Source organism: Schistocerca americana, chromosome 8, assembly GCF_021461395.2.
Source record: "Schistocerca americana isolate TAMUIC-IGC-003095 chromosome 8, iqSchAmer2.1, whole genome shotgun sequence".
NCBI classification, from domain to species: domain Eukaryota; kingdom Metazoa; phylum Arthropoda; class Insecta; order Orthoptera; family Acrididae; genus Schistocerca; species Schistocerca americana.
The window spans coordinates 226,401,403-226,469,035 of record NC_060126.1 but is presented as its reverse complement, the minus strand read 5'-3'; the positions used below and the strand labels follow the sequence as shown (position 1 = coordinate 226,469,035).

The window sequence follows — 67,633 nt, the reverse complement described above, 5'->3', positions numbered from 1 at the left end:
GGTAGAGCGCCCCAACATTAAATCGATACAGTTGTCGTCGAAAGAAACAAATAACCGTAGTAAATTGTTCAAGAACTCTGGCAGCCGAACTGCCTTGTGATATGCCGAGTCACAACTATTTATCTGACTAGTGCCCCTGTACTGGCCCTGCAGCAATCACAACATGTGTGAAGACTAGCGAAACAGAGCATGTCTAAAGAGATTTTCGAGTTCTGTTTATCACCAAGCACTCTGTACTGCGTATCGCTGCTTATTTAGTATCGGTTAATGTCTGTTTCTAATTAAAATGTTACTGCTTGATAATTATTAAGGAACAATTGACAGTTGCTATGGAACAACTGACAGTTGCTACGAAACATAAAATTAGCATGGAGCTCCCGATCAAACATAGTAAAGAGTAATGTTGAGAGCGGGACGTGTTAACAGCAGGAAAGTTTGTGCACAAACACTCTGTATGCAGTCGACAGTGCATGCGGTATCGTGTTTGGCTATGGTTATTGAGAAACCGGTTAGTCCGATATTCCATGTGGTGTGGCATCTTGTCTACAAACAATCATCTGTGACCCATCGCTCGTGCGCCGACTATAAAACCACATTCAAACTCACTTAAATCTTGGTAAGGTGCCATTGTAGTATGCAGTAATAGATCTAACAGCTCTGCCAGACTCTTGCTGCCATACATAAGCGTTCCCCAAGCGCAGCGCCGTATTCTGTCTGTTTACATATCTCAGTATTTCAATACGTGTGACAGTTTCTCTGTCGCGTCAGTGTATGTATAAATATATAATCATCGTCCCTAAAATCATGGAAACTGTAAAACAATAATGATAGTCAGAATAAAAGAAAAGTAAATGTAAATGTAGTACAGGTAGATGTAAATGTAAGAAAAGCTGTAAAAAAATTCCATCTTATTGTAAAAATATTGTTGATATAACAGAATATCATTTGTTAATGAATTTTATATATGTAATCACCTGACGAAACTACAGTCCTTCGGTCATAACTGTGGTTATTCAGTTGTTCTGGGAGATGCCTTATGACAATCATAATATGTGAAACATTAGTTCACTTTATTATATGGATATAAAATGAGTTAGGTAACATTATACAGTCCATCGACACAGGAGAGTGTCGAATATGTACAACAGTCTTTGAATAAATACAGCATCATTTGATTCTGAAAATTATAAACCCTTCTCTTTAAGTACAATTTCGACATTTACGAAAGAAAAGTTCCACCTGAGACTTGCGTAGAAGTGGTGTCCTTTCTAGATTATGTTAACTGCTTCATTGCAGGTCACAAACTGGGTCAGAGTGAGTCCATCCCTTGATCTGTGTCGACCGCTGTTCGATGGCCCTGTGGTGGTGAGGGAGACGACGTGTATTCTGGAGCGCCCTCTACTCGTAGTTGTACAAGTTAATATCTGAGGTATCTACTTTGCCTGAAAATTAAGATTTGCACTGCTATCTTTCAACTTTGAACAAGCAGTCTGAATTAGCTAAATGTTCAGGAGGCTTACAACCTACAGTGACAATATGACCCACCAACGAGGATTTTTATCTATTTGCGGTGTAATGCGTAATCAATTAAATTTCGGTCATGCAGCCAGCAAACACTGCATCTTCGAGTAATATCTCGGCTGTGTATCGTCTGGGTATCCTCAGACCGAGTGGAGAGACTGACAACAAGGTGCCTATCGTGACATTACAAGCTCCACTGCGGCTCTACTGCGTCCGCTGGTTACAGATGCTGGTCGGTGGCTAAGAGGTACTCCTACACACGCGCCACCTGTGGTGAAAGCGTTCAGATATTCGATTTGCTTGTCGATGTATATTCGGCGGCGATAACACCTTGACAACTTACCTGGAACTTAAGTACACGAAGAGTGCGATTCGATCCATTATGTAAGTTAAAAGCATCATCCCTATGTATTGAGTTGTAGGTTAATCTAATGTCTGTGACACAGTGGAAAACAAGTTTCCAAAAGGAAGAGGTGGATGATAAAATCTTCATGTCACTGTACTTCATGAAATGACCCGTATCTATACAAGGTTGAGGCAGAACACTGTATACATACGGGTCAGCTGCTGAACTATAGTGACGTGAATATTATAACATCGACCTCTTCCTTTTGGGATTCTATTTTCCACGAAGGCAAAGAATTAGTTTAACAGTTAAATTAATAAATAAAGAAAATGATTTTAATTTGCATAAGGCAGGTAATCCTACATCTACACCTACATAATTACCTTGCAATTCACATTTAAGTCCTTGGCAGAGGGTTCATCGAACCACAATCATACTATCTCCCTACCATTCCACTCCCGAACAGCGTGCGGGAAAAACGAACACCTAAACCTTTCTGTTCGAGCTCTGATTTCTCGTATTTTATTTTGATGATCATTCCTACCTATGTAGGTTGGGCTCAACAAAATATTTTCGCATTCGGAAGAGAAAGTTGGTGACTGTAATTTCGTAAATATATCTCGCCGCGACGAAAAACGTCTTTGCTTTAATGACTTCCATCCCAACTCGCGTATCATATCTGCTACACTCTCTCCCCTACTACGCGATAATACAAACCGAGCTGCCCCTTTTTGCACCCTTTCGATGTCCTCGGTCAATCCCACCTGGTAAGGATCCCACACCGCGCAGCAATATTCTAACAGAATACGAACGAGTGTAGTGTAAGCCGTATCTTTAGTGGACTTGTTGCGTCTTCTAAGTGTCCTGCCAATGAAACGCAACCTTTGTCTCGCCTTCCCCACAATATTATCTATGTGGTCTTTCCAACTGAAGTTGTTCGTAATTTTTACACCCAGGTACTTAGCTGAATTGACAGCCTTGAGAATTGTACTATTTATCGAGTAATCGAATTCCAACGGATTTCTTTTGGAACTCATGTGGATCACCTCACATTTTTCGTTATTTAGCGTCAACTGCCACCTGCCACACCATACAGCAATCTTTTCTAAATCGCTTTTCAACTGATGCTGGTCTTCGGATGACCTTACTAGACGGTAAATTACAGCATCATCTGCGAACAATCTAAGAGAACTGCTCAGATTGTCACCCAGGTCATTTATATTGATCAGGAACAGCAGAGGTCCCAGGACGCTTCCCTGGGGAACACGTGATATCACTTCAGTTTTACTCGATGATTTGCCGTCTGTTACTACGAACTGCGACCTTCTTGACAGGAAATCACGAATCCAGTCGCATAACTGAGGCGATACCCCATAGGCCCGCAGCTTGATTATAAGTCGCTTGTGAGGAACGGTGTCAAAAGCTTTCCGGAATTCTAGAAATACGGAATCAACTTGACATCCCCTGTCGATAGCGGCCATTACTTCGTGCGAATAAAGAGCTAGCTGCGTTGCACAAGAACGATGTTTCCTGAAACCATGCTGATTACGTATCAATAGATCGTTCCCCTCGAGGTGATTCATTATGTTTGAATACAGTATATGCTCCAAAACCCTACTGCAAACCGACGTCAATTATATAGGTCTGTAGATCGATGGATTACTCCTACTACCCTTCTTAAACACTGGTGCGACCTGCGCAATTCAATCTGTAGGTACAGATCTATCGGTGAGCGAGATGTTGTATATGATTGCTAAGTAGGGAGCTATTGTATCAGAGTAATCTGAAAGAAACCTAATCGGTATACTATCTGGACCTGAAGACTTGCCCGTATCAAGCAATTTGAGTTGCTTCGCAACCCCTAAGGTATCTACTTCTAAGAAACTCATGCTAGCAGCTGTTCGTGTTTCAAATTCTGGAATATTCCATTCGTTTTCCCTGGTGAAGGAATTTCGGAAAACTGCGTTCAATAACTCCGCTTTAGCGGAACAATCGTCGGTAACAGTACCATCGGCACTGCGCAGCGAAGGTATTGACTGCGTCTTGCCGCTAGTGTACTTTACATACGACCAGAATTTCTTCGGATTTTCTATCAAATTTCGAGACAATTTTTCGTTGTGGAACCTATTAAAGGCATCTCGCATTGAAGCCCGTGCCAAATTTCGCTCGTCTGTAAATTTTAGCCAATCTTCGGGATTTCGCGTTCTTCTGAACTTCGCATGCTTTTTCTGTTGCCTCTGCAACAGCGTTCGGACCTGTTTTGTGTACCATGGGGGATCAGTTCCATCTCTTACCAATTTATGAGGTATGAATCTCTCAATTGTTGTTGCTACTATATCTTTGAATTTGAGTCACATCTCGTCTACATTTGCATAGTCAGTTCGGAAGGAATGGAGATTCTCTCTTAGGAAAGCTTCAGTGACACTTTATCCGCTTTTTTAAATAAAATTGTTTTGCGTTTGTTTCTGGTGGATTTGGAAGAAACGGTATTGAGCCTAGCTACAACGATCTTGTGATCACTAATCCCTGTATCAGTCATGATGCTCTCTATTAGCTCTGGATTGTTTGTGGCTCTTCAGAATGACATGGCACGAGTTGTGGTCATTGTTTGCAATTCATTGGTTTTCACAGTGCACTCACATTCGGGAGGACGACGGTGCAAACACTCATACCGCCATCCAGATTTAGGTTTTCCATGATTTCCCTAAATTCCTTCAGGCAAATACCAAGATGGTACTTTTGAAAGGGCATAGCCGATTTCCTTTTCCATTCTTTTCTAATCTTATCTTACGCTCTGTCTCTACTGCCCTCGTTGTGTACGGGACGTTAAACCACTAATATCCTCTTTCTCTCCTCCATTTTTGAAATTCCTGAGCAACCAGTTCACAGCTTGCAACGGGGCTGGCCGTGCACAAAAAGTTCGTGGCTGCGCATTGTCCATCGCAGCTGCGTGTGCTTCACAGTCTCCAGCCCTTCCTATCTCCGGTTAAGATATTTCATTACTCTCTGATACGTTTCTGGCAAACTACACACGCCAAGGACTTGAATTTCATGCAGATTGTAGGTAGTCAAAATAGAAATAGGCTGCGTGGGCTAGCAGTTCTGTCACACCTGTCTTTAGTTATCTGGGAAACAGAAGCACCAGTGTCCAACTGGCTATTTATTCCACTCGTAACTCAACAAAGAGTTTGTTCGCCGGCCTGCATATTCCAGCGGAAGACTTCAGCGTTACAGAAGTGCGATGTTCGGATTGCGTGTGAGTGAGTGGTGAGGCCATTTCCTTACACACCTGTTGGCAGAGTAGCTGTGACCACCGTGGGTCTCACGTGACAGCGGCTGATGCCCGGACCTTTCTTTCTGCATAGACACACCAACTGAATGTGGCAAGCGGGACCACATCGAAGGCAATTTGCATTAGGACAAGAACAATATTTCCAACCCTGTTCAAAAAGCACTGCGGACATGATTTTGTCACATAATTTTGTAGGACACGCCTTTTACCACGAGAGTGACACCGTAGTTTTCACTTGTACCGCTTTTACTGTTTGCCCGAGTTTTATTCTGAAAAACCTGACCTCTGTTTTTCTGTAGAGACTGAGTATGTGGTGCACTGTGAACGACTGAAATACACGGAGGCTCTGAAGAATCTCTGTTGACCGCACAACTGTTTGAGAGTCCACAACAGACAGAACTGATTTAATATCAGGGAGTAGCCGTTTGAACATTGCATCGAGAATGTGTGTGTTGATACTCCTCGTGTGATAGCATTCAGATATATGACACCACTGCTGTTAATTCCACAAGACTATTTAAGCTTGAAATGCGTGGTTAGATTCATGATTTCTCCTCTCCACTGTTTGACAGTCAGGGCAGGCTGCTGCTTCATATGAAAGAATCCTGGAGCAGTACACAGAGGCGATCCGCGACTGGACCAATGGTGGGCAACAGGTAAGCTTTGCCCTGCGTCGTTGTTATTTTGTAGGCAGCAAAGTGGGCCTGCGTTTGCCCCATTGAGTCCGACATCTTGCGTCCTGGCTGTGGTATGGGCGAAATCTGGGAGCAGCTACCAGCGGGGTGCTGCTTGTTTAGTAAAGATGTTATCTGGCTGTCAGTGAGCAGCAGGCAATCAACCTGATGATCCTGAAACTGTCCAGTCTCGCTTAGAGGTATTCCTGTGGCTGCTCAGACATAGTGAAATATTGTAAGACACACTATAACACGAATGAAGAAACTTAGCGCAACAGAAATGAGAAAAAATTAGGGCAGCAGCAATCAGGAACAATACGTTTGCATCTCGCACACAGGGAACGCGGCAGGCGAAAAAAAAAAAAAAAAAAAAAAACGATCAAGTTCGGGGGGGATTTCTCGTTGCCATTTTTTAAGACGTGACGAAACTACAATCGTCTGGTCATGACTGTGGGTCGTTTGATTGCTCTGGTAGACAGCTGAGCTGAACAACAACATATGAGATATTTGTTCACTTTAGTGCATGAATGATAATTATACAATCCATTGACACATGAGAGTGTCGAATGTGCACTATTGTCTTTGATCTGTAAAGTATCAATTTGTGCACACAATTAGAAAGTCTTCTCTTGAAGTACAAGTACAACATTTACAGCAGTACATCAACAACTGAGACTTGAATAGCACTGTCGTCCTAACTCAATAATGATGTGTGCTTCATCATAGCTCGTTTTAGATAGAAGCAGAGCTGAGTCCAAGCTTGTCTCTGTTCCGTACAATGGCGCGACGATGTTGAGAGGGCTTATCTTCAGGGCCACCTGCCATCTACCATTAGAAGTGCACCGAGACATCGCTTTTAACTGTCGTATCGGTGTGGCATCGCGATCTTTGGCTGATAACACAATGTAACCTTGTACACACATTAACAGCTTCAAGTGTATGACTTGCAAAGACCGAAATATCTACGTATTAGACCAGTACTCTGTAATCCATCCAGGGACAACTCTTTGTGGCGCGCGGGAGCTCAGCGTGTTTAGCGAGAGGGCAAGTTGCCCTCTGTAATTAAAAAAAAATCTGCGTGAAATATTCGACGAGCAACTTGAACAGGTGTGACGTAACGAACGCCCAGAGAAAAATAAAGGAGGGGGTAGCACCTTTGATTATCAATCAGAACCTCTTGGGTCCACTGTTGGAAAACGTCTGCTGCTTAAATTTTGTATAAAAATTATCAGCAATTTCAGCCGAAGACTTCTGGTATAAGGGTTCACCCCCGTTCTGACGACGGCCTTGTCAAAGAGGGAGGAGGAGCGGACAGTGGTTCAGGGCACCCTCTTTCTTTTACATTTAGAATCTGCCCCTAAAAGGCGAAAAAATCAGTAATGATCCACGGCATAGGGACACAGAAGTCCATGGAATATTTCTCATTAAAGACAAATAATGGGTATCCACAGGACGTGTGGCCTGATTTGAAAAAGCGTCTTTATGATTTTCCCTTTGGTAAAAAATTCCAGACTAGTCTCCCATTAAGATATCTAGCAGGGGCCTGCCAGGGGCGATGTGACCATGAGAAAGAGGTTGGAATACCAATGGACGGGTAAAGTTGTAGAAGTCGGTGTGTAGGAAGTCAGAAGTTTGAATGTGGTAGGGAAGCCAGAAAATCTGAAAAGGGAAGGTTAACGCTCAATGTAGATATAGAGGGAGGGAATGATGGGAAAAAACAATTATTTCTGGTTAAATTAGTCAAGGATATATCAACAACAGCAGAAAATTGTATAATGGGGTAGGGTTCGTTATGGACAGGAACGTAGGTCAGAGAGTGAGTTATAGTGAACAGTTCAGTGCTAGGGCTGTTCTCGTCATAATCATGAAACCAGTAACAACAGATCTGGTATAAATCCAGATGCTGAAAGCAAGAGATGAAGAGAGAAAGAATGTTTACGGGGATAATGAACGGGTAATTCAGTATACAAAGGGAGTGAAAATCTACCAGTCATGGGAGACTGGCATGCTGCTATAAGGGAATTTGGAGAAGAAAGGTCGACGAGAGAATATGGACACGATAATGTAAATGAGAGAGGAGAAAGACTAATATTCAGGTAAATTCACAATTACAGGAATACAAGCCACTCACTAATGAAATAAGTGGGCAGTGTAGTGAAGCTAAGGCGAAATAAGTGGAAAGAGTACATTGAAGGCCTCTGTGAGAGAGAGGAATAGTCTGATAACGTGACAGGAAAGGATGGTTGAATCCAGTATTAGAGTCAGAATTTAAATGAGCATTATAAGGAAAAGGGGATAGCCAACTTTCCGTCGGACTCACTAAAATCATTGAAAGAAGTGTCAGCAAGACGACCATTCTCGTTGGCATGTAGAATGTATAAGACTGGCGATGTACCACTTGACCTTCGTAAAGACATCATCCACAAAATTAATAAGATAGAGAATGCCAGTAAGTCCGAGAACAGTCGCATAATCAGTTTAATTGCTCATACACCCAAATTGCTAACATGAATACTAATGAAGGGAATGGAAAATAAAATTGAGGATGTGTATCATGACAGTAAGATTGATTTTAGGAAAGGTAACGGCACCAGAAGGGCAATATCAGGTTGCAGGTGGCACTGGAGGGATGGCTGAAGAAATATCTAGACATGTTCCTAGATAGAGCTTGTCAACGCGGAAGAAGGGTTCGACAATAACAAATGGTGTAAGATTTACGAAATTCTGAGAAAAATAGGGGTAAGATGTAGGGAAAGAAGGGTGATATAATGTACAAGAACCAAGAGGGAACGGTAAGACTGGAACACAAAGAGTGAAGTATTCGGATTGCCTTAGTGTTGAATGTATACATCGATGAACCAATGACGGACGTACAAGTAACATTCAAGAGTGGGATTAAAATTCAAGGTGAAAGGATATCAATGATAAGATATTCTGATGACACTACTATCCTCAGTGAGAAGGAAGAAGAATTATAGCAGTTGGGATGAAGAATATAATGTGTACAGAATTTGGATAGAGAATAAAACGAAAGAAATGAGAAATAGCAGAAATGACAACAGCGAGAAACTAGACATCAGAGTTGAGGGTTAAAAGAAGACGAAACTCAGGAAATCTGCTACCTAGGTAGCAAAACAGCCCATGATGGAGCAAGAAAGATGTAAAATGTAGACAAGCACTGGCGAGAAGGGCTTTCCTGTGTAAGACAAGTCTACCAGTATCGAACAGAAGCCATCATTGAAGGAAGAAATTTCTGAGACTGTGCATTTGGAGTACAGCATTGTGTAGTAGTGAAACATGGACTGTGGGAAAGGCACAACAGAGGAGATTCGAAGCTCTTGAGATGTGATGCTACGGAAGAATGTTGAAAGTTAGGATGGTCTGATATGGTGAGAAATAGACCTCCTCCACAGCACCGGAGAGAAAAGAAACACCGAGCGAGGTGGCGCAGTGGTTAGCACACTGGACTCGCATTCGGGAGGACGACGGTTCAATCCCGTCTCCGGCCATCCTGATTTAGGTTTTCCGTGATTTCCCTAAATCGTTTCAGGCAAATGCCGGGATGGTTCCTTTGAAAGGGCACGGCCGATTTCCTTCCCAATCCTTCCCTAACCCGAGCTTGCGCTCCGTCTGTAATGACCCCGTTGTCGACGGGACGTTAAACACTAACAACCACCACCACCACCACCACCAGAAAAGAAACATTTCGGCCATATTACTAGGGGAAGCTGTAGACGGTAAAAACAACAGCGGAAGACAGAAACTGAAAACCATCCATAGAATAATTGAGGGCATTAAGTTGCGAGAGCTACTGTGAGGTGAAGAGGTTGGCACAGCAGAGGCATTCGTAGCGGGACGCATAAAACCAATGTGAGAACTGATTAAATTAAGAAATAGTTCAGTGAATGTGTCTGCTGTAGTTAATTGTTCCACAGAGTACACACTTGTCAATTTTGTACACATCCCTAAGAATCTGCTTTGGCGGAGATGGTTTCGTGACGCTGAATATTACAAGGCGATAAAAATATTGTGTCCAAACTTATCATTAATTGGTTTTAAGGTCAGAGTATTATTGCGAAAATCGATAAGTAAACATAACGCCACGTAGAGGAAGGTGTAAGTAGAGGAATCACGAACACTAACTTCACATAACGTTGTTTAGCACTTGCACATGGAATAGAGCCGAGGGAACTGCCTCCGGTCAGAAGACATACAGTATATATACACCTACAGAACATTTCAGGACAGTGTATCTTGTCGTTTGTGGATATTTCTAGATTTACTCTAACTGAATACAGAAATTAAAACTTCACAGCTCAGGTGAGTTTGGAACTCTTGATCCTACATGCAGTAGTCTAATACCATAACCACTCCACCACAGCTTCTTCGGGGAGATTGCTCTCTACTGAAGAGAAGAGCGTCTCGATGTTACGGCCTCCTAGTCCGGGAACGAGTCATCGGTCCTGCATACTCCCGGTCCTGCATACTCCGACTCCATGTGACTGATATTCGCCCTGGCGGTGATCTTCTTAGAACTTCCTCTGCCGCTGCGCTATTCGTCGCGTTTCCGCTTGTTGCCTGTCGTTGGAGCTTCGAATTTACCCTGGGTTGCAGGATCATTATAAGGCTTTACTCGAAGGACGTGGAACGTATCTCAGATCTTTCGTCGTCTTGTGTCGGGGTCGGAATCTTCAATTTCATAAGTAATAACAGACAACTGTCCTATAACCTTATAAAGTCCAAAGTAGCGCCTGAGGAGCTTCTCTGTGCAGACCAACCTTTGGAACAGGTGTGAAGGTCCAGACGAGGTCACCAGGCTGATAGACAACAGGGCGGTCCCTTGCGTCATACCTTCGGCGATCGTTTTCTTGAGCCTGCAGCGTGCGGATTCGAGCTAACTGCCGAGATTCCTCAGCTCTAGTTAACACCTGGCCGATGTAGTCGTCGTCCACGTCATCAGGTTGTAACGGAAACACAGTGTCCATAGTCGTAGTCGCCTCACGCCCATGCACCTGGAAAACTGGCATAAATCCTGTGGTGTCTTGTTTGGCGGCATTGCAGGCAAGCGTTACGAAAGGTAGCTCTGCTCAATATTGGCGAACATTGATAGCATGTCGGCCAAGGTGTTATTAAGGCTTTTAGTAAGCCCGTTACTTTGCGGATGGTAGGCAGTCGTCATGTGATGAGTAATGATGCACCGATGGTTTAATTCTGTCCCGAGATTCGATTGAAAATCTCCCCCTCGATCCGTAATTAGCGACGCCGGGTCACCGTCCTTTAATACAGTGTCTTCAGCGATGAATTTGGTTACCTCAGATGCTACGACTGTTTTCACGGCATTTGTATTGGCATAGCGGGTTAGATAATCAGTGCAAACAATAATACATCTATCGCCACTTGCAGACGTTGGAAATCGTCAGAGGAGGTCATTCCCAACACGCTGGAAAGGCTTTTCGGCTGGTGACATTGGTATGAGTCGGCCAGGTGGTTTCTGAGGAACTGGCTTTCTCTTCTGGCACTCTCGACAGAGCGATACACAGTGGCGGACACTCCTAAATAAACCTCGCCAGAAAAATCTCTTGCGGATCCTGTCGTATGTTTAAATAAATCCTAAATGTCCGGCCTCAGGTGTTTCATGAAATTTCCGTAAAACATCGTAGCGCATGTGTTTAGAAATCAATGTTTTTCTTGCAAAGTAATCCATTAAATACTTTAAATTGTCATTTCACATCATCTGACCGATCTAAGGCAAGCATAATTTGAGATATCTTCTTGTGCTCAGCAAAGAGATCCTGGACTGCAGCGAGTCACTATCTTCATCAAAGTCTTGATGGTCAAGCACAGTGTTTCTTGAGAGACAGTCGGCATCTTGGTGTTTCCTTCCACTTTTTTGCACGATGGTAACGTCATACTCTTGAAGACGTAGTGCCCACCTGCCGAGTCGTCGTGTTGGATCCTTAAAACCTGTCGGCCAACAAAGTGAATGATGACCTGTAACAACTGTGAATGGCCTTCCATAGAGATACTGTCGAAAATTACACATGGCGTAGATCACAGAAAGACATTATTTGAGTAGTTTCTCTCGGCTTTTGTGAGTGTCCTATAAGCATATACTATAACCTATTTTCCATCGGTAATTCCCACCAGAACGGCATTGAAGCCATGCCCACTGGCATCTGTGTGTAGTCCTGTAAGTGCTCTCTCATCATACAGACCAAGTACGGGGTCAGTCGTCAGAGCTTTTCGCAGCACATCGAAAGAATCTTGTTGAGCACCTCCCCAGATAAATTTAGCATCGGCCTTTAACAACTCTTGGAGTGGCCTGGCTTTGATACAAAAGTCTGTTTAAAACGACAGTAATAAGAAAACAATCCTAGGAAGCTTCTCTTAACACAACCAGGAATACGAAATTCCGTTATAGCTCTGACATTTTCTGGGTCTGGCGACATACCTTCATTTGACGCAAGGTGCCGAAGGATTTTGATTTCTTTTGCTATAAAGAGACCCTTTATTGGATTAAGTTTCAGTCCAGCTTGTTGGAGACACTTAAGAAAGGCCCTCAGTCTTTTTATGTGTTTATCAAATGTCTCTGAGAACACTATAATGTCATCTAAATAACAAAGATACATGGTCCACTTCAGGTGCCTTAGAAGATTATCCGTCATTCGTTCAAAAGTTGCTCGTGCATGACACAAACCAAACGGCAATGCCTTAAACTTATACACGCCCTCAGGGGTGATGAATGCAGTTTTCTCACGATCGGCATCATCTACATCGATTTGCCGGTATCCCGAGTACATATCGATGGTTGAGAAAAACTTAGCCCCCTCCAGACAATCTAGTGTATAGTTAATTCATGAAAGATCTTAAACGTCCTTTTTAGTTACCTTATTAATCTTCCTGTAATCAGTACAAAAGCTCCAATTGCCATCCTTCTTCCCGATGAGGACCACTGGTGAGGACCATGGGCTCTGCGAAGGCTGAATGATGTCATTCTTCATCATTTTCTCTCCCTCGTCTCGAATTATTCGACGTTCCGCTGCTGAGACCCGGTATGCTCTCTGTTTTATTGGTTGATGCTCTCCAATACTAATCCGGCACTTCATTGTCGATTTGTCTAATCTGCTCTTCATCTGTGGATTGAAGAATTCAGAGAACTGTTGAAGTATGGCAAGTAGCGTCATCTGTTGTTCCTTAGTGAGATCCGGAGATAGTCGAGTTAGAAGGTGTTGTCTCGTAGTGGACGAAATAATTTCGCCCACAGTCTCGGCATGGGGGGGGGGGGGGGGGGGGGGAGGGGTTTCTATGACGCTCAGCTGTTCTGCAATTAAAATTTCAGCGTTTGCTAGGCACATACGTTTTTGAAGGATCTGCGATTCTCTTCGACAGTTAACTATCCACAGTTCACCGAATCCGTTCTTAACCGAGGCGACAGAGGTTGGGATAACCAAGTTACTCTTCAGTGGTATGGTTCTCTTACATTCCACTACAAGTCAATGGATTGATGCATGGCATGACACATGACGGTTACCTTTCTACCACCTCCTGTACACAGTATCTCATCTAGCTTAATTTTTGAGCGACCACAATCTATAATTCCCTGAGAAGCTTTCAAAAAGTCCCATCCGAGAATGATGTCATGACTACACTCTTGTAAGACGACTCATTCTAACGGCTGTGTATGACCACTTGTATCTGGTTCAAATGGTTCAAATGGCTCTGAGCACTATGGGACTCAACTGCTGAGGTCATTAGTCCCCTAGAACTTAGAACTAGTTAAACCTAACTAACCTAAGGACATCACAAACATCCATGCCCGAGGCAGGATTCGAACCTGCGACCGGAGCGGTCTTGCGGTTCCAGACTGCAGCGCCTTTAACCGCACGGCCACTTCGGCCGGCACTTGTATCTGCACGACTGACATATCTTCCTATAGGTTTTACATATTTCCCATTAAGCACCTTAAGCAGAGATGTTTTTCTGTCAACGAATACCGTTATCTGGAATTAGCGACGGTACTTTTCCGAAATGACTGAATATGATGCCCCAGAGTCCACAACACCTTGGGCTTGTCGGCCATCCATGAGTATATCGACGTAGTTTCCTGTCATTTTTGGAGCGATCGACGGCGGAGGACTTTCCTCTTCGGCGGCCTCACCTCCAAGATAGGTCGCATCCTTCAGTTTTTCAGGTTGCGGCTTCTAGGTGATCGGATGGAGCTTCTGAACGGCGATGGAGACCTTGATCGGGGTGTTGTGGAGCGTCCCCTCCAACAGCTAGCTTGGAACGGTGGTGACCTACGTCGCCTGCACCCACATCTTCTTGTTCATCTTCGTCGTCCCGGAGATGGCGTCGGCTAAGATCGGTCTACTGCCTTCTGGCGCGGACGTCATCAAACATTTGCCGCCTTTCTCGACAATAGCGCACGACATGTCCCGGTCGTCCGCAGCGGAATTATACTGGTTGGTTATCCTGGGTCCTCCAGACGTCAGTCTTCCTTGGTGCCCTAACAGATTTCTCATGCGGCATTGAGGAGCGTAACTTCGCCTCGGCCTCGACTGTTTCCGTTTTAAAGGGAAATGAAGGACGAGAGATTAGGTTCAATGTCTGTTCCACTTCCTTCCTTATGACCTCTTCAAGCGTCTCGGTTGTTTGCTCGCCGTACAATCCAAGTGGCTTCTGAACTTCCTCTTTCACTATCTGACGCAGAACACTTGTGAAATCAGTTTTATCCTCCATCACAGGCATCGGTGTGATGTTTGCAACCCGTTCAAACTTCTTGCGTATAATTCCTATTTGATGCATTGTCTCGATATACCGGCACCATTTTATGAAGTTGACTGCTGTCGGAACCTACTTCACGAGTAGGGCTTGATACATGTCCTCAGCAACACCCTTCATGTTCCTCCTTCATTCTAGGATCCACTATTTTACACAACTCCAAGACGTCTTGAATGTAGGATGCTGTAGTTTCTCCTGGACGCTGTGTCATGCACTTTAACTTCAGCCTTGCACTTCTGTCGTTGTGTGTCCCCGAAATACTTGCGTAGTTTCGCCTGGAATATTTCCCAGCTAGTGAACTTGTCCTCGTTGTTCTCCTACCATTGCTTGGCAGTGCCCTCCAAGTCGAAAAATACGTTTGTCAAACACACCTTGTCATCCCATTTGTTAAATTTGGCTATACGTTCATAAACGTTTAGCCCCTTCTTTGAATCTTGGGCATCGTCACCAGAGAACCCAGAAGGATGTCTCAACGGGAGGCACACAGTTGCTGTCATTGTAACGTCTTCTTCTGTCTCCGGTAGATTGTAAACTGCTGATTATGGCTCCAACTCGTGTTTCTCGCCAAGCAAACGGCGGCTCTGATGGGAGCCACTGTGTCGTCGATAATGTGCGGTATCACAAGCTCCAGTACCCAGAATCTCCACTAGAATAATGTCACGCAGAGGAAGGTGTAAGTAGATGAATCACGAGCACTAACTTTACTTAACGAAGGTCTATTCAGCACTAGCACATGCAAGAGCGCGGAGCGAACTGCCACGTCCAGAACACATACAGAATATATATACAGCTACAGATCATTCTAGTACAATGATTCCTGCCATTTTTGGATACCTCTAGAATGTTCTTGAACCGAATATAGAAACTGAAATTTTACAGTTTACGACGCTCCATGCAACAGCCTAATATCGTAACTACTACATCACAGCTTCTTCTTCGACAATATTCCATCAAGATGCGAACAAGTCCTGTGAACGCATAAACATTTTCTGAGAGTTAGAGCTATGTCGATTCTCGTTGTGATTTACACTTTCGTAATTTCAGGAAGGGGTCGAATAAATTTTCACGTATCTGATTTTTTGGATTAGTATATTTTTCGTTTGGTTATGGAGAATTTTAGGGTTAAAACATTCAGTTTCGTATCGACAACCCTGTGTTCACTAATCCCTGTATCCATTTAAAAGTTCTTTATTAGCTCAAGATTATTTGTTTGTAAGAACTTAAATGTGTTTACACAGCCGTTTAGTGCTAACAATAAATATTGTTTTTCAGATTGGTGTATGTGTATTGTCGTCCATAGGTTGAATCATCCGCTTTAAATTACGATCCCAACTGTAAGCCAAGGAGCAATTTCTACAGTTTCTGTTATTAATGTCTTAGCGGAAAACAATAAGGATGATGTTTAATGGACATCAATGTGCGATTGGAATTTGGCAGAATCGTGTGTGTTAAGTATCACCACAAAATCCACACCATATTCAGTTACATGAAACATGAGTTGCTAATATGTCCAATGACACTGTATTGAAGAAACGGAAGATACAGTGCTGTGCGTTAATTATTAAGAGCTTCTTAGTGAACGTAGATTTGATTACAAGGTAACTGAAGTTACGTGGACTAGTTATGTACTCTCTTAATAGACATTTATCATACGCGTAGTCGACTGGTAAGAAATTACCGTTACGTTGCAACAAGTAACAATCAAGCAGAACGTTGAACATCTGTCCCAATCACCGTCGTCATCTATATTCGTATTAAGGACTCATCAAATAGATAAAAGTTATATCACTACTGCTGTTATCAAGATCATGATGAAGCGCAGACGAGATATGAAGATCGTCGACCCCATCTACGTCTGCAGTTTTAATGGTATATAAAGGGTGAGGACGGCTGCTCTGGCAGACTCAGCTTCCACAATGCAGCGCCTGGCCATCTTCCTCGTGTTCCTGCTGAGCTCTGCTCTAGCTCTGCCCACTCCGGCCAGGCTGTGGAGCAAGGGTAATGGCCGCATCATTGGAGGATCCTCTGCCAACATAGCCAACTACCCGTGGCAACTCTCTTTCCAGTACGGCGGTTCGCACATCTGTGGTGCATCCATCATCAGTTCCAACTGGGCGCTGACGGCTGCTCACTGTGTGGACGGCATTAGCCTCTCTCTGGTCAGTTTCCGGGCCGGCACCTCAACCCGTGGAAGCGGCGGTTTCGTCAGTAGCGCCAGCTCTGGCTACATGCACGCATCGTACAACTCCCAGACTGTAGACTACGATGTTGCTGTTGTCCAGGTGCGTAGTATATGCCTCAATTAGATTAAATACAACATCTGAACATTGTCTAGATCACCTGAGTGCAGATGTTGGTAGGTCCTCTCTCTATGCTGTACAACATTCTGCCGCCACGTTTATCATAAAAATTGTTCTTGTTTTCATAGTTCTCCTGTTCTTTGACTACAATATCATTTCCTTCCCCTACTGAAGCATTTTACATCAACAAGGTAGCCTGTCGCGCGAGTGTTTTGCAAATATGTGTAGCATTTACATGTCACGGACCTCCAGCCAACGAGTTCGATTGGTGGCTGTGGTCCGATAGTAGCACGCAGTACGGAGCTAGTAGATTTTGGAGAGTCCTAATCTTGCATATTAATTGTGTGCTACCGTAACACACTTGACACATAAACTCTGCATCAGCTAGTTTCTACAAGGGGACTGGGGTATGACTCAGAACATTGGTCATCAGGTATTATTAATCCCGGCTTCTGGCCGAGCGGTTCTAGGGCGCTTCACTCTTGAACAGCGCGAGCGCTACGGTCGCAGGTTCGAATCCTGCCTCGGTCATGGATCTGTGTGATGTCCATAGGTAAGTCAGATTTAAGTAGTTCTAAGTTCTAGGGGACTGATGACCTCAGATGTTAAGTCCCATACTGCTCATAGCCATTTGATCAATTTTTTTTAATTATTCATCACTACAGCACTTCTCATTACTTGTCAGTGGTGAGGATTATTTTTTTCTGTCCCTATGACTATAACAATGTACCTCAGATACGAGTGACAGTTAATGCATTCTGGACGAAAGGTGTTCAGTTTTCCATTCGGTGAATCAGAGGTTCTTTATTTCTGGTTTCCACAAATTAAATGAGTGAAACCGGAAAGTGGCCTTGTGAAAAGACAACGGTTCAATACATGGTCTCCCTTTCTCAAGTCACTGTTGTACTCAATTTCCTAGTCTCAACCGAAATTTGGATACTATTTCTGTAATGGAGCTTCTAGAAAGTAACGTGCATTAAAGAGGTTGTCTGTATATATAGTTACGCAAGCAGCAGAAAAACAAAGTTAGACTTACTAAATGATTAGCTCATCAGAACTTCTACGTGTGTCACAATTTTTTAAGCAAGACATTCTTTCTAAACGACGTATCTATAATGGGAAGCATCTAGCTCTACTTTAGTATAAACTCCACATGCCGCCTTATGGTTTCTAGTAGTGCGTTCTTGGGGAACTGATTTGTGGGAATGCGATTATAATGGAAGAAGTAGGAGAAACCGCTATGGCAATATATGGGCATGGCAGTTGCAATTAGCACGAGAAAGGTTACCTGAGTTGTGCAATAAACTTCAGCTAATGATAGTGAATGCTACTTTCAGTTAGATTACTTCATGATCAGGCAGATAGAATGTATTCGATTCGAGGATGGTGAGGTGTTGTTGGCAGACAGCGAAAGTACTATAATCGGGATATGAAAAAAAAATTGAATAAACACCTGTGAAGAATTCGGAATGAAGATCAAGAAGGAAAAGACAAAATATATGATAATAAGTGCGGGAGCAATAAGAACTCTAAAGCTATAATAGGAACACATAGACCAAGTTAGCGCTTTGAAATATCTGGAAAGCACAGTCACAGTAGACATGCGAATTAATAATAAGGCGAAAACGCATACAGCCGTTGCTAAGGAGGAATTTTAAAAAGAACAAGAGCCTTCTATGCGGGTGTATGGACAGGGAACTGAAAAAGGGACTAATGTGATGATTTATATGGAGCATGTCACTATAAGGAGCTAAGACATGGACACGGAGGAAAGAGAAATTAGGAGGAAGATGGAAAGGATAAAATGAGTAGACAGAGTGAGAACTGACAATGTGGGAAGAGAGAAAAAAAATAAGGATAGTAAGAAGAACAAACACGATTGACTTTGGGATATTTTTTCACGATTGGAGTTCATAGTCATGTAGTATTCAACATCATAATCGCCGTTGACTATAGAAATTATTTATTCCATTATTGCAGTTTCGCCTTTGGGCCATTTGCAAGTAGTACTACGAACAATTTTGCTTCGTCACATGTCAGACTTTAAAATTGATGTGTGCTTAATGCCGCATGATTAAAAAACTGACATGATGGTGAAGCAAAATACTTTGCAGTACCACTCAATAATGGCCCAAAGCCCGGAACTTCTATGGAGAAATGAATAATTTCTGCAGTCAGTGGAGAATGTGTGGTCCTTCAAAAGTTGTCGTGGACATTGCTGAGAACGGATAGTTTACTGCTGGACGTTATGGAAGAAACGATGAATAGAAGAAGAAGAATGGGATGCGGAAGGTACGAGATGATGGATAGTACCAGAGTAGAAAACAATTATCAGAAAATGAAGAGGGTAACAACTGACAGAGCTAGAAGGAGAGCTCCTTTGAACACCTGTCCTTGGACAAAATACTGACGATGATGGCTGCATAACCCTGAATACTGAACATTCCTCCTAGGACATTCTCTAAATTTTGAAGTGGGACACTGTATTTGTGAAATAGTTAATGATTACACTCATATATGACAACTGTGTAGTGGATTAATTTTGTGCTAAAACAGCGATCAGCCCTCCTTCCCCTGTCGTCAAATGCCATCTCCTAACAGAATGTTCTGTTACACTGAGAATGGTATTTTGACACACTCATATTCAGTTCCCACACGTTAAGTAACAGATTGCACGTCGCACGATGTAGCACATATTCATTGTTTTATTCTGATTTTCAGGTGTCCGGATCTCTGCTGGGTTCGAACGCACAGGCAGTGGGCCTCGCCAGTGACAACTACGACCCACCAGGTGGTCTCGCAGTGACGGTGACTGGCTGGGGAGCCACGTACACCGATGGACCGTCCGCCAACAGTCTGCTCAAGGTGGACATCAGCATCTTGGACCGCAACACGTGCAGGAACACCTTCGCCAACATCAACACTGTGACCGACCGCATGGTGTGCGCCGGCCAGGCCGGCAAGAGCGTCTGCAGCGGAGACTCTGGTGGTCCCCTGGTCAGCGGAAGCACCCAGGTGGGCATCGTCTCCTGGGGCAGCACGGTGTGCGAGGCCACCCCCGGTGTCTTCGCCAACGTCGGCAATCTGCGTTCCTGGATCCGAAATGCATCTGGCGTCTAAGGACTCTAGCCTATCTACTGTACTGGGTTCCATCATTGGAATATGTAATCCGAACAAAATGTTTATGTGCAATTCTTTGATCTTTTAAATAAAGAATCTGAGAAACGCAAGCGTTTCGTTGTTTTATTTATTTTAGTGTAATTCTTTCGTTCTGTAGGAAGTATTGCCAACTGGAGACAACACACTGAAGACGAGGTACCCGATTACTGACAATTGTCTATGGGAAACTTCTTCATCTACGGGTTAATAAATGAATGGGAAATAAATAAATCTTTCGGCAAGTTAATAGTGCTGAGGTATTCTTTATTTTGTGTTGTGTGACAACTGAATACAGGTATTAACGTCAGAAAGTAGCTAATCTTTCAGTTTCCCTCATTTGTAAGTATGCGTTTATGAATGTTTCTTGGCAGGCCGATAAAGGCAACTTCATTAGAGCGCCAATCTCGACATTTGTGCAGGGGGGCAGTACCATATGAGAAAACAAGGCATGCCTCATGGTCCATGTCGTATCTCATGTTCGTCAGTAAGGTTTATAGAGATAAAAGTGATAGTCAGATGAGGAGGACAATCAACCTGGTAGAGCGCCCCAACATTAAATCGATACAGTTGTCGCCGAAAGAAACAAATAACCGTAGTAAATTGTTCAAGAACTCTGGCAGCCGAACTGCCTTGTGATATGCCGAGTCACAACTATTTATCTGACTAGTGCCCCGGTACTGGCCCTGCAGCAATCACAACATGTGTGAGAAAAACAAAGGAGATGGTAGCACCTTTGATTATCAATCAGAACCTCTTGGGGCCACTGTTGGAAAACGTCTGCTGCTTAAATTTTGTATAAAAATTATCAGCAATGGCAGCCGAAGACTTCTGGTGTAAGGGTTCACCCCCGTTCTGACAACGGCCTTGTCAAAGAGGGAGGAGGAGCGGACAGTGGTTCAGGGCACCCTCTTTCGTTTACATTTAGAATCTGCCCCTAAAAGGCGGATAAATCAGTAATGATCCACGGCATAGGTACACAGAAGTCCATGGAACATTTAGCAATAAAGACAAATAATGAGTATCCACAGGACGTGTGGCCTGATTTGAAAAAGCGTCTTTATGATTTTCCCTTTCGTAAAAAATTCCGGACTAGTTCCCCATTCAGATATCTGGGAGGGGCTGCCAATGGCGATGTGACCATGAGAAAGAGGTTGAATTATCTATGAAGGGGTAATGTTGTAGAAGTCGGTGTGTAGGAAGTCAAGTTTGAATGTGGTAGGGAAGCCAGAAAATCTGAAAAGGGAAAGGTTAACGCTCAATCTAGATATAGAGGGTGGGAATGAAGGGGAAAAACATTAATTTCTGGTTAAATAAGTCAAGGATATATCAACAACAGCAGAAAATTATGTAATGGGGTAGTGTTCGTTATGCACAGGAAGGAAGGTCAGAGTGAGTTATAGTGAACAGTTCAGTGCTAGGGCGGTTCTCGTCATAATCATGAAACCAACAACAACAGATCTGGTATAAATCCAGATGCTGAAATGAAGAGATGAAGAGAGAAAGAAAGTTTATTGGGATAATGAATGGGTAATTCAGTACACAAATGGAGTGAAAATCTAACAGTCATGGGAGACACGCATGCTGTTACAGGGGAAGTAGGAGAAGAAAGGTTTACCAGAGAATATGGGCTCGATAATGGAAATGAGAGAGGACAAAGACTAATATTCAGGTAAATTCATCATTACAGGAATAGAAGCCACTCAGTAATGAAATAAATGGGCAGTGTAGTGAAGCTAAGGCGAAATAAGTGGAAAGAGTACATTGAAAGCCCCTTTGAGTGAGAGGAATAGTCTGATAACGTGATGGGAAAGAGACATGGGGTCCGGTAATACAGTCAGAATTTAAAGGAGCTTTAGTGTACTTCAGATCAAGTAACGAAGAAGGCGTAGGTAACTGTCCGTCAAAGTCACTAAAATCACTGAAAGCGGTGTCAGCAAGACGACCATTCACATTTGCTTTTATAATGTATAAGATTGGCTTTAGTAAAGACATCATCCACAAAATTCCGAAGATAGAAAAAGCCGATAAGTCCGAGATCTGTCTCACAATCAATTTAATTGTTGGTACACTCAAATTTCTGACTACGATCATAATAAACAAAAGAATGGAAAAGAAAACTGAGTATGTGTAGGATGACAATCAGATTGGCTTTAGGAAAGGTAAGGGCACCAGAAGGTCAACATGAGGTTGCAGGTGGCACTGGAGCCAAGACTGGGGAAATATCTAGACACGTTCCTAGGTAGGGTTTTTCAACCGGAAGAAGCGTTCGACAATCACAAATGGTGCAAGATTTACGAAATTCTGAGAAAAATAGGGGTTGGGTGTAGGGAAAGAAGGGTAATATAATGTACAAGAAACAAAACAGAACAATAAGACAGGAAGACAAAGAGTGTTTAGGTTACCTTACTGTTTAATCTAAACATCGATAAACCAATGGCGGACATATAAGTACGTTTCAAGTGTGGAATTAGAACTCAAGGAGAAAGGATATTACTCATAAGATTTGCTGATGGCACTGCTGTCTCAGTGAGAGATAGGAAGAATTATAATAGTTGGAATGAAGAACATAATGAGTACAGAACATGGATTGAGAATAAAATGAAGAAAGACGAACGAAATGAGAAATAGTAGAAATGAAAATAGCGAGAAACTTGACATCTGAGTTAAGCGTTAAAGGCAGACGAACCTCAGGAATTCTTCTACCTATGTATCAAAACAGCCCATGATGGACGGAGCAAGAAGGATGTAAAAAGTAGAGAAGCACTGGAAAAAAGGTCATTTCTGCGCAAGTCAAGTCTACTAGTATCGAACACAAGCCTTCATCTATGGAACAAATTTCTGAGACTTTGAGTTTGGAGTGCAGCATTGTGTGGTAGTGAAATATGGACTGTGGGAAGGGCGGAACAGAAGAGATTCGAAGCATTTGAGTGTGATGCTACGGAAAATTAGGTGGACTGATATGGTGAGAAATAGACCTCCTCCACAGCATCTGAGGGAAAAGAAACATTTGGGCCACATCACTAGGGGGAGCTGCTGAGGGTAGAAAGAACAGAGGGAGACAGAATTTAGAATACATCCATATAATAATTGAGGTCTAAATTGCGAGAGCTGCTCTGAGGTGAAGAGGTTGGCTCAGCAGAGGAATTCGTAGCGGGCCGCATAAAACCAGTTTCAGAATTGATAAAATAAATAGAAATAGTTCAGTGAATGCGTCTGCTGCACTTACTTTGCTCCACAGATTACACCCTTGTCAATGTTGTACACATCCCTGAACTTGGGATAAAATAGTTCAGTTGGCAGATATGTAATATTCACTTATGTGCTATATGCATACGAATCTCCTTTCACGGAGAACGCCGGCCGGTGTGACCGTGCGGTGTAGGGGCTTCAGTCTGGAACTGCGTGACCGCTCCGGTCGCAGGTTCGAATCCTCACTCGGGCATGGATGTGTGTGATGTCCTTAGATTAGTTAGGTTTAAGTAGTTCTAAGTTCTAGGGGACTGATGACCTCAGATGTTAAGTCCCATAGTGCTCAGAGTCATTTTCACGGAGAACGTTTTCGTGCCGCTGATTATTACAACACGATAAAATTATTGTGTCCAAACTAGTCATAATGGGTTTTAAGGTCAGAGTATTGTTGCGAGAATTGGTAAGTAAACATATTGAATCAAGATGTGAATAAGTTTCTTGAAGGCATAAACATTTTCTGAGAGTTAGTGCTATGTCGATCCTCGTTCTGATTTACACAATTTCGTAATCCCCCGGGGGAAGATAAATAATGGTTGCAAAATACGTGAAATTTGCATTCCAAAACTTAAGCCGGCGGAAGTGTCTGTGCGGTTATAGGCGCTGCAGTCTGGAACCGCGGAGCGCTACAGTCGCAGGTTCGAATCCTGCCTCGGGCATGGATGTGTGTGATCTCCTTAGGTTAGCTAGGTTTAACTAGTTCTAAGTCCTAGGGGAGTAATGACCTCAGACGTTGAGTCCCATAGTGCTCAGAGCCATTTGAACCAATACTTAATTTTACTGAAATTCCCTCCGTTTTGTACGTTGTTCTTGCAGTTAGATTATTTTGGATTTTACAGGAAGGATTTCAATTGCAAAAGAAGTGTGATCAAAAACGAAAATCTTACTTAAGATGTAATGATAATGGAGAGATTTGTTGCAGCATGCGTGTGAGTATATATCGATACCTGCCTCTGCCAGCTATCGAACTGAGAGGACTGCATATCTCTATACATGACTCAAGAACGGCGGTTACGTCCTGGATGGATCAAAGTAAGCCATCATTTGTAAAGAAAAGTATACACAGATAACTAAATGACAGAGGAGGAACAGTTCTAAGAGAGAAATCTCAAATAACAGTTGTATATTATTAAAACAATTAACCGTTTTAACATCAGTCGACGAGCATTACTGTCGTGGATTTACGATTAAGAACCAAGTATCATACATTCTAAAGTATAATTATTTCCTTTTAAAGTCATACTATGAGTTGGATTCATCCTTTAACTAGTCTCCCAAATTCTCGCAGTTTCAGACGCTGCTTTCATATGCCCTCATAGATGCATTTTTTCCTAACAGAACGGGGCCCTTCTGTGGTACTTATCTTAATCAGTAGTATTTATTCTTAGGGACACAGAAAGCAAAGTTAGAAAGAAAGTAAGTGTAAAACAAAGAAAACAGCGTGATTAAGAATTTTCCACATATATATCGAACTCCATTTGAGAATTTCTCCTACATTATACAATGAAATTTACAGATTAAATTAAAAGATTAACTTAATTAACCTGAAAATTCAGCCTTAATGCATAGCGGCTGATGAACAGCTTACTCATGTTCGACATAATACTCATGCACCTGCTGCAGTGGTGTATTTGGCTGTGGTATGACTGTGTCCCAAAGTCAACGGTTTTGGTGTTTTGTACCATATTTGCCTTGCACTTCCGATGAGTTGTAAAGTGGAGGTCAATTTTAACATTCACTAATAATCAGCACAAAGAGAATGTTGTGTCTAGACAAGACAGCCTAGACACAATGAGAGGAAGCCGAAAGGCACGCGCTTAAACTCACGCAGGCTGGCGTGAGGTCTGAAACAGGATAAGTAATGAATGCTATAAAGAAAAGTACGTGGCTTCTGGAATACTTAACTTTAATCCACATTTGTAGAACATCGCTCTTGATGATACATTAATAGAATCTCAATATCAATTGAATACGGCGCCTTGCTAGGTCGTAGCAAATGTAGCTAAAGGCTATGCTAACTATCGTCTCGGCAATTGAGAGGGTAATTGTCAGTGAACCGTTCCTTGCAAAGTCGGCTGTACAACTGGGGCGAGTGCCAGGACGTCTCTGTAGACCTGCCGTGTGGTGGCGCTCGGTCTGCAATTACTGACAGTGGCGACACGCGGGTCCGGCGTATACTAATGGACCGCGGCCGATTTAAAGGCTACCACCTAGCAAGTGTGGTGTCTGGCTGTGACACCACAGAGAACATTTTGACAACCGTGATTTTATAGTGACGGTAGTCTATCTGTAATTCTCTGTATAACTGTTCTGCTAAGATAGGTCTGTGTTAGAGACTGGCAATGGTCTCCTCAGTGTGCGTGTAATTAGCAGTAACTTATATATGCAAAGGCCTAACGTACGGTTGCAATGAGTTTATATTGAGTAGAAGTTACAATGTCTGAAGGCGTATCTACCGGAAATCCGCCAAAGTTTTATTTGGAATTAAAGTTTTATTCGACATAAAAGAAACTTAACTTCGTTATGAATCGAAACTCATTTCTAACGGAAATGCATCCAGTCGTAAACAGCAGAATACATCGTTGTAAGATTACACACATCCTATATCTACATTTGCATCTACATGAATATTCCGCGAATCACACGTAAGTGCCTGGCAGAGGGTTCATCGAACCACCTTTACAACAGTTCTCTATTGTTCCAATCTGGAAGAGCGGGTTCTGATTTCCCTTATTTTATTACGGTGATCGTTTCTCCGTAAGTGGGTCAGCGTCAACAAAACATTTTCGCTTTCGGAGGAGAAAGTTGGAGATTGAACTTTCCCGCCGCAACGATAAACGACTTTTTTTTAAATGATGTCCGCCCCAAATCCTGTAGCATGTCGGTGACACTGTCTTCCCTATTTCTCTATAATACAAAACGTACCACATTTCTTTGAACTTTCTCGATGTGCTCCGTTGATCCTATCTGTTAGAGATCCCAAATGGCTCAAATGGCTCTGAGTACTATGGGATTTAACTGCTGTGGTCATCAGTCCCCTAGAACTTAGAACTACTTAAACCTAACTAACCTAAGGACATCACACACATCCATGCCCGAGGCAGGATTCGAACCTGCGACCGTAGCAGTCGTGCAGTTCCGGACTGAGCGCCTGAACCGCTAGACCACCGCGGCCGGCAAGGATCCCACACCGCGCAGTAGTACGCCAAAAGATTACGGACAATCGTTGTGTAGGCAATCTATTTAGATTTAGTGGATCTGCTGCATCTTCTAATAAAGCACAGACTTTGCTTCGACTACCCCACGATATTTTCTACGTGTTCTTACCAGTTTAAGTTTGTCATAACCGTAATTTCTAGGTATGTAGCTGAATTTACGGCCATTAGATTTAGTTCGTTTATCGTGACCCCCCCCCCTCCCCTCCATGTGGAGGACCGCACACGTTTCATTGCTGATGGCAAACTGCCAATTTTCGCACAATACAGATATCTTTTCTAAACCGTTTCGCATTTTGTTTTGATTTGCTGATGACTTTGGTAGACGATAAACGACAGCAACATCTGCGAGCAACCTAAGACTGCTGCTTACAATGTCCATATTAAGGTCCATGAATAATGTATTGCTAAGAAGTCCAACAGGACACTATTTTGAAGGAACGGAAGATACAGTGCTGTGTATTAATTATTAAGAGCTACTTACAGAATATGACTGATTATAAAGTAACTGAATTTATGTGGCCTAGTTATGTACTCTCTTAATAGACATTTATCATACACTTAGTGGACAAATTACCGTATGCTACAAGAACCAATCAAGCAGAACGTAGAACATCTCTCCCAATCACCGTCATCATCTATATTCGTTTCAAGGACTCATCAAATAGATAAAATATCACTCCTGCTGTGCGTGACTGAATAATATGACCACAATTGTGAGAAAATAATCATTTCATAAGTCGAACGTAATTATTTTGGCCGTTATCAGGATAATGATGCCGCACAAACGATATATGAAGATCGTCGACCCCATCCATGTCTGCAGTTTTAATGGTATATAAAGGGCGAGGACGAACGTTCTGGCAGTCACAACGTCCACAATGCAGCGCCTGGCCATCTTCCTTGTGTGCCTGCTGAGCTCTGCTAGCCGGCCGCGGTGGCCGTGCGGTTCTAGGCGCTGCAGTCCGGTACCGCGGGAATGCTACGGTCGCAAGTTCGAATCCTGCCTCGGGCATGGATGTGTGTGATGTCCTTAGGTTAGTTAGGTTTAAGTAGTTCTAAGTTCTAGGGGACTGATGACCTAAGACGTTAAGTCCCATAGTGTTCAGAGCCATTTGAACCATTTTGAGCTCTGCTCTAGCTCTGCCCACTCCGGCCAGGCTGTGGAGCAAGGGTAATGGCCGCATCATTGGAGGATCCTCTGCCAACATAGCCAACTACCCGTGGCAACTGTCTTTCCAGTACGGCGGTTCGCACATCTGTGGAGCATCCATCATCAGTTCCAACTGGGCGCTGACGGCTGCTCACTGTGTGGACGGCATTAGCCTCTCTCTGGTCAGTTTCCGGGCCGGCGCCTCAACCCGTGGAAGCGGCGGTTTCGTCAGAAGCGCCAGCTCTGGCTACATGCACGCATCGTACAACTCCCAGACTGTAGACTACGATGTTGCTGTTGTCCAGGTGTGTGGTAAATGCCTCAATTAGATTTAATACAACATCTGAACACTGTCTAGATCACCTGAGTGAAGATGTTGGTAGGTCCTCTCTCTTTGGTGTCACGCATGATGCCGCCACGTTTCTCATAAAAATTGTCCTTGTTTATATAGTTCTTCTGTTCTTTGACTACAACATCATTTCCTCCCCTTACTGAAGCCTTATGCGTGAGCGTTTTGTAAATATGAGTAGCATGTACATGTCACGGACATCCAGCCTACGAGTCCGATTGGTAGCGGTGGTCCGATAGTAGCACGCAATACAGAGAAGGGTGAAATTTGAGGGAATGACCAGGAAGAATCATTGCGCAAGGCAGTGGAATACGGAAGTACTAAGAATTGAAGAGATACGCTTGAAGGTCTCTGGGGCTATAGACACTGAGATAACGAATAGCTCAGTAGGCAGTTCAGTTGAAGAGGAATGGACATCTGTACAAAGGGCAATCATAGACGTTGGAATGTAAAACAAGGATCCAAGAATGGTAACTGCGAAAACACCATTGGTAATAGAAGAAATGCTTCATTTGATTTCTTGATTCCGAAACAGCCTTGGACAACGTAAAATGTTGAATGATGTTCGAAATTCTGAGAAATATTTGGGTACGCCGTAGGGAAAGACGGTTCGCATACAATATGTACAAGAACAAAGAGGGAATAATAAGACAGGAAGATCAAGAACGAACTGAGCGGATTCGAAAGGGTATAAGACAGGGATGCAGTATTTCGCACCCACTGTTCGTACATAAATCGAAGAAGCAATGATGGGAACAAAATAAAGCTTCGTGAATGGAATTAAAATTCAGGGTAAAAGGATACCAATTACAAGATTGGCTGAATACATTGCTGTCCCCATTGAAAATGAGGAAGAAGTATGGAATCTGTGTAATCAAACGAATAGTCCAATGAGTACAGAGTGCAGACTGAGAGTAAATCGCAGAAAGACGAAAGTATTGAGACTTAACAGAAAATAAAACAGTCAGAAACGTAACATCACAATTGGGGATTTCGAAGTTGTTCTGTAGCCTAGGTAGCAAAATAAGCCATGGGGAACGGATCAAGGAGAATATTAAAGGCAGAGTTGCACTGCAAAACGGGCATTCAGGCGAAGAAAAGTCTAGTAGTATCAAACATAGGCCTTAATCAGAGGATGAAATTTCGGAGAATGGACGCTTGTAGCACAGCGTTGTATGGTAGTGAAACATGGACTGTGGGAAAATCGGAACAGAAGAGAATCAAAGCATTTGACATGTGGTGCTACAGAAGAATGTTGAGAATTAGGTGGGCTGATCAGGTAATTAATGAGGAGGTTCTCTGCAGAATCGACATGGAAAGGAATACATGGAATTCATTGACAAGAAGACGGGACAGAATGTGCGTCATAGGTGACATTGACCACTGATTTTATCGGGATCTGGAAGCCCTTAAATAGCTAATACAGCTTGACAGCTCTCAAGCACACAACACTGCAGACGAGAGATAAGGCGCCATTCTTGGCTGGTACAACTGAATATATAGACTGGCGACTCGTCACATTACAGTCGCCTTTCCCACAATGCTGCGCCTCGTCCTGTGGTTTACGTACATGCTGGGCTCTGCTGTAGCCTTGCCAGCACCCGCCAGACTCTGGAGCAGGGGAAGTAGCAGGGTCATTGGGGGATCCGACGCCGACATAGCCAACTACCCCTGGCAACTGGCGTTCGAGTTTAGCGGTTCGCTCCACTGCGGAGCGTCCATCATCAGTTCCAACTGGGTGCTGACGGCCGCTCACTGTGTGGAGGGCTATAGTCTCCCTCTCATGAGTTTCCGAGCTGGCTCGTCAACTCGAGAAAGTGGTGGCACCGTCCTTCAAGCCTCATCTGGCTACATGCACGGATCTTTCAATGCCAGAACACTGGATTACGATATTGCTGTTGTACAGGTGAGTGGAGCTGGACGGAGCTGTTGTATTTCGGATGCTCGTAATCCAACCAACCAAATTAATTCAATTACTGATACATATCCAACAGTGTCTTATGACTATCCAGATCAGGACTCCTTCGACCACGAAAACTCATATAAGTCTTCCATTAGGTGTGGGTTAAGGCAATGATGTTTGCTCTTTGGCATTCGGTAGTTTCAGAGATCTACATCGGACTTAATATCTGCGGACTTTTCTGCCTACTTCGGGTATGCGATTTCTCCTGAATGTTCGTCACGTTAAGCAGTAATACTTCATTGGTACTTGGTGATCTTTCTAGACAGGGCAGTTCAAACAACAGCAACGACGATGGTTTGAGCATCATGTGGACGTCTCTGTTCTGGATGTATACGAGCAATCCCGCAAGAAGTATCCTAGTCTACGATGTCCGAAATTCTCCTACAGCCTGAAACGTGACTTCCTTAAATTAGACATTTTCTCTTCTGTGTATTGCACTTGCTGTTTTTATTCCTTGACTTTAATAAATCAACATCTTTGTCTGCGTAAAACATATAAATGCAACTCAGATCTCAGATCCAATTTACACGTACAGCAATTCCGAAGCAGTGTTACCAAAACTAGTTCTACAACGATGAACCTCTCAAGCAGCTTTTGCGTAGTGGTGGAGCCATTTGTAACCTCGAGCAAGATTAGACATTGCTGGATCATGATAGTCCTTCGGCCGTAGTTATAACGTACACTTAGATCCACAAGAAGGTGTACGCCATAATTTTAAATGTAACATCCGCCGTGACATCTCTGGTAGTGGTCTCGAATCTGTAATCAATGCGCTTTTGCACAGTGTATAGATAAACAATGTGAGAGGTGAATGATTTGTTATGTCGGCTGTAGTTTAAAATAAGTGCGAAATATCTGATGTGTCACTTATTTATAAACTGGTACACCTGCCTAATATCGTGTACGGCCCCCGGTAGCACGCAGAAGTGCCGCACACGACATGACATGGACTCAACTGATGCCTCAAGTGGTGCTGGAGGGAACTGGCCCTGTGAAATCCTCCTCTCGTTTACGGAATTGCACTTTGCCTTCGCTGACTACTTCTGTTTCACAAGCACAACTGCTTGCCGCCTTGCATCTCTGCCGTTACCGTGTTCGTGTTGAGGCCCATTGAACTCTGAATTCTTCCAGAGGTATTATTTACACTAGGCTGCTCGACGGTTTGACGGATGCCGAAATCCAATCAGACCTCTCCGATCAGGATGTCATTGCCATTCATCGGGAGATTAGAAAGGTTGATTCCTCCTTATTGCAAACCAACATTCATTTTCTCACCTTTGACAGAGTGGTGCTTCCGTCCAGGATCAAAGCAGGCTATGAAATTATCACAGTCGGATCGTACATTCTGAACCCTGTGGTAGGGATGCCCACCAGGGCGATTGTCCGCCTCCTTCTCCCCACTGTATCAACCACACTGGCGGCGATGCCACCTGCTCTCGGGATTGTCCGGTGCGTCTTGATGAGCGGAATGCCCAGGTGATCTGGATAAAGGAAAAAAGTGCGTTACCCACTCTCTCGCAGCTTATTGGCTACTCGCAAACCCTGCGTTTTCCCATCTGGCACTCATCTGTTCTTGCTACCTCTCGTCCCATGAAGGACATGGCCACACAGACATGCGACATCACATTTGGCTGTGAGGTTGTGAAATCGCCCACTGTCAAGGAATCATCGCGATCCCCTCGTCCAGCTGTGCAACAAGCAATCAAACTCTCACCTCAACAGGTGAAGCCTCCAGCTACACAACCGGTAGACTGGAAAGGACAGGAGGAGTACTCCCGTGAAGGCTTCCTACGTACCTCCAGCCAACAAACATCTGAGTCCTCTGCTAACCGGAAAGGCTCGAAGGTCCAACAAAGGCAAACGGTGTTCTCCTTTACCGACTCCAAGATCCGCTTCGACGGTGTTGCTACATGATACCTTATCCCGACTGCCCTCCATATCGCCGGTGCCCACTACCAACCGTATTTATGCTTTGGACTTCACAGACCGATAGCACAAGCAAGCTGTTGCCTCTGCGGACCTCATAGAGCAGGATTCTCCTGCCTTTTTGCCCTGTAGCTTCCAGTCTTCACAGGCTGTCACTCGGCAGCCGCCAAGGTGACACCCCTTCAGTTCTTTCTCGTCATGACTCTCCTCCAATGGAACGTCCATGGCCTTCAGTGCCACAAAGAGGTTTTACACCTGCTTTTAGCATCGCAGCGTCCCCTTCTATTCTGTTTTTAGGAAACGTAATTGCAGCCTCACGACCGCTTTGAGGTCGGCATTCCATCTCATGGGGGCGTCATGCAGCTCATACGGGATGATGTTAATAGTCAACCCATCTCCCTGACTACCTACCTTCAAGCTGTTGTAGTGCGCCTTTACATTCCTCATCTGACTTTTTCCCTCTGTACCATTTATGTCCCTCCGTCATTCAGTGTCCTCAGGACAGATTTCCTTCAGCTTACTGGGCAGCTACCTCCCCCCTTTCTGCTACTCAGTGACTTCAATGCGCATCATTCCCTCTGGGGTTCTCCCAGAACCTGTCAGAGAGCTGCCCTCTTGGCTGATCTTAATCAACTCAATGTCCTCCACTAGAGCACCCACATTCCTTGCCGACTCTTCGCACACCTATTCCCATTTGGACCTAACCTTCTGCACAACCCAGCTTGCCCGTGGTCTTGAGGGGTCCGTTCTTTCTGACACCTACTCGAGCGACCATTTCCCATGTGCTATCCGTTTGCTGACTCCTACCCCATCTGCGTACACACCCAAATGGCAGCTTACAAAGTCTGACTGGTGGCTTTACTCCTACCTAGCGAGCTTCGAAGAACAAGATCGGAGATGACCAGGTCATCAGTCTACTGACTGGTTTGATGCGGCCCTCCACGAATTCCTTTCCTGTGCTAACCTCTTCATCACAGAGTAGCACTTGCAACCTACGTCCTCAATTATTTGCTTGACGTACTCCAATCTCTGTCTTCCTCTACAGTTTTTGTCCTCTACAGCTCCCTCTAGTACCATGGCAGTCATTCCCTCATGTCTTAGCAGATGTCCTATCATCCTGTCCCTTCTCCTTATCAGTTTTTTCCACATATTCCTTTCCTCTCCGATTCTGCGTAGAACCTCCTCATTCCTTACCTTATCAGTCCACCTAATTTTCAACATTCGTCTATAGCACCACATCTCAAATGCTTCGATTCTCTTCTGTTCCGGTTTTCTCACAGTCCATGTTTCACTACCATACAATGCTGTACTCCAGACGTACATCCTCAGAAATTTCTTTCTCAAATTAAGGCCGGTATTTGATATTAGTAGACTTCTCTTGGCCAGAAATGCCTTTTTTGCCATAGCGAGTCTGCTTTTGATGTCCTCCATGCTCCGTCCGTCATTGGTTATTTTACTGCCTAGGTAGCAGAATTCCTTAACTTCATTGACTTCGTGACCATCAATCCTAATGTTAAGTTTCTCGCTGTTCTCATTTCTGCTACTTCTCGTTATCTTCGTCTTTCTCCGATTTACTCTCAAACCATACTGTGTACTCATTAGACTGTTCATTCCGTTCAGTAGATCATTTAATTCTTCTTCACTTTCACTCAGGATAGCAATGTCATCAGCGAATCGTATCATTGATATCCTTTCACTTTCTATTTTAATTCCACTCCCGAACCTTTCTTTTATTTCCATCATTGCTTCCTCTATGTACAGATTGAAGAGTAGGGGCGAAAGGTTACAGCCTTGCTTACACCCTTCTTAATACGAGCACTTTGTTCTTGATCGTCCACTCTTATTATTCCCTCTTGGTTATTGTACATATTGTATATGACCCGTCTCTCCCTATAGCTTACCCCTACTTTTTTCAGAATCTCGAACAGCTTGCACCATTTTATATTGTCGAACGCTTTTTCCATGTCGACAAATCCTATGAAAGTGTCTCGATTTTTCTTTAGCTTTGCTTCCATTATTAGCCGTAACGTCAGATTTGCCTCTCTCGCCCCTTTACGTTTCCTAAAGCCAAGCTGATCGTCACCTAGCGCATTCTCAATTTTCTTTTCCATTCTTCTGTATATTATTCTCGTAAGCAGCTTCGATGCATGAGCTGTTAAGCTGATTGTGCGCTAATTCTCGCACTTGCCAGCTCTTTCCGTCTTCGGAATTGTGTGGATGATGCTTTTCCGAAAGTCAGATGGTATATCACCAGACTCATATATTCTACACCCCAACGTGCATAGTCGTTTTGTTTCCACTTCCCCCAACGATTTTAGAAATTCTGATGGAATGTTATCTATCCCTTCTGCCATATTTGACCGTAAGTCCTCCAAAGCTCTTTTAAATTCCGATTCTAATACTAGATCCTCTATCTCTTCTAAATCGACTCCTGTTTCTTCTTCTATCACATCAGACAAATCCTCACCCTCATAGAGGCTTTCAATGTATTCTTTCCACCTATCTGCTCTCTCCTCTGCATTTAACAGTGGAATTCCCGTTGCACTCTTAATGTTACCACCGTTGCTTTTAATGTCACCAAAGGTTGTTTTGACTTTCCTGTATGCTGAGTCTGTCCTTCCGACAATCTTTTTCGATGTCTTCACATTTTTCCTGCAGCCATTTCGTCTTAGCTTCCCTGGACTTCCTATTTTTTCTTTCCTCAGCGACATGTATTTCTGTATTCCTGATTTTCCTGGAACATGTTTGTACTTACTCCTTTCATCAATCAACTGAAGTATTTCTTCTGTTACCCATGGTTTCTTCGCAGCTACCTTCTTTGTACCTATGTTTTCCTTCCCAACTTTTGTGATGGCCCTTTTTAGAGATGTCCATTCCTCTTCAACTGTACTGCCTACTGCGCCATTCCTTATTGCTGTATCTATAGCGTTAGAGAACTTCAAACATATCTCGTCATTCCTTAGTACTTCCGTATCCCACTTATTTGCGTATTGATTCTTCCTGACTAATGTCTTGAACTTCAGCCTACTCTTCATCACTACTATATTGTGATTTGAGTCTATATCTGCTCTTGGGTACACCTTACAATCCAGTATCTGATTTCGGAATCTCTTTCTGACCATGATGTAATCTAATTGAAATCTTCCCGTATCTCCCGGCCTTTTCCAAGTATACCTCCTCCTCTTGTGATTCTTGAACAGGGTATTCGCTATTACTAGCTGAAACGTGTTACAGAACTCAATTAGTCTTTCTCCTCTTTCATTCCTTGTCCCAAGCCCATATTCTCCTGTAACCATTTCTTCCACTCCTTCCCCTACAACTGCATTCCAGTCGCCCATGACTATTAGATTTTCATCCCCCTTTACATACTGCATTACTCTTTCAATATCCTCATACACTTTCTCTATCTGTTCATCTTCAGCTTGCGACGTCGGCATGTATACCTGAACTATCGTTGTCGGTGTTGGCCTGCTGTCGATTCTGATTAGAACAACCCGGTCACTGAACTGTTCACAGTAACACACCCTCTGCCCTACCTTCCTATTCATAACGGATCCTACACCTGTTATACCATTTCTGCTGCTGTTGATATTACCCGATACTCATCTGACCTGAAATCCATGTCTTCCTTCCACTTCACTTCACTGACCCCTACTATATCTAGATTGAGCCTTTGCATTTCCCTTTTCAGATTTTCTAGTTTCCCTACCACGTTCAAGCTTCTGACATTCCACGCCCCAACTCGTAGAACGTTATCCTTTCGTTGATTATTCAATCTTTTTCTCATGGTAACCTCCCCCATTGCAGTCCCCTCCCAGAGATCCGAATGGGGGACTATTCCGGAATCTTTTGTCAATGGAGAGATCATCATGACACTTCTTCAATTACAGGCCACATGTCCTGTGGATACACGTTATGTGTCTTTAATGCAGTGGTTTCCATTGCCTTCTGTATTCTCATGTCGTTGATCATTGCTGATTCTTCCGCCTTTAGGGGCAATTTCCCACCCCTAGGACAAGAGAGTACCCTGAACCTCTATCCGCTCCTCCGCCCTCTTTGACAAGGCCGTTGGCAGAATGAGGCTGACTTCTTATGCCGGAAGTCTTCGGCTGCCAATGCTGATTATTTATCACAATTTAGGCAGCGGCGGGGTCGAACCCGGGACCGAAGTCGTTTTGATTATGAATCAAAGATGCTACCCCTAGACCACGGGTATTGCTGCACAATGTTCCGTTCCTCGCACTTCCTCTTTACCACACCGTGTCCCAGTTACTTGGTGGACTGAGGCATGTTGCGACGCAATTCGCGCGCGGAGATGTGCCCTCAGCGTTTTTAACCGTCATCCTAAGATGGCAAACTGTATTCATTATAAACAGACGCGTGCAAAGTGTCGTCGCGTTCTTCGGGATAGCAAAAAAGCTAGCTGGATTCCACTCACTAGTTCTTTTAACAGTTCCACCTCTTCCTTGTCGTGTGGGCCAACCTCATATGGCTCTCTGGGACCAACATTCATTCGCCAATTTCAGTATCAGAGATGCCTTTGCTATCTCCTACACCTATACCTGGGCAGTGGGCACGTTTCCCGGACGTTGGTGTGAAGAAACAGTCATATCCATACCGAAGCCCAGTAAGGACAAAAACCTTCCTTCTAACTACTACCCTATCTATCTCACCAGCTGTATATGCAAGGTGATGGAACATACGATTCATGCCCGGCTGGTGTGGTGGGTTGAGGCTCATAATTTAGTAACAACTGCACAGTGTGGATTTCGAAAGAGCCGTTCTGCAGTCGGCCATCTCCTTACTTTGGTTTTCTGCAGAAATCCCAGACTGTGCCCGTTTTCCCGATTTTGAGAAGGCCTTCGACACCTGCTGGAGTACTGGTATCCATACTCTTTACACGTAGGGCTTCCGTGGGCGCCTGCCCCATTTCTTTCAGTAATTTTTAAAAGCCCGAGTTTTCAGGGTGTGTGTGGGATCTGCCTTATCGGACACCTTTACCCAGGAAACCGGTGTGCTTCAGGGTTCCACCTTGAGCGTCGTCCTCTTTGCTATCACCATTAACCCTATAATGGCCTCTCTTTTTGTTGACGATTTTGCCATCTGTTGCAGTTCTCCACGGAGCTGTCTCATTGAGCAGCGTCTTCAGCGATGTCTTGATCGTCTTTACTCCTGGAGCATCGACAACAGCTTTCGTTTTTCCTCTGACAAAACCGTCTGTATGAATTTCTGGTGGTGCAATTGTTTTCCACACCATCATTACATCTTGGGCCTGTTGCTTTCCGTTCATTGAAACTACGAAATTGCTGAGGCTCATGCTCGACAGGAAACTCTCTTGGTCCTCCCATGTGTCTTACCCGGCAGCCCGCTGTAAGCGGTCCCTCAATGTCCTACGTCTCCTCAATGTTACTTCCTAGGGTGCAGATCGAACAACCCTCCTCTATTTGTACTGGTTCCTTGTCTGTTAGAAACTAGACTATGGGTGCTTTGTTTATGCGTGTGCATGTCCGTCCTTCTTGCAACATCTCAACACTATCCACCATTGTGGCATCCGTTTCGCCACTGGCGCCTTTTACACCAGCCCAGTTGAGATTCTGTATGCTGAAGCTGCTGAACTATCACTGTCCTGCAGCTGTGACTTTCTCCTCAGCAGGTAGGCACACCCTTTGTCTGCCATGGGTGGCCACCCATCCTAAGTCTCCTTCTTGGATGATTCTTTCGATAGCCAGTATGAGGCGTGTCCCATTTCTCTTTTACATCCCGAAGTCCAATTTCGACACTTCCTCTGGCAACTTAACTTCACACTACCTGCTTCTTTCCCGGTGGGTGTGAACCCTCCACCACCTTGGCTTCGTGAAGCGGCCCATGTTAATTTTGGCCTTCTTTCGCTTCCTAGGGACACGATTCCTACCTCGCTCTATCGCCTTCAGTTTCACAACCTTCCCATGGAAATTCGCGACAGTACCTTTGTGTTCACTGAGGGGTCTCAGACTGACCGTGGTGTCGGGTGTGCCTTCGTCACCGGCGCCAAAGTTTTTCGATATTGTCTTCCGGCACACTGCTCTTCGCCCTGTATCAGGGCATGGAGTACATTCGGCGACACAGACTTTTCAAATGTGTCGTCTGCTCAGACTCTCTCAGCCCCTTTCAAAGACTATGTGCACTGTACGCTGTCCATCTCTTAGTGCAGAGGGTCCAGGAAAACCATCACTTGCCCACTCTTGGTTGGGCCACTGTGATGTTTGTATTGGTTCCTGGTCATGTCGGTCTGCCAGGAAACGAGGCTGCTGACGCTGCTGCCAAAAGTGTAGTACCTCAGCCCACACGTTCCTATATTACCTCCAATGATCTCTGTGCTGCAGTCTGTCAGGAGGTGGTGGCACTTTGGCATCGTCATTGGTCCTCCCTTAATGGGAATAATCTCCGGGTTATGAAGCCTCTCCCAGCGTCTTGGTCGACCTCCTCTTGGCGCTCACGTCGGGTGGAGGTCATTTTAACAAGGTTGCGTGTTGGGTAATGCACTTTTACCAATCGTCACTTTTTAACTGTCGCTGCCCCACCACTTTGTACACATTGCTCCCAAGTTTTAACTGTCCGCCACTTGCTGACGGAATGCCCATTTTTTAAACCATTTACGTTCCCGCTTTGGTTTCACGTTTGAGCTATCAGCCGTTTTAGCAAATGACGTGCGAGCTGTCTAATGGTTCAAATGGCTCTGAGCACTATGGAACTTCTGAGGTCATCAGTCGCCCGAGGCAGGATTCGAACCTGCGACCGTAGCGGTGGGGCGGTTTCAGATTGTAGCGCCTAAAACCGCTCGGCCACCCTGGTCGGCTGCGGGCTGTCATCCGCGTTTTACTTTTTATACGTCGTAGCAGTATGGCGAAGGCCATTTAAGTTTTAGTTGTGGACCTTCTTTTCTGTATGGTGTCTTTTGTAGTCCTTTGCCCACGTCCCTGTTTTTAGCTGTCTTCTCTTAAGTCAATTGGGATTGAAATATTGTTTTTCTTAACTCCTCTCTGTCTTCGTGTTCTATAGTTTTGACGTGGGCGTCTATGACCCAAGTTGTTTTTGTCCCCTAAAACAAAGCAAACAAACAATCTACAGCCGTCCATATTTGCGAAAGTGTTGCCGGTGCCGGATTTTATGCACAAACTGATCTCCCGTCTATATCTCATAAACATTTCATGGGATTCATTCCACGCGATCTGGGTGGTCAGACCTTTCACTCCAATTCTCATACCGTGCGGTTCTAGGCGCTACAGTCTGGAGCCGAGCGACCGCTACGGTCGCTGGTTCGAATCCTGTCTTGGGCTTGGATGTTTGTGATGTCATTAGGTTAATTAGGTTTAATTAGTTCTAAGTTCTAGGCGACTGATGGCCTCAGAAGTTAAGTCGCATAGTGCTCAGAACCATTTGAACCATTTTGAACCAATTCTCAGAAAGTTCTTCCACCCAATTAAGAACAACTGTTGCCCAGTGATATGGCGCACTGTCAGCCATAAAACTTAAGTCCATAAATGGCTGCAAATTGTTTCCAAGTAGCCGAACGTAACCGTTTCCAGATTTTGATCGGTTCAATACGACCAGAGAACTCAGTCCATTCTATATGAACAGCCTACACCATAATGGAACCACCACCAGCTTGCTCAGTGCCTTGTTGTCAACTTGGGTCCATGGCTTCGTTGGGCCTGTGACACACTTGAATCCTACCTTCAGCTCTTACCAACCGTAATCGGGAGTTACCTTACGAGGCCACTGTTTTCCAGTCGTCTTGGGTCGAACCGATGTGGTCACTAGCCCAGGAGGAGCTCTGCAGGTGATACCTCGCTTTCAGCGAAGGCTCTCGCGTCGGTCGTCTGCTGCCATAACCCATTATCGTCAAGCTTCGCCGCACTGTCCTAACGGATACGTTCGTCGTACGGTCAGCACTGGTTTCTACGGCTGTTTCGCGCTCTGTTACTTGTCTGTTGGCACTGACAGCTCTATGGAAACGGCGCTGCTTTCGATAAGTGAAGGCTGTCGGCCACTGCGTTGTCCATGGTTAGGCATAATGCCTGAAATTTGGTATTGACGGCGCACTCTTGACACTGTGGACCTCGAGATATTGAGTTCCCTATGAAAATCCGAAATGGAATGCCCTATGCGTCTATCTCCAGTTACCATTCCGGATTCAAAGTCTGATAGTTCCCGTCGTGCGGCCATAATCACGCCAGAAACCTTTTCACAGGAATTACCAAGGTATGAAAGGCATCCCCGCCAACGCACTGTCTTTTCATACTTGCGTACGCGACACTACCGCCATCTGATGTGTGAATATCTTGACCACGACTTTTGTCACTTCAGTGTAATTTTCGCACAGTCGTGTTGTGAATACCAATAACCCTATATTTACACACATTAGACTTTACTAGAGAGAAACTGGAATATACATCTCCTCACACCCCTTGAGTGCGTGGTAGCAAGTTCAGCCAATAGTAAAACTCATTTCAAAGTTTTGTGTTAACAGTTATGACAGGAAAAATATTAGCTGCAAAATTCCCCCCCCCCCCCCCCCCCCCTACGTAAGCATTAGAAGGGCGACAAAGAATGAGTGTCCGGGAGGTTCAGAGATGAATCTTCTATGGAATATATGTATTACTCTCCACAAAATGGACATCGTGTCACTGAAAAAATGTTCAGAATCAAACATTAACTGGCACAATGAACACCAAATGAAACATGGCGCGCCATAGTCAACACAAAGTTTCGCTCTATCAAGATCAAAGGCGAACATCTTGGGAATTACATACCGTGCATGACGTTCATCTAGGTATCCACTCTTAAACACTGTATGTAGCATAATATGTGAAACGGGGAGATGAGAGCTGATGGAAAGTGATAGCACGCAAACGAATGTGAAACAGTCTGTCGTGGAGCTTATCGTGAAACAAGAGTAGCTACAGGCAGTGCGATAAGATGGCTTATAAGCACGGACACACGTGGTCTAGAGGTAGCGTCTTTGGTTGCCAATCCAAACGTTTTACGTCATGGATTCAAACCCCGCCACCGCTTAAACTTTACATGAAAATCAGCATTGCCCATGGGATGGGAAACTTCCCCTGAAGGCAGAGGAATCAGCAATAATCAACGCAATGAGGATGCAGAAGGCAGTGGGAACCACTGGATTAAAGACACACGTGTATCCTCCTTTCGCAAAATAGTCCAGAATAGATGCCTTTCAGGCCTCCGGAAGGGGACAGCCAAGGGGAAGACAACTGTGAGAGAAAATACAGAATAACCAACGAAATGATAACGTTCTACGAGTCGTGGCGTTGAATCTCAGAAACTTGGACGTCGTAGCGATGTTAGAAAATCTGACAGGGAAAATGCGAAGGCTAGATATAGTGGAGATCAGTGAATGGAAAACCAACGAGGCTTTCTGGTCAGAAGACTATAAGGTAATACAAACAGCAGCAGAAAATGGTATAAAGGAAGTACGATTCGTTGTGAAGGAAGGTAGAGCACAGAGTTAGTTACTGTGCACAGTTCATAGTACGGTTGTTCTCATCAGAATCGACACCAAACCAATACCTACAAGCCGGCCGGAGCGGCTGAGCTGTTGTAGGCGCTTCAGTCTGGAACCGCGCGACCGCTACGGTCCATGCATCGGGCATGGATGTGTGTGATGTCCTTAGGTTTGTTAGGTTTAAGTAGTTCTAAGTTCTAGGGGACTGATGACCTCAGATGTTAAGTCCCATAGTACTCAGAGCCATTTGAACCATTTTTTTTTTTGCACAAAAAAAATAGCTCTGAGCACTATGGGACTTAACTTATAAGGTCATCAGTCCCCTAGAACTACTCAAATCTAACTAACCTAAGGACGTCACACACATCCATGCCCGAGGCAGGATTCGAAACTGCGACCGTAGCGGTCGCGCAGTTCCAGACTGTAGCGCCTAGAGCCGGCAGCAAGATGCACACATACAGGTTGCGGTAGTACAGCGTACAAACGCTGTAAGATGGCAGTGCGTTGGAGGATTTGTCATTTGCACTCAGGTAATTCATGTGCAAAGGTTTTCAACTTGATCATAGCTGCATGATGGGAATTAACAGACAATTGACGTGGAATGGTGGTTGGACCTAACCGCATGGGATATTCCATTTCGGAAAAAGCAAGGAAATTCAATATTCTAGTGCCATGCGTGTGTCATGAATACCAAATTTCAGGTCTTATCTCTCACCAAGGGCAACGCAATGGCCGACGGCCTTCACTTAACGAACGAGTGCAGTGTCATTTACGAAGAATTATCAGTGCCAACAGACATTCAGCATTGTGTGAAATAACCGCAGAAATCAATGTGGGATGTGGGACTGACATATTCTTTCGGACGGGGTGGTGAAATTTCGAGTGGGCTATGGCAGTAGACGACTGACACGAGTGTCTTTGCTAACTGTGCGACATCACCAGCAGCGCTTCTCCTGGTCTCGTGACCATATCGTTGGACTTTGGACGACTGGAAAACCGTGGCCTGATTAGATGAATCCCGATTTAAGTTGGTAAGAGTTGATGGTAGGGTTTGAATGTGGCGGAGACCCAACGAATCTGTGGACCCAATTTGTGAACAAGGCACCATAATTGTGTGGGCCGTGTTTAGACGGAACGGACGGGGTCCTGAAGCGATCATTGACTCGAAACAGTTACGTTCGGATACGTGGAGTTCATTTGCAGCCACTCAGGTACTTCATGTTCCCAAACAACTATGTAAGTTTGACATGTCACATTGCCATAATTGTTTGTGATAAGTTTCAAAAACATTCTGGTCAGTTCTGGCGAATGATTTGGCTACCCAGATCCCATCGAACATTAATGGCACATAATAGAGAGGTAATTTCGTGCGCAAAATCCTGGACCGGCAACACTTAAGCAGTCATGGACGGCTATAGAGGCAGCATAGCTCAATATCTCTGCAGGGGTTTCCAACGACCTGTTGAGTCCATACCGCGTAGAGTTGCAGCTCTACGGGGGGCAAAAGGAGGTCCGACACGATATTAGGAGGTATCTCATGACGTAAGCCACCTCAGTGTAGATCGTGCCTTTATGAGAACAGCGATCAGAACATCGCCGCCTAGCGAGTTATTCCAACACTGTAGACGCAGGAAAATTTAAATTTCGCAAGAGTGTTACTGTTTATGTTGGCTTTCCAGGTGTCTGGGTCTCTACTTGGCGACAATACACAGGCGGTGGAGCTCGCATCAGACGGATATGACCCCCCGGCTGGTCTGGCAGTGACGGTGACCGGCTGGGGACTCACTGTCACTGGAGGGGAGGCTCCCAGCAATCTCCAGAAAGCGGACATCAGCATCTTGGACCGTTCCACTTGCCGGGACCTCTTTGCGAGTATGAACACTGTGACCGAGCGGATGGTGTGTGCTGGTGAGGCGGGCCACACTGTCTGCAGCGGCGACTCTGGCGGTCCTCTTGTCAGCGGCAACACCCAGGTGGGCATCGTCTCCTGGGGAAACCCGGACGAATGTGAAGCGACTCCCGGCGTCTACACCAGTGTTGGGAACTTACGTTCCTGGGTTCGAGCTCTAACTGGTGTATAACAACCTATGCACCTCTGCTGGTCTGTGTTTTCTACAATGATGTAAACTGTCCTTAATTATTAATTCTTCTAGACTCCAGCAATTTGTAATTAAATGTGGAGGAGCGGCCATAGTGTGACAACGTTGTTGTGTCACAGTGGAGCAACACCTCTAAATCAGCTATTAGAGACATTATCCGGAATGCTTTAGAGAATAGAAAAGTGAATGAAAAGTTTGTCTCGCACACATTGATCCCTGAACACAAACGCAAAACGCGCGGAAAAAATCACAGTCCGTGAAAGGACTTGGTGATGTAAATACGATCGTACCACAAAACGACACAGGGCAGAAATTCATATGAAGGGTCAACACTTCGACGGCGTAACCGCCGTCCAAGCCAGTGTGACGCACAAGTTGAACAACATGTTAAAGAAGTACTTTTATGGCGGTTTCACATGGTTCTATGAACGTTGTACACGTAAAGCATTAAAACCACCATCTTAACTCTCCTATATTTTTTATTAACCCACTGTCGAGACTTCTTAGACTGACGGGTTAGACTGATCCTTAGTTGAGTGAAACTCAGTGAGAAAAATTAATAGCTGGGATTGTGATCGTCGCGCACAAATACTAACTTTAAAAATAGTCAAAGGATGGTCATATATCTAAGTGGAAAACACTTCTAAGGATGTCTGTAACTCCTAATTGTAATTGTGGTCATATTTTCATAGACTACCTAAAATAACGAATTATTTACCTTTATATTTCACTGCTCTTTCATAATATATATTGTAATTAACTTAATGATATTTAAGTATCACTGTAAACTGGCCATTTATACACGAGTTCACGTAATAGTAAACAATATTTAGTTTAATAATACAAGAATGTCACACTTTAGCATTAAAAAGACTACAGATTTCTAGATAAAAGTGCTATGGAATGGATACCAGGGGAAATACGAACTATATACTATTAGTGACACGCCCCCGCGTCACATGAATAGCGCAAAGAATTTGCGGCCGAACGACTTGCCTTATGTAGCAGTGATTCTGTTGACTGGCCATTATGTAGAGCTTTAGGTAACTGAATATTAGCTCCAAATTGTAACACTGCTCATATATGCATAGGAAGTGAAACAAACCTTGTTTCATTTAGCCTCCAGAAGAAGCTCTTAAAAGGGTATTACTTATATTTTAATTGTGGTACGGCAGATATTTTCTATGAATTTAGTATATTTATTTGTAGACTACATTAATAACGTCTGCAGGCTTAGGTGCAAAAATGAACATACTACGTTAAGATGTTACACATGACAGAGCCACGTACAACCGATCATTTGAGAAGTAATGCGCGCTTAGGTCAGCTCCAGCATCGTTCGATATATGCTTTGTTAATTGTCATACCAAAGGCGAGTTTAATAGGGAACTCGAGCCGTTTAAACTGAAAAGGTAAGTAGTCTGTGAGTATCATTGGTATTTTTTATATCAAAACAGTATGTTCAGTTCCAGAGTCAGTTTTTAATACGAACACGATTAAAAACATTTTAAAATTGGTTATTCGGAGTCTTATTCTGTTGCAAAAAAAGGGCCGGTTTAAATATCTCAATAAAACAATAGGTCCGTTGCCGGTCCGAAACCCTTGGGTCCATCTCGCAAGTGATGGGGAATTGGGCGGGGAAGGAGTAATAACCTCACAAATATATTTTCGCTCACCTAGTGATGATACGACGTAAGGGTTGGCATGATCCTCAATGGCAGCGATTGCAAAAGTAGGAAAACTATGTTGTATGATGAAAAAACTAATATTGCTCCTAGTGGCCAATCCACCACTTATGAAAGATGAGGTGCCTGCACCATCACGCAAGTAACATTTGGGGGATCGTGAAAATCTTTGTAATTTGAGTACTGAAATATGAGAGGAAATATAAATTTGCCCTGGATAGTTGAGAAACTCAACCATTTTTGAACAGCAACAACATCCTGCTTGCAACCATCCAAGAGACAAGATATGCTGATGACCTAGCAAGGGTTAGCGAAAATTGAAGAATTTTTAAGAAAACTGGCCTTCAGACATTCCAATTCCAATCTCAGAGTTTTAGGAACGGCGTTCGCAGATCAGGAAAGTATACTCCGAAATGTTAATTTTGAATCCATCAGTGAAAGAGTTTTAATAACTAAATGCAAAAGTAAATATTACTCTATATTCAGTTTCCATACACCAACCAATGAAGAAAACAAGAAAAACCGGGTCAATGTAGAAAACTTCTGAGGAGATCTGGAAAACAAGAGCAACATAGTTATTATGAGGGGAGTGTTCAGTGCCCAACTGGAAAAGGAGAAGTCATACCAAAACGTTATTGGAAACTATTGAACTCATAAGAGAAAAAACATAAATGGCTTAAAATTAGCAGATATATGCAAGTCACTGGGTCTTAAAATCGTGACAGAGTACTTTAAAAACCTACGTAGAAAGCAAAAAACATGGCTATCACCAAATCCCAGCTTGGGACGGTTTCAGATTGATCATATCGCCATCTCCAAATACAGAACATAGAGTCAAGAGAGGGATCGAAGTTGATTCAGTACACTACCAAAAGGAGCTCAACATTAGGTTTATTCCAAAACGTAAGCAGATGAAATAAATCAGTACGATTAAGAGAATTAATAAAGAAACTTTGCAGGAAAACGAATGTGATTTTCAAGAGACGCTGAGGTAGACTCCTTGGCGGAATTGGCAACCAGGGCTGATAAGAGTGTGTATGGGAGTCGGCTGCAGATTGGTGGTGCAATCACGTGATTACTGCCAATTCCAGAACGTGGTCTGGTTTGGCCCCCTGCCCCATACTGACTGAAACCGGTCATCGTCAAAAGAATTGATATTGTGATCAAAGACTGGAATAAAAACACATTTGATTCATTACTATGTCCTAAATCAAGTATGCAGTTGAGAGAAATAGAAACAGAACATCAGGCATCAGTTTGCGTTCCAGACGAAGATCCAACCGTTCACTTTTCAAATCCGTTTCATTATACGAATCAGCAAGATGTATTATGGAAACAAAAGTGTTAGCAATTGAGAACGAATCGGCAAGTTTACAATCATTTATCCTCTTATGTGTCATCCCTTTTTTCTTAGGAAATATTCGAAACTTAATTCCTACCTTTTTTTCGTTGTCTGCAGTAGATAAGTGATTGCAGAGCAAACCATTATTTTTAACAGAAAATGTGCTCTCTGGGCCGCTAGATATACTTATAACGTGACACTGAACTTAATAGTCAATCGTCCTTAAGAGCTCATACTGACGAAACCAAACTCGAATTCACTCGTAAACCACAGGGCATCTGAATATTTTGTGACAAGAGGCGGATGGATGATTGTCAGGTAGGTTGGTTGTGATGTTAGCGTCGTAGTCCCTACTCCTATCGTCTGTTCTGGTAACCTGTGCTGTGTGGTAAGAAACTGGACAGGTAGGCTATTCCCGGCTGATATGCCGCCATTGGCCAGACCTCAGGACGAACACGGGGAAACAGCAGTGCCACGCACTTATTTTCTTCGTAGGTAAGCGGTGACTGCAAAGTTGTCAGCGTATTTATTGTACTGATCATACACGATTAAACTGTTGATCTCCAGGGCACTTTGAAATAGCTAATATTCTAATTGATTTACCTGTAACTGCTGCAATTTTTTTACAACAGAATTAAAAATGAAGCTCCACAATGTCTCTCACAGCTATGTAAGTTAATAGTTTATAATAAATATCAGATCATCTTCAATAACAGCTTTCCACTAATTTCCTCTGCCGCTCACCCAATGTTTTGGAAAGTTTTGCCGGACACGATGAACTCCTGCTTTCACGAGTTCCGCAAGACGATGAAAATAATGAAAAATAGTTATGTTGCACATGAGACGTATACATGCAAACGAATAAAACTGATGTACTTTAAACGACATTCGCGGAAATGTGCTCGGACTCAATCAACGTAATCAGCCATTGAAGCGAGGAACTTTAGAACTCATAGTAATCCGTTCACGATCTGCGATAATTTTTGTAGCAGACTGACGATTTCTTGTTTGATCTATCAACGAACTGTCAATGTTCTTGCATTTGAGTAGCCGGCCGGGGTGGCCGAGCGGTTCTAAGAGCTACAAGAAAATGGTTCAAATGGCTCTGAGCACTATGGGACTTAACTTGTGAGGTCATCAGTCCCCTAGAACTTAGAACTACTTCAACCTAACTAACCTAAGGACATCACACACATCCATGCCCGAGGCAGGATTCGAACCTGCGACCGTAGCGATCACGCGGTTCCAGACTGTAGTGCCTAGAACCGAAAGGCCACTCCGGCCGTAAGCGCTACAGTCTGGAACCGCGCGACCGCTACGGTCGCAGGTTCGAATCCGGTCTCGGGTCTGGACGTGTGTGATGTCCTTAGGTTAGTTAGGTTTAAGTAGTTCTAAGTTCTAGAGCATTGACGACCTCAGCAGTTGTCCCATAGTGCTCAGAGCCTTTTTTTTTTTTTTTTTCATTTGAGTACAATATATCCTGCGAAGTATTTAACTTAATGAGTGCCGCATCTTCACTGGAGAACTCTGGACAACTGAACACAACATTTAGAAGCAAGTTATCCTCGCTGCTGTCTTCTGCATTATTATAACACGTCACCGATAATGGTGTCACTAAAGTAGAGTTACTAAATACAGTTTTCCGTGGTTCCTTCACGAAAGAAGACGAAGTAAAAATTCCAGAATTCGAAACCAGAACAGCTGTTAGTATGAGTGACATAATGGTAGATATCTTAGGTGTTGTGAAACAACTCAAATCAATTAAGAAAGGCAAGTCTTCCGGTCCAGATAGTATACCAATCCGGTCTCTTTCAGAGTATACAACCGCTCACTTGACGAAAGGTCTGTTTATAAAGACTGGAAGGTAGCACAGGTCACACCAATATTCAAGAAAAGAAACAGGAGTAACCCATTGAATTACGGACCCTTATCACTGACCTCAATTTGCAGTAGGATTTTGGAGCATATACTGTACTCGATCATTATGAGTCACCTTGAAGAAATTGACTTATTGATACATAACCAACACGGATTCAGAAAATATCGTTCTTGTGCAACACAGCTAGCTCTTTATTCCCATGAAGTAATGGGTGCTGTCGACAGGGGATCTCAGATCGAATCCATATTACTAGATTTCCAGAAGGCTTTCGATACCGTTCCTCACAAGCGACTATTAATCAAATTGTGTGCATATGGAGTATCGTCTCAGTTGTGTGACTGGATTCGTGATTTCCTGTCAGAGAGGTCACAGTTCATAGTGATAGGCGGTAAATCATCGAATAGAACAGAACTGATATCTGGCGTTCCACAAGGTAGTTTCATAGGCCCTCTGCTGTTCCTGATTTACATGAATGATCTAGGTGATAATCTGAGCAGTCCCCTTAGATTTTTTGCAGATGACGCTGTAATTTATCATCTAGTAAAATCATCAAACGTTCAATTCCAATTACGAAATGATCTAGAAAGAATTTCTGTATTGTGCGAAAAGTGGTAACTGACACTAAACAAAGAAAAGTGCGAGATCATCCACATGGGTACTAAAAGGAATCCGATAAATTTTGGGTATTTGATAAATCGCACAAATCTAAGGACTGTCAATACGACTAAATACCTAGGAATTACAATTACGATAACTTAAATTGGAAAGACCACATAGATAATATTGAGGGGAAGGCGAAGCAAAGACTGCGTTTGTTGTCAGAACACTTAGAAGGTGCGACAAGCCCACTAAAGAGACAGCCTACATTACACTTGTCCGTCGTCTGCTGGCATATTGCTGCGCGGTATGGGATCCTTACCAGATAGGATTGACGGAGGACATCGAAAAACTGCAAAGAAGGGCAGCGCGTTTCTTGTTATCGCGCAATAGGGGTGAGAGTGTCACTGATGTGATTCGCGAGTTAGGGTGGCAGTCACTGAAACAAAGGCGGTTTTCTTCGCGGCGATATCTATTTACGAAATTTCAATCACCAACTTTCTCTTCCGAATGGGAAAACATTTTGTTGACACCCACCAACGTAGGGAGAAACGATCATCATAAGAAAATAAGAGAAATCAGCGTTCGAACGGAAAGATTTAGATGTTCCTTTTTCCCACGCGCCATTCGAGAGTGGAATGGTAGAGAAGTAGTATGAAAATGGGTCGATGAACCCTCTGCCAGGCACTTAAGTGTGAATTGCAGAGTAACCATCTAGATGTAGAACTGAATGGAAATAAAATTTTCGTAAATTTTGTTGGTTTCTCCCAGAGCATTAAATTATTTGAGGAGAAGTGTGGTTTGCTCTGACTTCAATGCTCCAAATCTTGAAGAGGCAGTATATTTAGAGCTGGAGGAGAATTATTGAAAACATTCGAAGAGGTAGGTATTCTCAACTTCGATAAGGTATACATTGCTAGTCGAATAAGCTACGTCTGCGAAAGTGAGATATTGCTTGGTGGTGGAAAACAGCTTATTTGTGACATGAAACAAATAGTATATTACCATTTCGACGGCACAACAACTAAAGGGTTCGTTGAAAGAATAATAAAAGAAACGGAAGGACTTGGTCTAAGCATTCTAGCTGTTACTTTTTAATATATTTTTTTTTGATCAAAAATTTGAAAAAAATTCTCTCACACCGGCCTGATTTAGCTTCACTGATCAGGATAGTAAAAACATGCGTATGTTAAGGGAATTTTCATTCACAAAGCAGGCTTATCACATTCACACAGTTCAATACTGTTCTGTCCTGATTAAATTGAGCTTAACTTAAATTCCATAAGGCAGTGAAGCCATTTCGAAGTCTCGGTGCGACGAAAATTGTCAGTCGATCTCCTGAAAACATTTGTAATAATTATTAATTTTCGGTGATCACATGGGGAAGACCGGAGATCTGCTGGTAAGACCGTGTTAGCCTATTTATTTGAAGTAACTGGATATCTTGAGCATACAAAACGGCAGGTTCGTCCAGTGTAAATCAGACGTTCCCCACTGATCCCGTGCAACACAGCGTAGTAAGCAGACACTGTCAATAATAATCAGTTAAATAATACGCGAACACACTTACTTTAGTTTAGTTCATGTATTAAATTCCTTCTCATACAGAATCTCATCAAGATGGCGACTACCTCAACAATACATACATATACATCCTCCTTCTTTCAAGACTAATCGGCAAGCAATCCTTCATTCTTTTCCATAAGAGAAAACATAGATAGCAGAGCAGCTATTCCATGGAGTAAATGGACGCTCCAAGGAATAATTGGGCTTGAAACTACTTTGCATTGATAATCGGTAAGATAAGAAGAGATATTTCGAGATATGTACTGAGTTATATAATTTATAAAATTTCTGAAAATATCGTGGAGAGACCGCTGCAAGAGGCATTACAACTTGCGACATGGGAGCAAAAGTCTGACACCAGTTTGGGCTATATACAGGTAAAACGTATTTATCAAACCATGCGGAATATGACAGAATACTAAAAGAATACTTTAGTGTATCCGAGAAATTACCGAGAAAGCATCAACTAAGCGGAGGGATTAATTTTTCAGATGTCATGACTACAACAAGAAGGTTAATACAGAATCTGCCATATCATCAGAAGGGCCATCTTTCAGTTGCATTTCATATTTCAGAGACGCACCCGAAATTTGTCGACGTACACGTCAAAGTTTGAGGACAGCTGCGTACTCACTTGCACGCGATCCTGCTCAAGCTGTGACGTATGTGCAGAGGGAAATAAGATAATTTCGCGGAAGCAGAAAGCGGTACGTATTAAGCTCTATGTGCACCAAACATGAGTTCTAGAGCTACATCTACTTCTAGAGTAGTACTCTGAAATTCAAACTTAAGTACTTGGTAGAGTGTTCCTAAAACCACTTTCAGGTTATTCCACTGTCAACAAGCACGTGGGAAAACGGAAAGCCTCTTTTCGTGCGAACTCTGATTTAATTTTCCATTGCGTTGGTTTCTCCCTTTTTTGTTAGGAACCAACAAAATTGTAGTCGTTCGGAGGAGAAAGTTGGTAACTGAAATTCTGTGAAAAGATCTCAGCGCAATGAAAAATGCGTTGGTTTTTATCATTGCCATCACATACCACTCGTCATTCCGTGACACTATCTCCTCTAATTCGCGATAGTACGAAATGCGTTGCCTGTCTTTAAACTTTTTCAGTTTCCTCTGTCGATTGTATCTGACAAGGATTCTGTACCTCGTAGGAGTAGTCCAGAACAGGACGGACGGAGTGTAGGCAGTCTCTTTAGTAGATCTTGTGCATCTTATAAATATTCTGCCAATCAAACGCAGTCATTGACGAGCCATCCCCACATTTTCTGTGTGATCGTTCTAAATACAGTTGTTCGTGATTCCAATGGCTACGTATTCAGTTGAATCCACCACCATTAAATAGTATGATTTATCGCGTAAGCAACATTTACCTGATTTTGCTTTAGTACTGTTATGGGGTGCATCAAACATCGTGTTGTTCATGGTCAATTGCCCCGTTGTCCACGATGCAGATATCTTCTTTAAATCATTTTTGAACTCGCACTGATCTTCTGATGAGTTTACTAGACGGTAAAAGACAGCATCATCTGCAGACATTAGAAGAGGGGCGTTTCGATCGTGTCGCAAAACGTTTGTATAGATCAAGAATAGCAGGGGGCCTGTAACACTTCCTTGAGAACCCTAGATATCATTTCTGTTCTACTCGATGACTTCTTGTCTGTGACCTTTCTGACAGGAAACGATGAATCTAACTGCACGACTAAGATACTGCATAGCCATGCAATTTGATTACGAGACGCTTGTGAAGAACAGTGTCAAAAGCCTTGTGGAAATCTAGAAATATGGAACCAACTTGGAATCTAATGTCGACAGCACTCATTACTTGGTGTGAATGAAGAGCCAATTGTGTTTCACTACAGCGATTTTTCGTGAATCCAATAAGTGTGAATATTTCGTTTTCTCCAAGGTACATGATAAGATTCCAACACAGTGCATGTTCCAGGATTCTACTGCAAGTAAATGTCGGTGATATTGTTCTAATTCTGCGGATTACTTCTGTTTCCTTTCTTGTGGTATGGTGTGACCTTGTGCAACCTTTCGGTCTTGCGTTATGGAGCTTTCGGTGAGCTATCGGATGTATGCGGCTGCCAAAAATGTATCTATCTCATCAGTGTACCCCGGAGGGAACGTAGTTGGTGTACAGCCTGGAGTGGAAGATTTGTCTTTAGTGAGTGAGCCAAGTTGCGTCGCCACACTGGGGACCCCTACTTCTAAATTACTCACCTTGGCAGCTGTTCTTGATTCGAATTCTTCTTCAGTGAAAGAATGTTGGAAAACCACATTTAGTAACTACGTTCTAGTGGCACTGCCGATGGTAACATTACCATCACTATAGCTCAATGTATTGACTGTGTCTTGCGACGGTATGCTGTAACTTCAGACAGGTTTTTTTTTAAGGTACGCTGACAGTTTTGGAGTAAGAATATTTTGTGGAAACTGTTCAAAGTACTTCGCACTTAAGTGCAAGATGAATTTCGAGCTTCTTTGAGACATGGTCAAACTTGGAGATTTGCATTATTTACAATCTGACATTGCTTTTTCATTACTTTTTCGACAGTGTGGTTACCTGTTTTCTATACCATTGGGGATCTGTTCCGTCTCTTATTAATTTCTTGGCATGGAACTCTCAGTTGCTGTCTGTACTATTTGTTTGGAGTTAAGCAACATCTGGTATACGTTTACCTAGTTTTAAAGTAGTGGAGACTGTCTCCTCTAAATCCACATCTGTATATATATCCATACTCACCAAACAACTGTGAAGTATATTGGAGAGTATATTTCCGATCGTACCGGTTATTAGACTTTCTTCTCGTTCCATACACGCGTGGAGTGTGGGAAGAATGACTTTTTAAAAGCACGTGTTTGCGCTGTACTATATCTAATCTCGTTTACACGGCCTCTGTGGGGATGTTTTAAAGCTGGCTCTTGAAATTTTGTGAGCAGGCTTCCTCGGGATAGCTTCCGTCTATCTTCAAGAGTCTTCCAGTTCGCTTTCTTAAGCATCTCCGCGAGACGATTCGAGAGGTAAAACAAACCTGTGACTATTCGTACCGCCCCTCTCTGAGTACATTCAGTATCAGTCTTACGTAGTATTGGTCCCACGCAATTGAGGAATAGTCTAACATGGGTTACAAAGTGATTTGCAAGCCATCTCCTACACGCACAAGTAGCAAAAAAAATGGTTCAAATGGCTCTGAGCACTATGGGACTTAACATCTGAGGTCATCAGTCCCCTAGAACTTAGAGCTACTTAAACCTAACTAACCTAAGGACAGCACACACATCCATGCCCGAGGCAGGATTCGAACCTGCGACCGCAGTAGTCGCGCGGTTCCGGACTGCAGCGCCTAGAACCGCTCAGCCACCATGGCCGGCGCCACAAGTAGCATTTCCTTAGTATTCTACTAATGAACGCTATTCCTCCAGCTGCTTTTCTACGACCAAGCCAATGTGATAGTTCATATTCCTGCGAAGTGTTACACCAAAGTATTTGTATGAGTTGACCGAATCCAGTTGTGACTTGTTGATATTTAGTCATCGAAAACTACGTTCTTTCGTTTTATAAAGTGTACAACTTTACACTTGTGAGCATTTAAAGCACGTTACCAATCTTAGTGCAAATTTGATATCTTATAAAGAATTATCCAAATACTCCTGCAGCTTTTTTCAGACGGTATTTCATTACAGATAATTATGTCGTCTGCGAAACATCTGAGGTTACTACTAATATGGTCTGCAAGGTCATTAATATACAGCATGAACAGCAAGCGTTCCAACACACTTACCTGGAGCAAACACGAAGTAGTCTGTGCATCTGTCGATGACTCTCTATCGTGCTGCGTCCTCCCTGCCAACAATCCTCAAACTACTCACAAATTTCGCTGGAAACCTCATACAATCCTACTTTTGATTATATACATACGTGTGGTACTGAGTCAAATGCTTTACATAAATAGAGATGTACTTTATCTACCTGACTGCCTTGAACTGGGGCTATCGGGATGTCACGTGAAAATAATGCAAATTGCGTTTCACATGATCGATCGTTTCGGAAGCCATGCTTGTCATGGACGAGATCATTTTAAGAGACCTAGTAACGTTTGATCTCAGGCTATGTTCAAAGTTATTGGAATGTTACGAATATTGGGTGGTAGTTTGTGGGTCACATCTGTTACCCTTCTTGTCAACACTTGACGACCTGCGCATTCTTTTAACTACTGGAGCAGATAATAGTTAAGAGAAAAACCTCGGAAAAACATTCGGTACAGAATACGGTAGGGATTCCATCGGGCCGAGGAGCTTGCTTCAATTTCAGCCATTTCAGCGGTTTCACCCCATCATTGACGGTAAAACTTATTTCACTCAGTGGAACGAGGATTAAATAGGGGCAATTCTCCTGGGTTTTCCTCTTGTAAAAGAACGTTTAAAACGGTGTTCAGCCTTTCTACTTTTGCTTTGTCGCTCTCAATTTCAGTTCATGCCTCATCTATGAGTGTCTGGAGTTAAGCTTTGGTTCCACTAACAGCCTTTGCATATAACCAGAATTTCCTTTAATGAGAGATCGTTCGAAAATATTCTGCCGCGGTAGTCGTTAATGGCTTCACGATCGCCATCTTGATAGCCAAAAGCGTTTCATTTAGCATCTCTCTATCTGTAGTCCTATGCTCTGTTTTACATATGTTTTAAAATCGTCTCTTAGGAAGCAAATTTATGTCTCCTTTTTTAAATAGACGAATTTTGCGTTTATTTTTGGTGGATTTGGATATCACGGTATTCAGTCTCACTACAAAAACCTTGTGTTCACTAATCCCTGTACCCAGCATAATGTTCTGTTATTGCTCAGCTCTATTTGTCGCTAAGTGGTCTAGTACGTTATCGCAAACATTCACACTTCGTGATACCTCCTGAACTAACTGCTGGATATAATTTTCAGAGAAAGCATTTAGAACATTTTTGGACTATGTTTTTTATCTACCACTGGCTTTAAATATGTATTTTCGTCAACATTAAGAGATTAGATTGGAGTACTCACCAGCTATAATAGCGTGAGTCGTGTACCTATTGGAAGTTAAACTAATTTTCTGAACCCTTTTGCGCCTAAATATCTTAATGGGGCAACAGCTAAGTGGATTCAGTAGCTGATTTATCCAGTTGTCGAGTATAATCTTTACCCAAGTGTCTCACAGCAACCATCTGTTTCACTACAAGATAAACTCCTTCTAACAGCAAAAGACACCACACCACCAACTGAACTGAATGCAACGTTTCCGAATACGTTGAAAGGTGGCTACACTGAGTCACGGCGCCAGAGATTGCGCCAAAGAGTATTATTCAGCCGCCTCCACTGGCAGTGCTTGTTGAGATGTGGTAGTGGGGAGTGCTTGTCGAGAAGTCGTGGTGGAGAGTGCTTATTGAGAAGTGGGCAGTAGGAGTTCTGATGTAGCCGTGACTAGTTGTGAGCATGTTGTATGCAGTTGTTCTGATGGGCTAGACAGCTGATGCTGTTCGATTGCGGATGTTGTGATGATCAGAGTGTATGTTTCGTCAATATATATGAAGGTAAAGAAAATCTTTTATATTTTATTTCAAACGTGGTAAATAACAATGCCTCTTGGTCACAGGTTCAGTCAACAAAGCATCTGGCTTGTGTTCATGTATTAGAGTGTAATTCTGGTTTCTATGTGCAATTATAGTATTTCTGTTTTTTTTAATTACTTCAGTGTAAATGGTGCTTAAATTACCTTGTTTTATTGAGGAAGAACCGTGCCAGATGTGTACGTTGAATCACACTTCCACACACAGAACAGTTACACTTGTGTTTTGTTGTTTCGTAGGTTTTATAGTTGCTGGGGACTTAATTAATTAATTGTGTTAACGGAAGTTTTCTTTCATTCTTTGTTGTTATTCTATGCAGTCAGATTGCGGAGTAATACTAGTCAGGGCCAACCGGTTACGAGACTGCGTAATCGGACAGACACCCACTAAAATTAAAATTATTTGCATTATATATAATTAAGCCCCCATGCAACGTTTAGGTCCTCAGCAAGAATTTCAGCAGAACTTATCTCCGGCTTCAGCAAGCTCTCAGTACATCTAACGAATTCTGCTTCTGTGTCTTGTTTGTGGGCTTGTCTTGGTCCTTCCCCGAATATAGCGCTTCCAAATTTGGAGCTGTATCACTATGCGTTACGCCATTTTAATGGAACATGGTGAAGTAAGTTACGGAATTTGTTTCTACATGGTAACTAATTTTCTTATGAAGTGTTATTTTCAAAGTACTATGAGTGTTTGTGTTTTTTCCTACTTGTTTCGTATTCTTCTGGAGCAATTTGCGGACAACAAGGTGCCGGACCCTGTTAACGCCGGCCCGATAGCCATTTCTTGCCATAAAATGAGTATCGCTGTTTTAAAATGATGCTTATCATTCTTAAATTGAAAAAAGTGGTCAGTGTAATAATATCCTTGTTTCAGTTCATTTCTATCTAGGTTTGTTTGTGCTCCTTGGTTAATTAACGTAACGCCCTTAGTATGCGGCGGTAGTGTGCACTTTGCGAAAGTGCAATATATTATTGAAAGTGTTACAGATCATTCAATGGTTGTGTGATGAAATTTTTACTGAATTTTACCTGAAATAAGCATGTCTGAAAACACTGACAGATCAGAATCCAAACTGAAGTTCACGTACGACAGTGAAACATTAACACAACGACTTTGACTTGCAGTACTACAGACGATTCTGATGTGCTGACATATAAAAGATCTTGAAGCAGTCTGTTACTGAAATATGAAGTTTAACTATCTGACGAGTGACAAGTTACCGGAAATACAACTACAATATTAATTTTAATTCATTTGATTCACCAATTTTTATGCAATAGATTATTTGAAGCAGGTATGCCGTAAATATTTAGCATCTCTGGTTCTCATAGCAACACACTAAACAACAATGATTATCTTAGGCGATATTAATTGAAAATTTTTAATTGAAAGAGATCAGAAGTTATTGTGCTCCTTATACTCTTATAGATTTTATGAATTCGAACCTGCATCCATCGCATAACTTCGGAAACATAACACTTTACTGACCCATTTAATAGAAGCGAGAATGAAACGAAGATAATTATCGCACGGGATGCCGCAATTTTACTATTTCAGTCGTACACAGCTTCGACAATTTAAAACTACACTCCTGGAAATGGAAAAAAGAACACATTGACACCGGTGTGTCAGACCCACCATACTTGCTCCGGACACTGCGAGAGGGCTGTACAAGAAATGATCACACGCACGGCACAGCGGACACACCAGGAACCGCGGTGTTGGCCGTCGAATGGCGCTAGCTGCGCAGCATTTGTGCACCGCCGCCGTCAGTGTCAGCCAGTTTGCCGTGGCATACGGGGCTCCATCGCAGTCTTAACACTGGTAGCATGCCGCGACAGCGTGGACGTGAACCGTATGTGCAGTTGACGGACTTTGAGCGAGGGCGTATAGTGGGCATGCGAGAGGCCGGGTGGACGTACCGCCGAATTGCTCAACACGTGGGGCGTGAGGTCTCCACAGTACATCGATGTTGTCGCCAGTGGTCGGCGGAAGGTGCACGTGCCCGTCGACCTGGGACCGGATCGCAGCGATATTGTATGATTATATGATAGCGGAACAAACACTGGTAGCAGTTACTTCTGTAAAATATCTGGGAGTATGCGTACGGAACGATTTGAAGTGGAATGATCATATAAAATTAATTGTTGGTAAGGCGGGTACCAGGTTGAGATTCATTGGGAGAGTGCTTAGAAAATGTAGTCCATCAACAAAGGAGGTGGCTTACAAAACACTCGTTCGACCTATACTTGAGTATTGCTCATCAGTGTGGGATCCGTACCAGGTCGGGTTGACGGAGGAGATAGAAAAGATCCAAAGAAGAGCGGCGCGTTTCGTCACCGGGTTATTTGGTAACCGTGATAGCGTTACGGAGATGTTTAATAAACTCAAGTGGCAGACTCTGCAAGAGAGGCGCTCTGCATCGCGGTGTAGCTTGCTGTCCAGGTTTCGAGAGGGTGCGTTTCTGGATGAGGTATCGAATATATTGCTTCCCCCTACTTATGCCTCCCGAGGAGATCACGAATGTAAAATTAGAGAGATTAGAGCGCGCACGGAGGCTTTCAGACAGTCGTTCTTCCCGCGAACCATACGCGACTGGAACAGGAAAGGGAGGTAATGACAGTGGCACGTAAAGTGCCCTCCGCCACACACCGTTGGGTGGCTTGCGGAGTATCAATGTAGATGTAGATGTAGATGTAGACGCACGGATGCACGCCAAGACCGTAGGATCCTACGCAGTGCCGTAGGGGACCGCACCGCCACTTCCCAGCAAATTAGGGACACTGCTGCTCCTGGGGTATCGGCGAGGACCATTCGCAACCGTCTCCATGAAGCTGGGCTACGGTCCCGCACACCGTTAGGCCGTCTTCCGCTCACGCCCCAACATCGTGCATCCCGCCTCCAGTGGTGTCGCGACAGGCGTGAATGGATGGACGAATGGAGACGTGTCGTCTTCAGCGATGAGAGTCGCTTCTGCCTTGGTGCCAATGATGGTCGTATGCGTGTTTGGCGCCGTGCAGGTGAGCGCCACACTCAGGACTGCATACGACCGAGGCACACAGGGCCAACACCCGGCATCATGGTGTGGGGAGCGATCTCCTACACTGGCCGTACACCACTGGTGATCGTCGAGGGGACACTGAATAGTGCACGGTACACCCAAACCGTCATCGAACCCATCGTTCTACCATTCCTAGACCGGCAAGGGAACTTGCTGTTCCAACAGGACAATGCACGTCCGCATGTATCCCGTGCCACCCAACGTGCTCTAGAAGGTGTAAGTCAACTACCCTGGCCAGCAAGATCTCCGGATCTGTCCCCCATTGAGCATGTTTGGGACTGGATGAAGCGGCGTCTCACGCGGTCTGCACGTCCAGCACGAACGCTGGTCCAACTGAGGCGCCAGGTGGAAATGGCATGGCAAGCCGTTCCACAGGACTACATCCAGCATCTCTACGATCGTCTCCATGGGAGAATAGCAGCCTGCATTGCTGCGAAAGGTGGATATACACTGTACTAGTGCCGACATTGTGCATGCTCTGTTGCCTGTGTCTATGTGCCTGTGGGTCTGTCAGTGTGATCATGTGATGTATCTGACCCCAGGAATGTGTCAATAAAGTTTCCCCTTCCTGGGACAATGAATTCACGGTGTTCTTATTTCAATTTCCAGGAGTGTATTATACCAATGCTTCGTAGCTGCAACGGTGTCCCGTGCTTGACCTGAACCCTTTGGGACTAAACCCACTTTTCGGAAATCTTCTACCCAAAAAGCCATCTAACCTTAAAAAGCGCATACCTGAAAAATCTGGAGATTATTTTAAGTAGGTTTCTGCAAGTCTGTTCGACAAGGATTGTAGGTAAAGGTGTTTTGTCATCAGTGAACCCAGTATATTACACTAACGATGGCATTAGCCCTGTCACGGTAAAAGCCAAGTAGGCTACTACCGGCTACTGCTAGATTGGCAATTAGCCGATAATGTTACTCCTGTGTTGAGATTTGAAATGACCCTGATGGTGTGTAGTGGAAAGGTATGTAACAATTTTTCGTTTCTGGGAAGTTTTCTGTTGGAAGGAAGCCAACAGGAAAGTCAACTGCAATTACGTAAAAGGAAACTGTAGCTGCCCTGACAGGCAAATCTGTACCAAGCAAAAGCTTTGTTCAAAAAGAAACTTAGCTATTGGAACGAATTTTACGTCATACTTACGTTACATTTTACAAATTAGATACGGGAAAGGAGCACACATTAGCTAGAAATGTATGAATGTACCAGAGATTTGGTATGAACAACACAGAACAAGTATTAAAACTTTATAGGAACAACTGGCTCTCAGTAACACTTACTAAATTTACAATGGTTGGAACTTAAATAGTGGCAACTATTTATTCACAACCGATAGAAAATAGTTATATGTTTGCACCTGTTACTGTCCTTCGCCGGCCGCGGTGGTCGTGCGGTTCTAGGCGCTCCAGTCCGGAGCCGCGCTGCTGCTACGGTCGCAGGTTCGAATCCTGCCTCGGGCATGGATGTGTGTGATGTCCTTAGGTTACTTAGGTTTAGTTAGTTCTAAGTTCTAGGGGACTGATGACCACAGCAGTTGAGTCCCATAGTGCTCAGAGCCATTTGAACCATTTTGAACTGTCCTTCAGAGCAGTCACCAGCGTTGTGCAGAACCAGTTGCCATCGATGTGGATGGCGTAGTATATCGTTAAAGAGCCTGTACTGTTGATGGCTGCCTATCGAATCTCTGCTACTGTCTGAAGCGAATGCCACGACGTGGTTCCTTCATCTTCGGAATCAAAGCGAAGTCACAAGGACCTAAGTCCGGGGAGTATGGTGGATGGAACGATACTTCCCTGTCCCATCGATCAAACAGAGCAGCCACAGCTTGTCGTGCAAAATGATGGGTGGGTTCCGCAGAAAGTGTCGCTGCTTCTTTTGCAAAGCTGGTCGCAGGTGATGGTAATGCGTTAGGATAACACCATCACAGTCGTACACGAGAATCACCATAACTTTCACCATACAGGAGCTCTGACGCACTTTCGGCTTTCGCAGCGACCCATAATGACGCCATTCTTTGGATTGGCGTTCCAGGTTTGACTAGTACGATGTGAGTCATGCGTCATCCAGCGTTACGATACGGCGTAAGAAAGCCTCTCCTTCGCGCTCATAGCGCTTCAAGTGCGTCTGAGCAGCGTCGTAAAGCATCTATATCTGCATTTGCGTCAAGTCATGCGGAACCCATCGTGATGCAATTTTTCACATGCCCAGGCGTTCCTCCAGGATGTGAAGCAGAGTCGTATGCACTGATCCGGTTTCGTGGGCGAGTTCATGAATCTTATGGCGTCGATTACTGTCCACTAATACGGCAACAGCACGCACTTCTTTTTCAGAGACGCTAGGACGACCTGCCCAATGCATATCTGCCACAGTTTGCCGACCGTCGTTGAAGGCTTTTACCCAAAGTACCACTGTTCTGGACGGCCATGCCGATTCCCCGCAGGCCTCTTGAAGACTTTGATCGTGCCGTACGACCTCCGGCACATTCAAACTTGATCCAACTCCGCTGTTACTGTTTCGAAAACATAGTGACACCGTTACGTTAGACCGCTCGCTCACAAGTGACTGTGTTTCCCTCGATTGTGCGCACGCCTGCGACATGGGACAGGCGAGTCCATTTGCTCTGAGGTATGGTATGTATGTCAACAACGTTTGCAATCAGCGGCAGTAGTAGATTCCATCGCATAGTGTCTCTACAGCAGTGTTGCCACTGTGAAAGTTTCAACCTACGTATATTAAAGCAGCAAGGAAATGACCTTTACAGTAAATGGTCATTAATGATAGAGCAGTACTAACTTGAACATGTGGTTGTTTTATCGTTTAGTTATTGGGGAATACTATCATTCATATGGTTTTCTGATAATTATGTTATTTGTTCAGATTACGGTTAGTTTCAACAGAGAGCATTTACTTCTGTGTGCTAAACATAACACACATAAGACGTGTGATCTCTGAATCTGTAGTAGTTTGGATAGTGGTAGCCTCTTACTTTTTATAACACATGAATGTTACAAAATTGGTAGTGGCGCTGTGTTAGTTCAGTAACTGTGGTTGGGAAAGCAAAGCTGGCTGAACGGTTTGTAAGGGGGGGGGGGGCAGAAACCAATCTATTAGTGTCAGTGGCGAATGGTGGCGGCGTGTTTATTGTAGTAAGGAATTCTATAAAATGTAGCAACGTTATCAGGGGTTGTGAATTAATTTTCATGAAGTTAAGTGTCAGAATCGGTCAAATATGGTGATCGGATATTTTATAGACCGCCTGGGTCAAGAGCTCTAGCGGCATAGCACTTGAGACAGAGCTTGCAGAATATCGTTAATAATTTTCCTGATCATGCCGTTATAATGTCTTCAACTTGCAAGGTATAGATTTGGAGTGTCACGCTACCAAAACGGGTCCCAGAGACAGAGATTCATGTGAATTGGTTCTGGACATCTTGTCCGAAAGTTACTTTGAACAGATAGAGAATCAATTCGTGAGGATAACGTCTTAGACCTCCTGGAAACAAACAGACCTAAACTTATCCAGTCAGTTAACGTAGAGGAAGGTATCAGTAATATTAAGGCTGTGATAGTATCTCTAACAACGGTTCTAACAAAGAACGTTAGGAAATGTAGAAAGATATTTTTGCTTAGCATGAGTGATAGAGTAAAAATATCAGAATATCTCAGCAGTTAGCATCACATATTCGGTGATGAGGAGTGACATGTGGGGAACAAATGGTAAAAATTCAAAGGCATCGTGCAATACGCCCTAGACAAGTATGTTCCGAGTAAGGTCTTAAGAAAAGGGAAAAACCCACCCTTGTATAATAGCCGCGATGGAAGACTGCTACGTAAACAAAAAGAAATGCATCTGAGATTCAACCCAAGTAAAAACGAAGCTGACAAACAAAGGCTGAACGAAATGAAAATCGCGTAAGGTGAGCAATCAGGGAAGCGTTCAGTGGCTTTCAAAGTAAAATTTTTCAGCCGATCTGAGCAATAACCGTAAGAGGTTTTGTTCGAATGTAAAATCAGTAAGTGGGTAGAATTCATCTATTTATTCACTCGTGATCATACTGACACCGAAATTAAACATAACAGAGAGAAGGCCGAAATAATGTATTCGGTCTTCCGAAACTGTTTCATGGCTGAAGATCGTAAGACGGTCCCTCCTTTCAATCGTCGTACGAACGTCTAAATGGCAGACACTATGATAATCGATAGCGGAATAGAGAAACAAATCGGTTAGTAGTGGAAAGACGTTGGAACCATATGACAAAGCTATAAGATTCTACGAAGATCATGCGAAAGACCTTGCCGCTGTTCTAGCAGTAATTTATCGTAGATCGCTCGAGCAACGAACGATACCTAGCAACTGGAAGAAAGCGCGTGTCATTCCCGCTTTTATGAAAGGCCGTAGGACAGATGCGCACAGTTAAAAGACCTATGTCTTTGACGTTAGTCTGTTGTAGAATCATGAATCATGTTCTGTGCTCAAGAACTGTGACGTTTCCGAGAAAGAAAACCTCCTATGTAAAAATCAACATGGATTCCGCAAACCGAGATCCTGCGAAACAGCTCGTTCAGTTCCTCCATGAGATCAACATCGCCGTACACAACGGCGCCAAGGTTGATGCCGTGTTCCTTGACTCCAGGAAAGCATTTGATACCGCCCCGCACTGCCGTTTAGACTTCTTGCAGACAGATCTCGAAAACTCGTTCTTAACGGAGCAATATCGACAGATATAAACGTGATTTCCGGAGTACACCAAGGAAGTGTGATAGCACCGTTACTTTTTACAGTATATACAAATCGTCTAGTAGAAAGCGTCGTATGCTCTTTAAGGTTCTTCGCACATAATGCGATTGTCTGTAACAAAGTAGAAACGCCAGGAGATAGTAAACATTTGCAGAATGACCTCCACAGAATTTAAGAATGGTGCAGGCTCTGGCAGTTGACCATGAACGTAAATAAATATATCATATTGCTCATACATGGGAAAACTACACTGTGCCGCTACACTATTGATGACAATCCGTTGGAAATAGTATCTACAGTAAAATACCTAGGAGTAACTATCGAGAGCGAGCCGGCGGGTGTGGCCAAGCGGTTCTAGGCGCTACAGTCTGGAACCGCGCAATCGCTACGGTCGCATGTTCGAATCCTGCCTCGGGCATGGATGTGTGTGATGTCCTTAGGTTAGTTAGGTTTAAATAGTTCTACATTCTAGGGGACTGATGACCTCAGATGTTAAAGTCCCATACTGCTCAGAGCCACTTGACCCATTTTTTATGCAGAGCGACCTGAAGTGGAATGACTGCATAAAAAAAATATTGGGGAAAGCAGATGCCAAACTCAGATTCATAGGAAGAATCGTAAGGAAATGTATATCATCCACAAAGGATGTGGCTCAAAAGGCGCTTGTCCGACCGGTTCTTGAGTATTGTTCATCTGTCTGGGATCCCTAAAAGATCGTACGAAGAGCGGCACGTTTCGTCACGGGATCGTTTCGACGGCGCGAAAGCGTTACGCAGATGCTCAACAAACTCCATTGGCAGACGTTACAAGAGAGGCACTGTGCATCACGGAGAGATTTACTACTGCGGCTTCGAGAGAGCACTATCCGTGAAGAGTCGGACAACACGTTACTTCCCCCTACATAGGTCTCGGCAGATGATCACGACAAGAAAATTTAAGAAATTAGAGGCAGTAGAGAGACTTACCGACAATCTTTCTTACCACGGGCTATTCACGAGTGTAACTGGGTTGGTAGGCTCAGTTAGTGGTACAAAAGATACACTCCGCCACTTACCATTAGGTGGCTTCTGGAGTACGATGTAGATTGTTGGTAGCTTGCGTACTTCGCTAAACGCTTTATTTATTTATTTATTTATTTTTTTTTTCATCACCGATTGCTGCTCGCGAACTCTGCGCTGCGCTAAATACTTCCACTTGTTCCGTACTAATGAGCCACGTCCTATTGACGAAGTCCCTTTTCCTTCTTTCCACACCACCCAATTTTCTGGTCTTATGATTCTTTTTGAAATCCACCCACATGATTCTTGGTACAACGATCAACGATCTCCTCTCAGCGGTTTGCAATCGCTGAGAACACACTTTCGCGAAATTTAGCATTATTTAAACTGATGTACTCGCGTACAAACACGTTGACGTTTTCTTCAGCTACGGCGTCACTGTCTACGAAAACAGTTTCATTACGTTTTTCTATGAGGCCCTTATTCTGTCCTGTTGTCGTACCTAAAGCTTCCATGTGTACAGTTGAAAGATCTGCTTTCTTCATTACTGGCAGCTGTGCTGTTTCATTGTCTGCCTACAGTGATTTGAGTCCTGAGCTCACATGTCGCTCCGTTTGCAGCAGTCTCGGGTGCTTTGCAGTCGCTTTCTCGTGTACTTAATTCATCACTTCTACGTCGTTACTGTTTCTTATGTTTGGAACGTGAAAATCTGTTGCGCTAGTTTTGGTCGCAATATACAGGGTGGTCCAAAAGTCCGAAAACACCCTGATAAAATCCAAATGGAGTAGCAAACAAGGAAACAGAGTCCCTACACACGAGGAACGGGAACGGGGAAACTTTATAGGCTATGCCACCATCTTGAAAGCCGCCATCTTGGATTCAACTCCAAAATTTCAAATGGGAATGTGGTCATGTGACATATCAAACAGATAGAGAATTTCACCAGAAAACAATGACATTGTTATTTTAAACATAGCTTTATTCATTCTCGGGTTATAGCCAATTACTTGCGGCAGCAGTGGGGCGCTCGGCAGCGTGAGTATTACGTACTGAGAAGTCATAAAATGGAGTCTGAAACGGCGCAAAGTGACTATCCCATGCCTGATATGTTACATGTGTTTAACTGTTAGGTATCATTTACTCATGCTAACGTTTTAATCATTGTTTCCTTATTACAGGTTACATAATGTCCTTAACACATGAAGAACGCGTTGAAATCATATTGATATCAGGAGAAAGAAGCACACGGGTCATTGCTGAGGATTTCAACAGTCGTCACCCAAACAGACAGCCCATCACTCACAGCGCAGTTGCCAAGCTTTTCGCCAAATTCCGGACAACAGGTTCTGTCGCAGATAAACCTAAGGCTGGAAGACCAAAATCCGCCACCGATGAAGCAACAACAGTGAGCGTGTTGGCACCATTTAGCAAGAGTCCGCAACGGAGTACTCGTCGCCTGTCACAAGAATGTGGGGTTAACCGTACCTCCATACTGCGAATTTTATTGCAGCACAAATGGCACCCGCACAAAATTCAGCTGCTCCAACACCTGAACGAGGATGACCCAGACCGCCGGGCACAGTTCGCAGAATGGGTAACACAGTAGCTGCAGATAAACCCACGTTTCCCCTATCAGGTGCTATTCAGTGATGAAGCCAGTTTCTGTATCAATGGTGAAGTGAACAGATACTGGTCCGACACAAATCCGCACTGGACTGATGCTTCCAGAACGGTCGACTCACAAAAAGTAATGGTCTGGTTTGGTGTGTGGGGTACCAAAGTCGTTGGACCTTTTTTATTGATGGTACGTTAGCAGCCAATGGTTATCTGAGGTTATTGGATTAAGAAGTGTTTCCCTCGTTGTTAACGGAGGACGGGACATTTCCGGAATTCTTCCAGCATGATGCAGCCCCACCACATTATGGGCACAATGTGCGAGCATACCTGGATGTGCAGTTCCCTCAAAAGTGGATTGGTCGCTGGGGTGCCTTGGAGTGGCCACCACGTTCACCAGATTTGACTCCTTCGGATTTTTATCTTTGGGGTCATGTCAAAGCACTGGTTTATTCTGTGAAAATACGGGATTTGCATCATCTAAAGCAGCACATTGTTGATGCATGTGGTCAAATTCAGCCAGATGTGTTGGTCAAAGTTCATCAGGACAGGATTCGGAGGATAGCATTAACAATCCAACATAATGGACAACATATCGAGCCAGTCCTATGACTGTTGGTGGTCTCTCGGGACTGTGTAACATCGGCGTAATCTCTCTTCGGCACATAACACACATGCTGCCAAGCGTCCCACCGCTGCCAGATGTAACTGGCTATAACCCGAGAATGAATAAAACTATGTTTAAAATAACGACGGCATTGTTTTTCTGGTGAAATTCTCTATCTTTTTGACATGTCATATGACCACATTCCCATTTGAAATTTTGGAGTTGAATCCAAGATGGCGGCTTTCAAGATGGCCGCCATGTTGGTGACAGCGTATAAAGTTTCCCCTTCCCGTTGCTCGTGTGTAGGGACTCCATTTCCCTGTTTGCTACTCCATCTGAATTTTATGAGGGTGTTTACGGACTTTTGGACCACCCTGTGTATGCTGCCCTCGGTTTCCCGCGATATTGT

General features: G+C 43.7%; 2 protein-coding genes across 2 annotated transcripts; both read left to right on the top strand.

The window, feature by feature from the left end:
• Positions 1 to 16,527: 16,527 nt before the first annotated feature.
• On the top strand, positions 16,528 to 20,144 carry LOC124545322 (trypsin delta-like). Its single transcript, XM_047124224.1, has 2 exons — positions 16,528 to 16,896; positions 19,636 to 20,144. Exons 1-2 carry the CDS (start codon positions 16,531 to 16,533, stop codon positions 20,032 to 20,034), a joined length of 765 nt encoding a protein of 254 aa, XP_046980180.1. The 5' UTR covers positions 16,528 to 16,530; the 3' UTR covers positions 20,035 to 20,144.
• Positions 20,145 to 24,222: 4,078 nt separating this feature from the next.
• LOC124545697 (trypsin delta-like) lies at positions 24,223 to 43,514 on the top strand. The gene is made up of 4 exons (XM_047124644.1): positions 24,223 to 24,248; positions 27,665 to 27,999; positions 29,563 to 29,942; positions 43,113 to 43,514. Exons 1-4 carry the CDS (start codon positions 24,223 to 24,225, stop codon positions 43,512 to 43,514), a joined length of 1,143 nt encoding a protein of 380 aa, XP_046980600.1.
• Positions 43,515 to 67,633: the final 24,119 nt, after the last annotated feature.

Bases quoted from the DNA above. Each gene is read 5' to 3' on its own strand.
- LOC124545322 (XM_047124224.1), top strand. From the start codon at position 16,531: ATGCAGCGCCTGGCCATCTTCCTCGTGTTCCTGCTGAGCTCTGCTCTA. The intron at 16,897-19,635 runs GTGCGTAGTATA...TCTGATTTTCAG, and splicing joins ACGATGTTGCTGTTGTCCAG to GTGTCCGGATCTCTGCTGGG.
- LOC124545697 (XM_047124644.1), top strand. From the start codon at position 24,223: ATGGAGAGATTTGTTGCAGCATGCGT. The intron at 28,000-29,562 runs GTAAATGCCTCA...GTCACATTACAG, and splicing joins TGCTGTTGTCCAGGTGTGTG to TCGCCTTTCCCACAATGCTG. The intron at 29,943-43,112 runs GTGAGTGGAGCT...TTGGCTTTCCAG, and splicing joins ACGATATTGCTGTTGTACAG to GTGTCTGGGTCTCTACTTGG.